Source organism: Physcomitrium patens, chromosome 25 (assembly GCF_059467195.1).
Source record: "Physcomitrium patens ecotype Gransden chromosome 25, ASM5946719v1, whole genome shotgun sequence".
Classification (NCBI taxonomy): domain Eukaryota; kingdom Viridiplantae; phylum Streptophyta; class Bryopsida; order Funariales; family Funariaceae; genus Physcomitrium; species Physcomitrium patens.
Window position 1 is genome coordinate 5,580,249 of NC_143434.1, and position 60,948 is coordinate 5,641,196.

General features: G+C 33.1%; 5 protein-coding genes across 9 annotated transcripts; 2 read left to right on the plus strand and 3 right to left on the minus strand.

Annotated features, from left to right (window-relative positions):
• Window positions 1-31,165: 31,165 nt before the first annotated feature.
• Window positions 31,166-32,602, minus strand: LOC112277297 (lysine-specific demethylase JMJ25). Its single transcript, XM_024509434.3, has 2 exons — window positions 32,251-32,602; window positions 31,166-32,093 (listed from the first exon to the last, which is right to left on the minus strand). Exons 1-2 carry the CDS (start codon window positions 32,452-32,454, stop codon window positions 31,884-31,886), a joined length of 414 nt encoding a protein of 137 aa, XP_024365202.1. The 5' UTR covers window positions 32,455-32,602; the 3' UTR covers window positions 31,166-31,883.
• Window positions 32,603-34,424: 1,822 nt separating this feature from the next.
• Window positions 34,425-35,300, plus strand: LOC112277239 (uncharacterized). Its single transcript, XM_024509343.3, has 2 exons — window positions 34,425-34,710; window positions 35,031-35,300. Exon 1 carries the CDS (start codon window positions 34,508-34,510, stop codon window positions 34,679-34,681), a length of 174 nt encoding a protein of 57 aa, XP_024365111.1. The 5' UTR covers window positions 34,425-34,507; the 3' UTR covers window positions 34,682-34,710; window positions 35,031-35,300.
• Window positions 35,301-37,535: 2,235 nt separating this feature from the next.
• LOC141044922 (HIPL1 protein-like) lies at window positions 37,536-39,129 on the plus strand. Its single transcript, XM_073531204.2, has 2 exons — window positions 37,536-37,663; window positions 37,813-39,129. The coding sequence occupies exon 2, from the start codon at window positions 38,132-38,134 to the stop codon at window positions 38,579-38,581; it is 450 nt and encodes a 149-aa protein (XP_073387305.1). The 5' UTR covers window positions 37,536-37,663; window positions 37,813-38,131; the 3' UTR covers window positions 38,582-39,129.
• Window positions 39,130-42,509: 3,380 nt separating this feature from the next.
• Window positions 42,510-45,285, minus strand: LOC112277291 (aspartyl protease family protein 2). Its single transcript, XM_024509428.3, has 3 exons — window positions 44,810-45,285; window positions 44,217-44,682; window positions 42,510-44,120 (listed from the first exon to the last, which is right to left on the minus strand). The coding sequence occupies exons 1-3, from the start codon at window positions 45,067-45,069 to the stop codon at window positions 43,290-43,292; spliced, it is 1,557 nt and encodes a 518-aa protein (XP_024365196.1). The 5' UTR covers window positions 45,070-45,285; the 3' UTR covers window positions 42,510-43,289.
• Window positions 45,286-47,075: 1,790 nt separating this feature from the next.
• Window positions 47,076-49,979, minus strand: LOC112277600 (uncharacterized). 5 transcript variants are annotated; one of them, XM_024510137.3, is made up of 3 exons: window positions 49,568-49,968; window positions 48,730-49,345; window positions 47,076-47,966 (listed from the first exon to the last, which is right to left on the minus strand). In XM_024510137.3, exons 2-3 carry the CDS (start codon window positions 49,196-49,198, stop codon window positions 47,779-47,781), a joined length of 657 nt encoding a protein of 218 aa, XP_024365905.1. In that variant the 5' UTR covers window positions 49,199-49,345; window positions 49,568-49,968; the 3' UTR covers window positions 47,076-47,778. The 5 variants fall into 5 exon arrangements, with proteins under 5 accessions (XP_024365905.1, XP_024365902.1, XP_024365904.1 ...); XM_024510134.3 differs by having other exon boundaries at window positions 49,479-49,953; XM_024510136.2 differs by having other exon boundaries at window positions 49,470-49,919.
• Between the last annotated feature and the right edge of the window lie 10,969 nt (window positions 49,980-60,948).

Sequence of the window (60,948 nt, forward strand, 5' to 3'; positions counted from 1 at the left end):
TCTAGTTTCTCTTTCAATATATATACTTGTTTATATATATTTTGTTACCTCTCTTTGAGTGAAGGCTCACTTGTCTGAATTGTTTTCTCATTGAGTTCTTGTCCTTGACACTATATGGTGAAAGATAATAATATGGATCTTATTATAAAAGAGCCAAGTTAAAAGATAAAAAAGAAAAAAAATATATGAATAAAAGATAGGAAGATAATAAAACTTTTAATAGTAATGCTATCTTTTTAGATAAGTAGCTTCTATTTACTTTGTAGGACCATAAATAAGGCAAAATAAAGTAGATTAGAAAAATAAAAGATATAGGCATACATAAGAGGGTGTTAGGAATTGATTTTAGTAGAATTTATCTCAAAAGAGACCAAAATTCATATTTGAAGAAGACTAATTATCAACCAAGGTCGAAATCAAACCCTGAGGCACAAAACCAAGCCTTGATGATGATTCTAGGATTTGACTAGGATTTATTTAGGATTTGACTGGTATTTATTTAGGATTTGATTAAGATTTGATTAAGGTTTGACTAGGATTTATATAGAATTTGATTAAAATTTGATTAGGATTCAATTAGAATTTGATTCAAATTTGTTTAGAATTTGCTTAGGGCTTATTTAGGATTTGTTTAGAGTTGGTTAGGGCTTATTTAGGATTTGTTTAGAGTTGGTTAGGGCTTATTTAGGATTTGTGTAGGATTAGACTAGGATTTATTTAGAATTTGACTAGGATTTATTTAGGATTTGATTAGGATTTGGTTAGGATTTGTTCAGGATTTGATTAGAATTTGATTAAGATTTGACTAAGATTTGACTAGGATTTGTCTAAGATTTGTTTAGGGCTTATTTATGATTTGTTTAGGATCTGACTAGGATTTATTTAAGATTTATTTAGGATTTTTTTAGGATTTGATTAGAATTTCTTAAGGATTTTATTAAGATTTTATTAGGATTTGACTAGGAATTGTCTAAGTTTTGGTTAGGGCTTATTTAAGGTTTTTCTAGGCTTTGATTAGGATTTATTTAGGATTTGACTAGGATTTATTTAGGATTTGATTAGGATTTATTTAAGATTTGATTAGGATTTGATTAGGATTTGATTAGAATTTATTTAGGATTTGATTAGGTTTTGATTAGGATTTGACTAGGATTTGAAAAAGATTTTTTTAGGATTTGATTAGAGCTTATTTAAGGTTTGATTAGGATTTGACAAGGATTTAACCAAGGTTTAATTAAGTTTTGATTAGAATTTAATTAAAGTTTTTATTTTAATATTTTATTAAAATTTATATTTTAATATATATTTTTTGAATTTGAATTTTTATTTCTTTATGATTTCTTTAAAGGATGTCTTGGAATTCTTTGTCTTATATAATTCTTTTAAAATTTTAATTGGATTTTATTGATGTTTAATTATATTTACTAATATTTAATTATAATTTATTTAAAAATCTATTAGACTTGTTAGGACTTGTTATTGCAATTTTTTTTTTATCTTCCACAGCCATGCATTTAGTGCATTTTTAAGCCAAACTTCACGTAATATGATAAAATTGGATATAGAAAAATTTAGACTACTTTTGCTAAATTGAAGGAATAATATTGGTAGAAGAATATGTATTGAGATGTGGCTTTGTTTGTAGAATCTTGTATAATTTGTCAAATATATTCAAATATATAACATTGAGATGGTCTACATCTAACATATCTTTTGATTATTCATTTTAAATGAATTATAAATTTGATTATTTTATTAATAGAACTATGACAAATGATGTATGTAGTTTTGGCTTCTAAAGATTTATCAAACCAAGTAAAAGGTAGGATACTAAGAACAAAGTCTACAAAAAAAAATTTTAGGTTTTTGCTTAAAGATGTTATTTGTTGCTATGGATTTGTGAAAAAGATTATTGCAAATTGTGAGAAATTTTATGCACATAAAGCTTCTAAATTCTTTAAGAGATACAAAATTAAATTAACATTGACTACTACTTATAATCCAAAAAGAAATGCAAAGAATGAATGTGGACATTAATTGATTGTAAAAGCTTTGATTAAAACTTGTAATAGAAGAATGAAAGAATGGCCTTGACTTCTATCTTATTGTTGTTCTCATGGCGTTCAAGCTTCGATATACCAAAGCAATTGAACTAATAGAGGTGGGTTTGAACACGGAGAAAGACTGGTTATATGAATTAGGTCTGTTAGTGTCACAATTGACTGTACTTTGGCTATTTGAAATCAGCTATCAAACTACAAAATACCAAGGCTTACTACTTCTATCTTGATTCAATATATAATCCATTCTATGACTATCAATTCAACAATACTTCTTTCAATCAAAATTCTTCATAAGTAAATAATAAAAGCAAAGAAAATAAAGAGGTAGCACCAAACTTATCTTGGCTTACAATTCTCATAGTTTGGCTCTCAGCTTACGACTCTCACAGTCTGGCTCTTGCCTTATGACTCTCATAGTCTAGCTTCGATCTCTCTTTCCTCAACTTATTTATCCTACTAAAAAGATGATCCGTCGGCCAGTGGATTCCAAAGGTTATGACCCTTTGAATTCTTAACCATTTGTTCCACTAATAACCTATTGTTACCAACTAAATTGCCTAACCATAAGTCTAATTCTCAAGGTTGTTAATAACCAACCAGTAACTTACCACAAAGTTTATTTACCTATTCTACACTTATGTATTATGGACTGATCGAACAACTTATAGTTTAATGAGAAGATACCTGCCAGTAAAATTCATGACAAGATAAAAACCTATTATGCCAATTTAAGGACATGCTCCAACTTTGAGTATGCTATCTTGGGAAGATGGATTCACAAAAGAAGAGTAATTAGCAATTGGAATTTGACAACGTGAATAAAGATGAAAAGATGTAGAACTAATATTGAGAAGATTACAAAAGGCTAGGCTAAGAAACAAGGCTTGGCTTGATAAACAATATCAATTGAGGCCTAGAGCAATTGAAGAAGATAATAGGGAATGTGTTTATGATAGTAGTTTGGATAATCAATACAATACTTTGTAATTTTTTTTAAAATAGTGATTTGGATCATATATGGAGGTAACAATCTATATTAATGCCACATATTTATTAAAAAAGTTGGATGGTACAAGATTGAAGATACCTATTACTGAGAAGTAAGTGAAGATTTTCAAAAGACAAGATAGAAAAATCAATGTGGAATGTCATACTAAAGATATCAATATTTATGAAAAAAATAATTATACTAAAATAGATAGTAAAAATAATAATAAAAAACTTAATGCTAAAAATAAAGAAATGATGTGATACCAATTATAACTTATGGTTCATTTGGCACATACCAAAAGATGCATAAGTTTAGAGGGAATAGATGTCATATTATAATATAATTATATGGTAAAAATATAATCAAAAATAAAATTTTAATTAAGATTTAATCATCTTGGTTCAATAATAATTCAAGAAATTTAAACATGGCTATTATAAAAGCCTCTTAGTTTATTTTTTTTTGTCTTAATAGCTAATAGATTAAAGATTGGTTAATATTTTTACCTTCTAAATTATAGAATTTCTTTTAGTGCTTTAGAAAGGCCATAAATTAGTAAAAATATGATAGAAGAGATAAATAATTAATATGGTTGATACTAAGATTAAGTTAAGAATAGGATCAGCCTAAAAAATCCCTAGGATATATTGAATTAATACTTGGGGGTCAACCATTTGTAGAACAGGGTCAAAATCAAATTTCTAGCTACTAAAACAGCCACCCAGGGTAAAATAGGGATTTATTCAAAGATTAGAAATTGAAATTTGTGAGCTAATTTTAAGCTTATTTCAAAGATATAAGGCTTAATTTTATATGGTTTGGAAATAATTTTGAAATTATTATTCAAAATTAAGGTTTGTATTGGTGACTTAGAATTTATGGAATACAATTAAGGCTAGTACATTCAGATAGTTTGTGCAATTGGTATCACATCTATAATTAAAAATTTGATAATTCTTAGCTGATTAGGTGTGTTAAGTACGTATAAAAATTTATATTAATCTAATGGTGCAATTAGAAGATATTTGGATTTTGATATAAGAGAATATCAGAAGTTGGCAATTTGAAGTTGGATAGGATTTTTATGATATCTAAAGATTTATTAGTTGGATCAAGGTGAAATTTGGCATGGTATTAGAAGACTTTAAGGTCAAGCTATACAATAATTTTGAATTTAATTTAAAAATTGGAGGAGGAAAATCACTACTAAAATATTTGTATCAACTTTTAAATTGATAGCAAAGTGTCATTAGGGTACTTTTTTGGATTTTTTTTTCACAATTTGTAAGTTAGATTAGGCTGAATTTTCCCAAGCATATGAAAGACTTATAGTGGCATTTGTATGCAAAATTTTGCATTGAGTGGATGGTCAAATTAGAAATTATAGCTTACCAAAGCTCACTGACTAAGATTAAAGCTTGTAAAGAAAAATCAAAATTATCTAATTATGAAAGTAATAAGACAATTGGAATTTATATATGGTTGAGGTTGCTAAATTTATATATTATAGAGTATTTTTGAGCACTTTGTATTGGCTTTAATTACTTTTGAATTAAAATTCAAATTATATTCTTCTTATATGAGTGAAATCTATTAGGGTTTCTTGGATATTTGTAAAATATAACTTTACCTTCCACAGCTAAGTATCTGGTGCATTCTTTATTGAATAAAAGTTGCATTTCTTTCTTTTAGTATAAGATAAGAATGTCTAGAAAATGTGTCTAATAGACCTTTTTGTTTTTTGAGTTGATGTATCATCTTAAAGTCAAATCTTGATAATAACATGCTCTATCAAGCTTGATAATTATTGTAACATGACTATGTGGTAAAAATATAAATAAAATCAATATCTAATTAGTATTTAATAATCTTGATTCAATAAGAATTGAAGATAATTAAAAAAGGCTTTATAAAAATCTCTTGGATTATTTACTTGCCTTAATATCTAATAGATAAAAATTAATAATCAAATTTTCTTTTTAGGTTATAAAAACTCTTTTAAGGTTATATATATATATATATATATATATATATATATATATATATATATATATATTTTGTGTCACAATGCTTTTCATACTAAGAAGTATTGCAATGAATTTAATGATATGGTGCAATAAAGAATTATTTTTTATAAAGATAGAAATATGACATTAAAAAAATATAAGGGACCTCTTTCAAACCAATTTTGATAAGAAAGATATGAAAACTTTGATTCAAGACTATTTAGTAGTATATAGAATAACAATACAAGAAATTGCAAGTTATAGCATTGGGATAGATGATGACTTTGATAGAAGTATAGAAACAAGTAGATTCTAGACTTTTGCTATTTTAATAATATAAAAAAAATATCTTAAAAAATATTATTAAAAATTTCAATTATAACATGTAATACAATAGATTAAGGAGATCCTATGGGTGTTCTTTTAATTCATGTATATATTGCTAAAAGAAAATACGATACCTTGATAAAAGAAAAAAAATGATTTTTTTTTTTGATGATACGAAAAAAAAAAATTCTTTTAAGAGACAAACTTAAGGAGACAAGGCTTGTGAGGTAACTTCACATGAATTTCTTACAAAAGATACTTTAATAATATTAGAAAAAAAAAGAAAGGAGACAAAAGATAAAAGTAAATCAATAGCTTATAAATTAACTTTTGATATTAAAATAGCAATAGATTTAAAGAGGGTGATGGAAGAACATATACTAAATGCTGAGATAGATTCACATTAAAAGAGATTTTAGAAATTTCAAAGAAGAAATTTTTTGATGTTATTGTTGATTGCATTAAAAAAAAAAAAAAAAAAAAAAAAAAAAAAAAAAGGCATTTAATAGGTGAAGTTGAAATGAGTCATGCTATTGATATAAAGATATATAAAGATAAAGAAAAAATTTATAATTGTAAAACCAATCACCAAGTGAAAAGAATGGTTATAATCAATGAGTGAATTTTGAGGATTATAGTGACAAAGAAATAAAAGCTTTAAGCCATTATACTCAAAAGCATTGAGTAAGGGCAACTACAAAAGTATTGGTGAAGGTAGAAGATATAGAAAAATTGATTGTTGTTTTAACTGACCATAGTTCCAAGATAAATCTTATGTCTAAGCATCTTTATAAGAAGCAAAGGTAGTGAATTTATGTGGAGCATGGATGGATAATATGAGCAACTAATAATACACAAGATGAATTATATGGAGTTTACCAAGATGTTAAAATCTGAATTAGAGATGTAGCAAAAGAACAACATTTTTTATTCAAGACATAACATCTTATCTAACGATTTTAGGATAATTATATATTATGTCAACTCGGATAGAAATGAAAATGCTTTATGATGGTTTAGCCTATGCATAGGTATGTTGTAAAGTGTCATGGATATATACCTATTATAATCATTATTTAAGTAGGTAGAATTAGATAAAAATAGATTAATTTCATTATACCTTCTAAAAAAGCTTCTTAGAAGCTTTTTAGATGTTGTTTTGACTTTACATATGTTTGTAGTTGATTGATAGGTTAGAAACTTGGTCAACAAGCTACCCATGTATCACATGTATTGGTAGCTCGGAAAACAAGTTAACTATGTGGCAGTCAAATAAAAAATTTATCTTACATGCCAAGATATGTATATACAAAGTCAACACGTATTTGGAGGTCCTATGGAACATGGCCACATAGATCCTAAGTAGATAGTATATATATAGAGGCAAGAGCAAAGCCTTCTTTACTTTTGTCAACTTCTTTCTTACTTCTAGTCTAGATTTAAGAGTCTCTAGTTTTCTTGTCTTTTGGAAATAGCCATTCTAATTTCATTTTAATCTACATACTACTTTATTTCTATTTTTTTACTTTTTTTTTGACATAGATTTTTCAAGTTTATGTATCTTCTTCTAGTTTAAGTCCTTGACAGATTGACAAGAATAGACTTATAATATTAGAGCTTTGTCTTGTCTTCATTAAGAGTAGATTACTCTTTTCTCTTGATAAGATCTAAGCATATTAGAAGTTGTAAATTATCTTCTTTTAAACTAATATTATTTTTAATATCTTTTTTGTTCTCAAGTCTTCTTTTTTGCTTGTCTTGAATAACATTAGACATTTTTTTTTAAGTGTCATTATCGTAGAATATTTTAAAATGAAGAGTGCAATGGTGCAAATGCAAGAGTAATTGAGAGAGTTGATGCTTACAATGCATCAACTTAGTTTATTGCCACGTGGAACAACAAAAATTATAAGAAGTAAAGATACAGATATGATTGGAGCTACTTCAACATCTACACCAAATTACATCTCTTCTCATTGTCATGATGTAACATGACTAATAGGTAAAAAAGATGAAGAATCTATTATATTATAGAAGATCTTACTTCAAGTATTATAGCAAATTATTTTAGTAAATAGACAATAGTCCAAAAGTATGTAGAATTAAAGATTTAAATGCTATTTTTTTACAAAATAGGCTTTTATCTACTTTGTAAAGCCATAATTAAGGTAAAATAAGATAGACTAGAAAATTAAAAAATATAAACATATATAGGAAGAAGTTAGGAATTTATTGGAATAAAAATTAATTCAAAAGATCAAACTTTGATATTCAAAGAAGACTGATTATCAACTTAAGCCGAAATCAGATTCCAAGGCACAAAACCAAGCTTTTATAACAATTTGGGGATTTTTGGTAAATAAAAGAATGGAATTTGAGAGAAACTTGATAGGATTTCTTTGAGTATTAATTTTAGGGAATTGAATGTATAATGGCTTTGCAAGAGCTTTTCAAAGTCACAATTATTTTGGATGACTCTCGAATTTATGAAATAAAAAAGGTATTATGTTTTGGAGAATTTCATGAGTTTGGTAGTAGATCTATGATTCAAAATTTGATGTCTTATGAAAATAGTTGTCTGAAGTGTATGCTGTAAGTTTGAGCATGATCAAATAGCTGAACTAAAAGCTATTGAATTTAAAGTAGCTTGAGATCTTGGAAAATAGATTTTGAAGGGTGGTTAGGGTTTCTAAAATCTTTAGTAATCTATTCATTAGATTGGAATAAAATTTATGTTTAAAGGTAATTAATTTAATTTGCTACACACTTATGAAATTTAAAAACAATTAAATAGTTTGATAAGGAGTTATTGGTGTTGGAAGTTCAATATTTAGATTGGAATAGGAGGTCGATCAACACCTAAGCAGATTTTAGGATTTTTCTTCTATTTAGTAAGTGCAATTATTTTCAAATTTTGTGTGCTTATTGCCAATTTAGTTTTTAAAAAATATGCAAAATCAATAGTTTAATTAATAGATATGAAGGTTCTAAATAATATTAGGATTAAATTGAGTTGGTTAGGATTTGGTTTAGGATTTAGGATTTGTTTAGGATTTGGTTTAAGATTTAAGATTTGTTTAGGATTTATCTAGGATTTTGTTTAGGATTTAGGATTTAGGGTTTATTTAAGATTTGATTTAGGATTTGATTTAGGATTTAGGATTTGTCTAGGATTTGATTTAAGATATGGTTTATGATTAGAATTTGGCTAAAATTTGATTGAAGTCCATTAAGATTTCAAACAGTATTAAATTAGAACTTAATTGAGATTTATTGAAGATAAATTTTTAATTATTTTAATATATTTTAAGACTTCTTATGGATTCTTTTAAGGTTTATTGTGGATTTTCTTTCAATTCCTTCAAGATTTCTTATTGTTACTTTTGTGATATCTTTAAGGTTTATTTTGAATTTGATTAAAGCTTGCTTAACATTATCAAGGTTTAATTAGAATTTATTTAATATTCTATTAGAATTAGAATTTTATTGTTCTAATTTCCATTCTACCTTCTATAGTCAGGTGCCCAGTGCACTCTCAAATAAGACTTTATGTAATACGACATTGTATAGTAGAACAACCTTTCTGTACTAGAGAATCAAGAGTTTCTCTATTTAAATAGTTTAATGGCATAAGATTCGAGTTTCAAAAATTTATCAAACAAATACAACTTACAATTGAACTTCAACTCTAAAGCTATCCAATTCCAAGATCACAAGTTAAATTCATTGGTACACTTCTTTCAAGTTCAATATTATCATGGTTTTCATCTTTTTTTGAACCACAAGATCTAATATTAGATAATTTGGAGGCTTTTTGGTAGAGTTTCGATCCATGTATAGAAAACATGATGCAACTTGTGTTGCAACCAATAAGATCCATATTTTGTGACAAAAAAATTGATTTGTAATATTATATGCTTCATAATTTTGACAACTTACAACTAATATTAAGTAAGATGATGCTGCACTTATTAGCCAATTTTTCTATGGATTACAATACTAAGTAAAAAAATTGATGCTCAACTTATCTGATTCTCAAATATTGAGTCAAACAATTGACTTTGTTGTAAAATGTGATAATAAACTTTTTAAATTTTGATTTAAGAGCTAGACAAATGAGCCTCAATATCACTATAATTCAATGTCAATACCACTGCTTCTTCAACACATATATTTGAAAGTAGAGGATATGCATATTGATGAAGTATATTTCAAATCTCTTATTGAGCAAGAAAATACTTATTATTTTCATGGAGGATTATACTTATATTATGAAAAATCTAAGCGTACTACTCAACATTGTCCAAAGAAACAATGTAATTATAAAATGATGAGTATAAATATCAAAAAAATCAATATATTTAAAAATAAGTATGTCCAGCTATAATAGGGATCATACAGCTGAAACCTTATAGAATATCTAATGAAGGTTTCAACTCTCCTTAAAACCCACTTCTTATATTATATTTAATGTTATTTTAAAATCTAAACATTATAAAGCCTCTGCCTTGTTAGATTCAAGTGCCTCAACATTTTTCTTTGATGAAGAATTTACTAAAAGACTTAACATATCTTTAATGAGGAAAATTAAACCTATTCATATAGAACTCATAGGTGGTCGTCCATTGTCTTCTAGAAATATTATTCACAAAATCCTTCCTATAGAAATAGTAATCAATGGTTATAATAGCTTTGAAGTATTTAATATCATAAGATCTCCCTCTAATCCAATCATTTTAGGTTTATTATAGTTAAAAAAATACAACCCTTGAATACATTAAATTTTTTATACTCTCAACTGTTCTAAAAATATAAATAAGAGTATAGTCAATCAAGTAGAAAATCACAAGTCTAGTACAATTAAACCTATATTTGTAGATGAAAGAACTTTCTTGCATGCTGCAAAAGAAAGATCATCTTGTATCATTTAAGCCAAACCTATTTTTAATGGTGCAAAGACTTCAAGTCGTATTTCAAGTCAATATCAAGAATTTTAAGATATATTTGAAAAAAAGAATGTCGATACTCTTTCAAAATATTATTCCTATGACTGCTCAATTGACCTTCAAAATGAAGCACAACTATTATTTGGACCAATTTATAATTTATTATAAAATAAGTTGATTGAACTCAACGAATATATTTATGAAAACCTAGCTAAGAACTTCATACATAATTTCAAATCTCTAATAAGACCTCTAATTCTATTTGTGAAGAAAAAAGACAAGTCATTATGGATGTATGTTGATTATCAAGGAGTCAATAAGATCACCATCAAGAAAAAGTATCTACTACCTTTAATATCTGAACTTCTTGATTAATTGAATCAAGCTAAGATCTACACAAAAATAGATCTATGAGGAGCATATAACCTAATACACATCAAAAGAAATAAATAGAAGATTGCATTTTGAACTAGGTATGGACATTTTGAATATAATATCATGCCTTTTGGACTTACAAATGCATTAACAACTTTTCAATATCTTATAAACACTATTTTTTCAGAATTTTCGAATAATTTTATTATGTGTTATTTAGATAATATATTGATTTATTCTAAGAACACAAAAAAATGTGAACTTCATGTTTGTTGTATATTACAAAAATTAAGAGATGCGAGACTCTATGCTAAGATAGAAAAGTATGTATTTCATACTACTCAAGTTGACTTCTTAGGTTACATCATTTCAAATGATGGACTTATTATAGATCCTAAAAAAGTTCAAACTATTATAGATTGAAAGATCTCAAAAATGATCTGAGATGTCCAATATTTTTTGGAATTTATTAATTACTATCGGATCTTCATCAAGGAATTTTCTTGAGTTGTAGCTCTATTTATACATTTGACTTGTAAAGACAAACTTTAATAGAATCAAGAAGCAAAAGTAGCATTTAAAGCTTTAAAAAAAAACCTTTATTTTTACATCAATCTTGTATTGTACTGACTTTTTTAAGGTATTTTTTATGGAAGCAAATACATCAAACTTTACTTTAAATGTTATATTATCATAAATAGAAACAAGTGATAAACTTCACTTAGTCACTTTTCATTCCAAGAAATTTTTAGCAATCAAGATTAACTATGAAATCCACGACAAAGAGCTTCTTGCAATTATGGATTCTTTTCAAGAATGGCATCATTATTTGAAAGGCGCTTTCAATCTAGTCATCATATATACAGATTACAAGAATCTCAAATATTTCATGTCAACATATGTTTTGAATTGTTGCCAAGTCCGTTAGAGCATGTCTTTATTAAGATTTGATTTTAAGATCACATATTGACTTAAAAAACAACAAAGTTTGTGAGACGCCCTTTCTAAATATTCTTATCTTGTACCAAAAGAAAGAGATGCATCTTTTAATCGACAAAGAATGATATCCTTGAAGCCCAAGCATTTTTATCTTCAAGTAATGAAATCAACATTGATTGTTGACTCAACCTTTGTCAAACAAATTCAATTAAGTATGTCTTTTCATCTTCTTGTTCATGATATCAAGAATCCTTCTTCTAAGTCTCATGATGCTTTCAACTTTGAATTCAAAAATAATCTATTCTATTTTGAAAGATGCCTATATGTTCTAAAAGGAGAAGCACGTTTACGTGTTCTTAAAGCATGCCACAATTTTCCAACAGTTGGATATTTTGGATACAACAAGACTTTAGAACTGATATTTAAAGATTTTTGGTGGCCACAAATGTGAAAGATGGTCAAAAACTTTGTTCAATCATGTGATATTTGCTCAAAATCAAAAACTCTCCATTATTGATCATATAGACTTTTTTAGCCATTATCTATTCCAAAACATCTATGGTCTTCTGTTTCTATGGATTTTATCATGGATCTTCCAATTTCAAATTTGTATGATTTTATATTTGTGATAGTAGATCATTTTACAAAGATGGAATATTTTGTACCATATACAAAATGTATCATACTTGAAAAAATACCAAAGTTTTTTCTTCATAATATCTATTAATATCATGGATTATGCAAGGATATTATAATAGATAGAGGGACTCAATTTGTATTAATATTTTAAAGAATTATTTTTAAGATTCTAAAAATAAATAGAAAGCTATCTTTGACCTTTCATCTTCAAATTGATAGACAAATAAAGCATATAAACCAAATTTTGGAGCATTATTTAAGATGTATAATTAATTATCAATAAGACAATTAAAAAACTCTTTTACCATTGGCAAAGTTTGCTTATAATAATATGGTATATTTTTTTATACAACAAATATATTTTTTTATTAATTATGGTTATCATCCATGACTTCATATTTTTGACTTTTCAAAAGTTGATAATCTTATAACAAAAGATTTGACAAAAAATTTGAGCTATATACAACAATGAAGGTGCAATAAAAGGAAGCTCAAGAATGATAAAAGATCAATTTAGATGCCTATTAAAAGGAATAACCACAATTCAATGTAAATAATAAGGTATGGTTACTTTGTCATAATATCAAGACTACTCGTCTTTGTGATAAGTTGAACTACCACAAACTTAGACCTTTTTCAATTTGTGGACAAATCAATCTAATTGCTTATCAATTATATCTACTAGAGCCAATAAAAATCCATCTTGTCTTTGACATGTCTCTTCTTGAACCATATAAGACTGTGAACATACCAAGAAGAAGATAAGATCCACCTTCTCTTATAGAAGTAGATAATAATAAAGAGTTTGAAGTAGAAGAAGTTCTAGATTCAAGGAGGTACCAAAATAAATTGGAATATCTTGTCTATTGGTACAGATATGATATTAGTGAATGTACAAGAGAAGAAGTAAAGAATCTTGCAAATACAGCAAAGGTGGTGGAGGCTTTTCATCAACGACATCTATCAAAATCAAGATGATGGATAACAAAACTTTGTTATAAATAAAACAAGGCCCAAAAAAGATTGCATTCTACCTTCTATCTTTGTTTATAATTATTATATAATTGTGGCATCAAAGAGATTGAAAACCAACAATCAATGGATTCAACTCAAGAGCCATTATTTGTTGACTTATTGGACAAGACATTGTAATTATCACAGTCTTTAAGATGACATAATGAGAATAAAGACCTTCAAGAATAATATATTTTTTCTCGAATAGATGGCAAGATACAATGCGTTTGGTATTACAACTTGGAAAATGACTCTTGATATTTGGTGATTTTATTGGAGGTAAGCACAATTCCTAATAGTGTTGCAAATGTTTGTTTGAAAGAAGTTACGAAGGTTTTAATAATAATCAAATGACAAGGTGGTCTTCCCGCCATAGAATAGAACATTACCGATGAGGACCTATCAACTACCTTTGAAGGAAATAAAGATTAAAGTACATGGCAAATACAATTTGCCACATCTTAGACTTCTTCAACATATGATCACTGCTTTTCATCGATTTTGTCTCTAGAAGTAGGAATAATGTCATAGATATATATCTACTATATTTTTTACTTAGATAGATAGAATTAGGTAAAAATAGATTAATTTTATGATACCTTCTAAAAAAGCTTTACAAAAACTTTTTAGACGTTGTTTTGACTTTACATATGTTTGTAGTTGATTGGTAGATTAGAAACTTAATCAACAAACTATCCATATATCACATGTATTGGTAGCATGTGGAACAAACTAACTATGTTGCAACCATATAAAAAACTTGTCTTATAAGTCAAAATATGTGTCATACAAAGTCAATATATTTTTGGAGGTCCTATAGAACGTCACTACATAGATCTTAAGTAGATAGTATATATATATATAAAGACAAGAGTGAAGCCTTCTTTATTCTTGTCAATTCTTTTCTTACTTCTAGTCTAGATTCAAGAGTCTCTAATTTCCTTGTCTTTTGGCAATAGCCATTCTAGTTTCATTTTAATCTACATACTATTTTCTCCTTCTATTTTGTCACTTTTCTTTTGACACCAATTTTATCAAGTTTATGTATCTTTTTTCAATTCATTTCCTTGATATGAAGATAGAAAAAAAAATGATTTTTATCTATATCTCCTAACCACAAACAAAATCAAGATAAGTTGAGAGAAAAATCATTGCCAAGAGTTGTTGAAGAATTTAAGGATTTTGAAAAAGTACCACTGTAAATTAAGATTATGGAGATAAAAAAAGAAAAAGAATTCTTAAAAGATGTAGGTGCCTTTCATCCAAGTTTTATTGGTATTTTTGAAAACAAAAGTATTATGTATAAAAAAATTAAAGATTTAAAAGAAAAAAAAATGTATAATACTATTTTTTTAATATAAATTAAAAATATTATAAGATAATAAAAAAAATTTAGATACTTATGAAAAAAATATATTGAAAGATTCTTTGAAATTAATTACATCTATTGGATTAGGAAATGATGATAAGTAAATAAAGATATTTAAACAAAGACAAATAAAAAAAATATAAAAGATCTTCTTAAAGATATAAATCTTTTAAGATAAGAAGATGATTTTGACTTGGATAGTAGAAATAATGAAGAAGATTTAGATGAAGATATAAAAAATATAAGATAGATCAAATAAGATTTGGATTATTTGGCATATATTGTAGGATGTATAAATTCATAGGAGATGGATATTGTATTATAACATGATTATATGGTAAAAATATAAAAAAATTGATTTCTAATTAATATTCAATAATCTTGGTTCAATAAGAAATCAAGAAAATTAAGAAAGGTTTTATAAAAGTCTCTTAGATTATTTATTTATTTTAATACCTAGTAAATAAAAACTAATTATTAATTTTTTTATATGCAAAATATAACTTTATCTTCTAAAATTAGATATCAAGTACATTCTCAAATAGACTTCACATAATACAATAATATTGACATGAGATATTTAAGGTCCTTATGATATATATACATGATATCAAAAAAGTAAATTCTTTCAAGAGAACGTAGGATCTTTGATTGCAAGTAGGTTATAAGAAGCACAATGTTGACCAAATAAAGTCAAATATAAAAAAATATTCAAAGGCTAAATATAAAATTTAGATTGAATTCTTTCTTGTAGTAAGATGTATCCAATTCCTAACTCATACCTTAAATCTAAATCTCATCTTACTAAAATACCTATAATTTACTTATTATTAATTTAGTCTAAGTAAAGTTTAGCTTATTGAGCTTAATTCGAGCTATAAACTTCAAATTGTTAAACTTCACAAATAAAATATTCAAAAAATGAGAGCCAAATGAAGGAAAAAAAATTGGCAGCTTGTTATAATTGTTGCCTTCAAAATCTTTGTTTACAAATTAGCTTGGATCTCCCTTGTAACAACTCTTTTTCTCGTATTCTAGGACTCATTAGAAAGCTAACAATGAGATTTAGCTTTTTCCAAATTCTTAGAATGAAAACAAGAAAATCCAACAAATAGCATAAAAAATATCAAACTAGGCTTAAATTTTTCCGCTTGAAAATTCCAACAAATCTCCTACAATAAATTCATGTGAATTTCCCTCCTTATTTTTATTTCTTGTATGCTATAGCATGTTGACAAGTTAACAATATGATCTAACTTCTCTCAAAATTTCAAAATAAAGAGATGGAAATTCAAGAAATGCAATAGAAAACCTTGAATCAAACTTGAATCTTACCTCTCAAAAACTCCAATAACTCCTCTTTTCACAAATTTTCTTGAATCTCTCTCTTTGTAGCTCTTTTTTTTGTATAAAATAGCTTGTTGAAAAGTTAACAAGAAGATCCAATTTTCTATAAAATCTTAGAATAAAAAAAATAAATATAAGAAATGGCATAGAAATCCCTAACCAGTCTTGAATCTCGTCACTTAAAAATTCTAACAATCCCCTTTTCATAGATTTGTCTGGATCTCCGTCTTTATAGCTCCATTTCTTACATGCTATAGCTTGTTGAAAAGCTAACAATGCAATCTATTTTCTTTCAAAATTTCAAAACAAAAAGATGAAATTTTGTAAGTGGCCTTCATACTTCTAAACCAAAGTTGATTCTTACCCTCTCCCAAAATTTTTCGCCACCCATTTTTCCACTCCTTTCAATTCCAGCTTTTTCTTCCTCTCAAAAAATTAAAAATTCTTAATGCCAAAAGTATCTATTCTTAACCTGCTACCAATATCTATCTTGAATTACTATAGAGCCAAGTATCTATTATAAAAGATAATACCTTAAAGTTCAAATAATGCATTTAAGATAAAATATATATATATATATATATATATATATATATATATATATATATATATATATATTCTAAATTCTATTCAAATTTGTAAATGTATTGATATTATATTCTCCTTCCTTCTCTAAGTAAAATTAATTATCTTCTAAATATCTTTGATGCATTTAAATTAAATGTATTACAATAATAATGATTAGATTGAAAGTGCTTTCTAGATAATCTTTTTATTTCTAAGAAGAATCCATAATTGCAAGAAGTTCTTTATTTTAGAATTTGTACTTAATATGTATTACTAAAAATTTCATGGAATGGAAAGCTATTAGATAGAGTGTATCATCTACTTCTATTTGTAACAATACCACATTCTAAGAATAATTTAATGCATATGTTTTTATAAAAAATACTAGAAAAGTTGACATAATACAAAATTGGTGCAAAAGTAAACTCCTTCTTAAATATCATCAAATGATCATTTTACTTGTTTACTCCATTCAAGTTTTTCTTTAAATGTCAAGTATGTAAGAAGATTCATAACTTGAAAAAAGTTATTGATGAAGATCTGATACTAATTAAAAAATCTAAAAAATAATGCACATTTATAATTATTTTTAGGATCTTCTAATCCATGATAGTTTAGACTTTAAAATCCATTATAAGACTATTGTTTGAAATGTTGTATCTTGAAAAGTTAACTTGAGTAGTATAAAATATATACTTTTCTATCTTGACATTGTCAAAAGGATGAAACTTTGTAGGAAAATATAGGGTTTTTGATTGCAAGTACATTGTAAGAAGCAAAATATTGTTCAAATTAATTCAAATATAAAATAGTAGTCCAAAAGTTAAGTACAAATTTTAAATTAATTTTTTTCTTATATCAAGATGCACCCAATTTCTAACTCTAATTTCAAATCTAAATCTCCTCTCACTAAAGTGTTTATAATTAATTTATTATTTATTTATTTTTAGCAAAATTTAGCTCATTGAGCTTAAATCAAGCTAAAAAATTTAAAATGTCAAAATTTATAAACAAGTTTTAAAGAAAATGAGAATCAAACTAAAAAAAAAGTTGATTTCTTATTATAGCCATATCCCTCAATAAACCCATCTACAAATTTACTTAGTTCTTTCTAATCATAGCTCCATTTCTTACATGCTAAAGTTTGTTGAAAAGCTAATAGCAAGTTTTTTTTTTAAAAAAAAAATTCAAAATAAAATAATAAAAATCTAATAAATAGCATAAAAAATCTTGAATCAATCTTGAAACTCAACATCCAAAAATTCTAGTAACATTCCACTCGTACAAATTTGTTTAGATCTCTTTTGTCACAGCTCTATTTTTTGCATGCGAAGTCTTCTTGATAAGCTAACAATGAGATCTAAATTCTTTTAAAATTTTTTAAAAAATGATTAAAAAATGCTAAAAATGGCACAATTTGTTTTAAATAAGTCTTAAATCTTACTGCTCAAACATTCTAGTAATCTCTTTCTTTTACACTCCTACTAAAAATTTTAAAAAAAAATCCACTTGTTGTCAAAATTCTTATTTTAATTTTCTTTCAATACCTACCTTGAATTATTATAGGATTGGATATATATCTTAAAATAAAATATCTTCAAAATTTAAATATTATTTTCAAGGCAAAAATCTCATATTTTAAATTCTACTTAAATTTATAAATATATTAGCATTATATTCTTTCTTCCAAATAAGTAAAATTAATTACTTTTTAAATATCTTTGATGCACTTAAATTATGTGCATCACAATACCATATAATCTTACATCTCTTAGTTTTTTTTAATATATAACTAATATAAATTTCATTCTTTTCTATATTTTTGAAATAGATTAAGATATTGTTTAAATAATAGACAACAAAATCATCAAAAAACTCACAAAAGATATCATTTATTAGATGTTTAATTATAGCTTATATATTTGTAAATTCAAAAGCCATGATATTATATTTAAGATATTCATATCTGATTTAAAATATAATTTTTTATTTTTTATTTTTTTTGAATGAGTACTAAGTTGTATGCTTGTCATAGATCTATTTTTGTATAGAATTTTACTTAATTTAGTTGTTCAAGAAGTCCTAAAATCAAAAGTAGAGAATACTTATTTTTGATGGTGATCTTCTTTAGTCTTTGATAGTCTATACACATCTATAGAGATTCATCTTTTTTCTTCATAAATAAGACAAAAGCCCCTATGTTGTGATATAACATGGCTAATGAATGAAAGTCAAAATAAAATATTAGATTATAAAATATCCTATTTTAAAATATTATAAAAATCATCTTAAAAATATAGATAATAGTTAAAAAGATAGTAAAATTGAAGAGTGTTAATGCTGCCTTTTTGCAAAATAAGCTTCTACTTATTTTGTAGAGCGGTAAATAAGGTAAATAAAACTAGATTGGAAATTTAAATAATATAGGCATGTATAGAATGGAATTAAGGATAGATTTTAATAAAATTTATGTCAAGAAATCAAGAATTGATATCCAAAGAGAAACAATTATCAACCTAGATTAAAATCAGACCTTGAGGCAAAAAACTACATACCTATGGTGACTCTAAGGTTCTTTTGTAGATTAAAGAGTGATATATGAGAGCAAACTTAATGAAAGATTTTTGGACATTAGTTCTACATTGGTTGAATCAATACTAAGTTTTTGAAGGATTTTAAAAATAAATAATATTTTTGGTTGGTTTAGATTTTGAAAAATAAAAATATGTTTACAAACTTAAGGGTTTCTTGAGCTTTACGATGTCTATATAAAAGAATTTTAGGCAATGTATTGGTATACTAGTTGTAAATGTTTGTGAAAATTTTAATATCAATTAAATAGTTAGATCAAAGTGTGTGAAGGTTTTTGTAGGTTGAGGTCTCAGAAATTGAAGTTTGAGGGTTAGTGAGTATTTCTAAGATCTTTAATAATTTGTCAATTGGAGCAAAGTGATTTTTTTTTTATACAGATATTAGACTTGATTTTTAATATTTAGGTAAAATTTGAAAGAAATTCAATAATTCAACAATTCAAGAAGATATTAACATTGAAATTTTAATATTTAGATTGAAGTAGGAGGCCGCCCAATATCCAATAGGATTATCTTGCATTTCTTTCAATTGATAACTTCAATTGATTTCATCTTTCTTAAACTTATTTTTAATTAAAACTTTAAGAAGTATAAAAATTTTGAATTAATATCAATGATTTGGTCATTATTTTTTGAAGTTCTATTTTGCTATATGATTTATTAAGAACTTGTTTAAAATCTAGGATTTAGGATTTTATTGGAATTTAATTGGAATTTGACCTAAGATTTGATTAAGATTCAATTAGGTTTTTAAATAGGGTTTGATTTAAGATTTGATTAAGATATAATTAGAATTATATTAATTTTTTATATTTAGTATTTTTTAGGATTCTTTATATTTCTTTTGTAATTTCTTTTAAACTTATTTTGATATATTAAAGTTTGATAAAATTATTAGAAATAACTTGAAGTTTATTTAAGGCTTTATTTATTGAATAAACATAATAAGCAACACACAAGTAAGTAAAAATTAACAAGGTTAGACACAAGAGAAGTGTCGAATGAAATATCTTCCACTTCCAACATCTTTTATTTATTGGTGGTTGTTGCTATCCAACAAGATAACTTCCATCTTCTTGATATTACATCCATTTCTACTTCATCCAAATAAATCTTAGGTTCTTACTTAACCTAGCTGCCACCTAAATCCTAGCCACCACCTTAGTTACTTCTCTTCACCTTTTTACTACCCTTTGACCATTAGTAATTTATTTAAGGTAATACTTAGTTAATTTAATACTCCGACTTTGCTATTGATCAAAGGCTATAAATCCTAGTGCCTTTGTTAACTTCTGATGCCTATCCTTCACTAGTGCTTTTGTGAGAAAATTTGCAATTATGTCTTCTAATGCACAATATTTTATGTCAATTACTTCCATTTCAATCTTCTCTCTTATGAAGTAATGTTGAATGTCAATGTCATTGGTTCTTGACTGATGCTTTTGATTCTTTGCAAAGGCAAAGCATTCTCAATTATCACACTTCATTGGAGTTGCTTCTAATTGCATAAATCCAATGTCTTTTAAAACTTGTCTTAGTCATATTGCCTCCATTGCACCATGACTTATTACCATGTACTTTTCCTCCATTGTTGACTGTACAATTGTTGGTTGTCTCTTGTAATTTCATAAAATTACTCATACTCCAACAAAGAACACATATTCCATTCTTGATCTTCTATCATTTGCATCTCCAATTCTTTTACTGCCCTAATTGCCACAATGGTTCTAATAGTGGTGAATATAGCCACAAAAGTAAATGTCTCATTAAATTCAACACCAACAACTTGTAAGTAGCCTTTGGCAATCAATATTGCCTTATAATTCACAATATTATTCATTGCATCCCTCTTTATTCTAAACATCCACTTATAACCAATTGAAGCTTGATTTGGTAGAAGTTGAGTCAATTCCCATATTTCATTGTCCATGAGCGATTGATACTATTCTTCAATGGCTTTCTCTCACTTCAAAGCATTTGTGGACTTCATTGCATCATACAAACTCAACAAATGAGCAAGAAGTATAATATTAGCAAATTCTTCACTTATTTGAGAAAAGATTTGATTCTTCCATCATTTGCCACATTGTTTTCTATCTCTCAAAGGATATCTCCTTTTATTTGAAGAAGACTCAACTTGTTGTATTCTACAGTCTCCTCCAACCTTCTTTTTTTTTGTAGATAGTCTTTTTTTACTCAAAGGTTGATAATCCTCATTACCATCATCATCAACATCTTCATGCTTTTTATTGCTAGTCTTAGCATTTTTAAAGGCTTTGTTCTCCACCTTCTTTGCCTCTTCATCTTCATTTTTACCTTGACAACCATCATTATCTTCATCTTCTTCTTTCTTTGCTGAATTTGAAGATGTGTCTACAAATATACTATTATTCCGACTTGAACATATCTCCAAGTCCTCACAAGCACTCTTGTCCTCCAAAAATTCAACATCATGACTTTTGATGATCTTTTTGGTCTCCAAACACATGAGCCTATAAACCTTTGTATCTTCGTAATATCCAACAAATACACATTTTTTATCTTTCATATCAAATTTTGATCCCATACAATCTGGTGTCTTTGCATATGCTATGCATCCAAAAGTCTTCATGTGTGAAATATAAGGTTTCCTCTCACTCCAAGCTTCTTTGGGAGTTTTTGACGTAAGTGCACTTATTAGGCATCTATTTTTTGTATACACTACTGTTACCATGGCTTCTACCTAATACTCAAATCCAAGGTTTTGTGCATGTAACATACTCCTTGCCATCTCCACAATAGTACGATTTGCTCTTTCAGTAACTCGATTTTGTTGTGGAATGTAAGCAGTAGAAGTTTGTCTTGAAATATCATACATCTTCAAGAAATCATTGAATTTCTTTGATATATACTCACCTCTATTGTCCGTACATAATATCTTGATTTTGTACTAACATTGTTTCTCCACAAGTACCTTGAACTCCTTAAATCTTAAAAAATATTCATTCTTTGCTTTGAGAATGAAAATCCACACCTTCTTTGAAAAATCATCAATGAATGTGACAAAGTACCTTATACCTCCTATTGATGGCATCTTCATAGATCTACAAACATCAGAATGGACTATTTACAATAATTTGGTTGCATATATTGCAACTCCACTTGAAAATGTAGTCCTTTGTTGTTTGCCTTGAATACAACCTTTACAAGCAAGTATCATAGCATTATGGCTTATATTACCAAGATTCAAAACACTTACTATGGATTGGAGGTCTTTCATGCTCTTGGCATTCAAACGATCAAGGCATCAATGCCAAATACCAAACTTATCTTGATCTTGAAGAAATTCAACAAATGCCGCCACTTCAACTCCATTCACCTTCTTACACTTGATGAAGTAGAGGTTGCCATCTTTAAAGCCCTTTGCAACATCATCTCCTTCTATTGTCTTCACAAAATATCCATTCTTATCAAATTGTACTTTACAACCATGTGAAATAAGTTTATTCATTGAGAAGAGGCTTTTCTTCATCTTTGGCATATTTAAGATGTCCTTCAATCTGATCTTCTTAATTTGGCCTTTTACAATAATCTCTACTACAATAGAGCCTGTTCTATTTGTTTGTACTAAGTTATTGTCTCCCATGAGTATATTTGTTGCTGAAATTTCTTCATAAGTGTCAAATGAACACTTATATAGAGTCATGTGCTTGGTGGCACCTAAATCAACAATCCACTTAGACAAAGCAACCATGGAAGTACCTTCACTTGCATAATCATCACCTTCATATTCATCACAAGTATTGTTTGTACTTTTTCTATCTCTTTTCTTAGCCTTGTAGAAATTTCTATCAAAATGATATGATTTTCTACAAATGAAGCAAGTTCTTGTATTATTACATTAGTTAGAATAACTTCCCTTTCCTTGTCTTGAAAAGAGAGCCGAATCTTCACTTTGAGGCTATTTCTTTTTTCCTCTTGGTCACTTCATAAGTAAGTCTTGCCGTTGTCGTGTTGTAATACGTGTATACCGTGAAAATATAAAAAAGGGGACTTTTATTAATGTTCAGTTACCTCAAATATTGGGAGCAACGACCAACTCCAGTGTAAATACTGAGTGGCCAGGTTCAGTCACCCCGTTACAGTCAGCCGAGGCATACTGAAATGCTCCATTCGATTCCAATAACGGGAGTCAGCAGGAAGAGAAAGGACCAATTCACACGACAGGTGAGCTGGTTCGAAGAGCCAATTGGATCCAATTTCAAGAATCCAATCCGGGTCCTCTTACCCAATATGAGACCTGAATTGGTCGGGCAACCCAATGCAGTCTAATTACGGGGAAATCCAGGTCTTACTACTGGACTCTTATCCAATATGAGACCTGAATTGGTCGGGCGACTCAATGTGGTCCCGAGTACGGGGTTTCGATTCTGTTTCAGGCTGTCCTATTCTCTGTGCCGTTTCAGGGAACGCTGTTTTCGGTAAATGGATTTCTTAAAGGTAAAAACGGAGGAGAAAGCTCTGACGGTGAGAGCCAAATTCGGATCTAAGTCTTGATGGCGAGAGCCAATTTTGGATCTAAGCTCTGACGGCGGGAGCAAATTTTGGATCCAAGACGGAAGATTGAAGAAATTCAGAGGATAAGGTTAGGGGGAGAATAAGTTTTAGGGGGGTTTTTTGGATCGAAGAGCTAGCTTCAAGTTTTTTTTCAAGGTTACTAGTTCAGTTTCATTGGAGGTTTTTGAAGATCAAAGGGGATTGGAGAGGAGCTTCATGCTTCGGGTCGGGGAAGAAAAGACGGAGAATTGGATTTTTCTTCTTCATAGAGTTTTGGGAAGAGTGAGGCAATTGTTGCTGAAGTCAGTGTTGTAATAGTGAATCGGGATTTTTTAATGAAGTGGGTTTGATTACTCTTGACTGTTTTGTGAAATCGAGTTACGTCTGTGATTGAAGAATTAAAAGGGTGTCTATAGGATTGAGTATGCGGAGTGAATGAAATTTATTGGGTTAATCTAACAAGACAGTCAGTAGATATAAGATCGTAAGTACAAAGCGGTATTGGAGATTAGCAGATTGGGTTGTTTGGGGTTCTCTGTAACGTGTAGAGACCTACCGGCTCGGACAAAAAGGACTTCGACAAGCAGTCGAAGGGCATCCGTATAGATTTACGGTGTATTCTTGCAGTCGTTTATATTCCAGCAGTCAAAAACTGATAGACTGCTTGACTATTGGCGAATCTCCATACTACCTTCTACAGCCAGATGCCCAGCGCGTTCTTGAGCAGGAAAGCACGTAATACGACACCGTTACATAATCTATTGTGAGTTCTTTTAGTTTGATGGACTCCAATGCCATAATGAAGTATTTATAGAACTTAGGAAGACTCACAAGGAAGGTCATGACAATATCACTCTCTTTTAAAGGCTTCTCAATAATTGCAAGTTGATTAACTAGGGCCTTTATCTTATTGACATGAGTCATGAGGTCATTACTTTCTTCCATCTTATATGTGAAGAATTTCTTCCTTATAAAGATGATATTGGACAAGTTCTTGCTCTCATATATGTGGCAAAGGATCTTCCATGCTTCTGTTGGTCCTTTGCAAGAAATGATATAAGAAAATTGGCTTCATCCAAATTGATGGCAATCATGCCAAAAATATTCTTTTCATATCTTCTAAAGTCCTTTCTCTCATTAGCATCACCATGCATGTTTGGAGGCTCTTCACTTTCATCTGCAATGTCCCAAAGGTTCAAAGATGCCAACAAAAGTTCTATTTTTATCTTCCAATGGTAGAAATTATCACCTTTAAACTTCTCAATTACTCTCAAACCTTCACTCTTACTAGAAGCCATGTCTAAGAACAGGTCTATCAAAAAATATCAAGAAAAGGAGTCTCTATGTACTTAAAATCATCAAAACAATTTTATACTAGCAAAAGCTTAGAATGCCCTCTTGTAAACAAATGAATGTTTGTTCATTTCAAACACTCCCAACTCAACTTTCAAAGCTTTTAAGAAGTATGTGGACTCCAATCAGCCTCATCATCAAGTTTTTTAATTCATAAAATTCACTTTGTCACTAAAACTTCTACAACACTAAAGACACTATCAAGATCTTTGTATAAAGTCTTAATCACTCAATCCTAGGAATTAAGAATCTTCAAATAGATATTAGGAATCTATAAGATCCAAATCAAAATCTCCACAAGCCAAAACACAAGTTTATATCTTACAAATCCTAATATCAATAAATACCATAAAATCTATTACACCCAAAAGCAACAACCAACAAATAACTTCAACTTACTTGAGAAGCATAATCAACTGTAAGTGGGCCCATAATCTATTGAATAAATACAATAAGCAAGATACAAGTAAGTAGAAACGAGCAAGATTAGATACAAGAGAAGTGTGGAATGAGATACCTCTCACTTCCAATATCCTTTACTTATAGGTGGTGATTGCTAACCAATGAGACAACTTCCATCCTCTTGATATTACATCCATTTTTACTTCATCCAACTAAATCTTAAGTTTTTTCTTAATCTAGCCACCACTAAAATCTTAGCCACCACCTTAGTTACTTCCCTTCATCTTTTTGCTATCCTTTGACTATTAGTAACTTACTTAAGGTAATACTTAGTTACTTTAACATTATTAGACTCAATAGAATTGTTGTTGCATTGCTATTTACCTTCTACAATTAGGTGTCCAATGCATTCTTAAGCAAGAAAATATGGAATACGACATCCATCGAAGATTTTAAATGATTTATGAAGTTCTTAGCTAATTTCTTTTTTATGTATTTTTTAAGTGCAGCCAACTTATTCTATGATAGGCTTTAGATTGGTCCAAATGGTGGTTGAGCTTTTTCTTGAAGTTTGATGGAATAATTATAGAAACAATGCTCTAAAAGAATATTTGTATTTTTTTTCAAAAATGTCTTGATAATCTTGGTATTGATTTGGAATACTACTTGAAATCTTTTTTCTATGAATAATAGTTGAGGCATATATTACAAAAATTAATCTTATTTTTATAGCATGTATGAAAGCTTTTGTACCTATTAATAATAGTTTTGATGTATTGATCTTATAGAATTCTACCTCTTTAGTAGAATCTTCAGCAAAATTATTAAAAAAATCAAAGTTATAAAAAATCCAATCTATTTGAAGGTTAAATTTTTTTAGTCATGATAATCTTAAAATAATTGGATTAGAAGGAGATTTAATCATATTAAATATCACTAAATTATTATGACTACTAGTTGCTACATTTAAAGAAAAAGTTTTATATTTAACATTTTAGAAGACAACAAACAACCATCTATTATTTCTACATGTACAAGTTTAATTTTTTTAATTAAGGATATTTCTTGGTTTTTGACAAAATCTTCATTTATAAAATAAGTTTGTGCTCTAGAATCTAATAAGACTAAAATTTTATAATTTTTTGATTTTATAAAAATTTCTATTATGAAACAAGATAAAAGATCTAAAGAGAAAATATGACTTTTATTGAATATTATGGAAGATTTTAGCTGCACAGTCTCTATTATAGTTAGAGAAATTTGTTTTCCAACACATCATCATTTTTGGCAATCTTGCTCATTATTTTGTAATTACGCTGTTTTTTTGGATAATATTAAATAGTATGCTTGGATTTTCTATAATATAGGTATAAACCTTCTTAACAACAATAAATCTTTTTTTGCTTGATAAGAAATTTAAAACGTATCATGTTAATTTGCATAGGCTCTAGCCTAGACGAATAAGCTTTCAAAAATTTAGAGATGTTGCTATGGCTTAACTTGTATTTCTTCAACCAAATCTTTATTCTTGACATCTTTCAAAAAATTTAATTATTGCATGTAATTGCTTGAGTAATAAATTACTTCAATGAATCTATTTTTGATATTGTCAACTATAAATCTTTCAAATTATCTTTCAATCAATATCCAAATTAATTGATAAGAGCTTCATCATTCTAATTTTGAAATACAATAGTACATGTGGTGGCTGAAAGTGATCCTTGTTATATAAATACAAGCTTAGTTTCTACTGCCCTTTCTTAATCACTTTTTTTAAATGTGGCCATGAACATTTCTAAGAATGAATTCAAATCATAGAGTAGTTATAAAACTTTTTCTATCAAAGGTGCAAATCAAAAAAGAGTACTCCTAGAAAAAAAAATGCTCCTATAAATCCAATTTGAGTAAATCCATCAAAGGTATTAAGAAGGATGCAACATTAAATAGAGCTTTATTTGTTGTAAAAATCCTCAAAACTTTGATCTTGTTCCATCAAACTTCTTAAATACATGTATCTTTGCATCTTTCATAGGCATAGAAATAGTACCTCCATAATTCACTATTTCTATGCCTATGAAAGAAGTCAAAGAGAGTAGCATCCATAACTTTTTCTTTGATAGACAATTCAAAAAAAAAATTAAAATTTAATTAAAAGAAAGTAATCTGCAACTTCTAATATCAAATGAAATTTTTTACAAAGAAGGTATTTTATTTTATTTTTAAAAAAAATGAGTGTTAGAAACCAAACTCTTTGTTTAAAAATGAGTAGTCCTCAATCTTCAAAATATAACCATAAAAGTAAAGTAATCCATTTACTTTTAAAATAAGACAAGAATAATAAATAAGCACTCTTTTTAAATTATCAAGGATATAAATCTTGAAGAATTGAAAGATCAAGATATCTTTGTGTCACTAAAAAAGACTGTATAATCACTAAAAGATGATATAATATTAAACTAGAATAGCTATTGCTAAAGACAAGAAGATTAGAAAGTCTTGAAACGAGACCAAAGAATAGAAAGGCATTGTTAAGAGTGAAGAAGGCTTCACTCTTGCCTCTGTATATTTTATTTAACTAAGAGCTATGTAGCAATATTCTGTAAGACCTCTAATACATGTTGACTATGCAAGAAATATCTTAACCTGTATGATAAGTGTCTTATAGGTGCATTATATAGTTAGCTTTTTTCGACAAGTTACTTACATGTATGACATGTGATTAATTTGTTCATGAAGTTTCTAACCTACTAATTAACTACAAATACATATAAAGTCAAAACTATATCCATGAAGCTTCTAAGAAGCTTATTTAGAAGATATTATAAAATTAATTTACTTTCATCTACTTCTATTTAATTATATAAGTACTTATTAGAATAAATATATATATTTTTGATAGAAATTTGCTACATGGTCTAAAAGGTATGAAAAATATGGCTATATATTATAAGTATCTCTGCAATAATATAGATCTTCGTTGATATAGAATCAATCAATTCTTAACTACCATAGCATAGAATTTTGTCACTTCTATATATATAAAAAAAAATTATATACATTCAAATGAATTAATGTATGATGTATCCATGATTTCTAATCTAATAACAAAGTTTGTCCATGCTAATTATTCTTATCTTCTCATAATCTTATGCTTGAAGCCATTACTTCTATCTTTTAGAAATTCTATCATATTAAAATCTCCTACTATGATCTAGGATATAAAATGAAAAAGATGTTATAAAGATATATTCTATAGTTGAGTTCTTTATCCTATTATGTTTGAAGCATATTCGTTGATTATTTTTATATATTGGCCATTTATATCTAGGATAATATATTAGATTCTTCATTCTATAATTATCTCACAAGAAACTATTTTTAGAACTAAAGTATAAAAGACAAAAATTGCTATGCTTTTAGAGAATCGTCCTTTATTTGTTGTATATGTTTCATTAGTCTAGATAATGGATTCTTCTTCGAATTGGAATTGATTGATTTGATGCATGCATTCATCTATGTCATAGTGATGTTTCTGTAGAAGAATAATTTTAAGTTGTGGTTTTTTTTTTTTTTTGGAAGAAGTTCATAATCTCTATTCTTTTCTTTGCCCCCTAAATGCCATGTTGAAGAGATTGCACATTCATTGAAGCCAACACAATATTATGTATAGTCATTTTAGTTTGATACATGATGTCATAGTGAGAGTTTTGTGCTCTTCTTCTTCTAAATCATTAACTTTGTAGCTTAAGATATGTCTTATTTGTAAAGAAGGTGGATTTAGTATCTTTCATTTAAATCTCTTTGGTGAAAGATTTGAGCCAAATTATCTCATATCTAATAGTTCTTATATAGATTTAGCTACTAAGGTTGAAAGGAAAATGAATTGCTTCTAGAAACTTCATAGAAAAAAAGTTGCAAAGAGATGGAGCTAATAGAATCTAAAGATGTCTGTATGATTTCTAGAGCTTAATATCCAAAAGAAGGACTTATATAAATGTTATACAAATGTAATGGCTGCTTCTATCTTTTCTTTTTTTTTTATTTTTAGTCCTATATTGCATCTATCCATCTCCAAAAGGGATTCTTATTATTGTAGATATTTACAATAACCACAAAGAGGGTTTGTGCCATTTCATTGAAAATAAATATTTAGTCATGTTTGGATGACCATGCAATTTGTTCTTTCACTACAGTAACTTGGCAATATGTCACATGTTATTTATCAATCATGCTAAGCCATACTAATATGTTGAAGTAATATGAGCTTTTTAAAGTAATAAATAATAATAAAAATACTCTATGTCTATAGATTTGGGCATTGATGGCTAGAATTAGGAGAATTACATGCAGAAAAGGATTGATAGTAGTAAAGTATGATGCTCTTTTTTATTATTGTTTAGATCTATGGAGCCCAAGTTGAGGCTCTTTGGTTGATTTTGTATGTTCATTGCTCTTCTTTTCCTCCATATGAACTAAAAAAATTATTTGTTGTAAGAAAGCAAAGTAGAGTCACTAATTTGTGTTTATTATATTATTTATTGTGGTATTTCTAAAAAGAATTTATTCTATTAAAATAATGAGTGAGGAGAGGATGCTTTATTAGCCATTGTAGTATCTTGAAGATTCTTCCTTGATCCTTATATGGATCAATATATGGTGTTTTTTTGTAGCTTGACTGATATTGCTGATGGCATAGAATAAGAAACTATATCCTTTGATGATGGTAAGGCTCCATCTTATGATACTATTGACTTCAACCTTGGAGATTGTGGTGTACAAGGAACTATCTCCAACCTCTTATCTAACTTATTTGGTAAGTGGCCAAGCAGTGGGGTAGTTAAATTTTGTTCTATTGATAATAATTGTTTCATTATTAGGAAGAAAGAGAGAAGGATTATGTTTTGATGGGGTGTAACAAAGGTGATATGCTCAGTTATTCCATCTTCTTACTTATTGATGTTTAGATCGACTATTTATTGGTTGATTCTATAATAGTCTAAGTCATATCACTATTGCTATCTTCTATTTCTTTCTATTGTTTATTGTAAGTAAGGCCTTTTACATTCTATGGATATGTAGCCTATGCCTCTACACTTCGTGCATTGATTGGAGCATCTAGACACTAAAACTTTGTGGTAGAGTGGTGTATTTAGGATTGGACTTGGAATACTAATCTTATCCAATACTTTTGAAATAATGTCATTAATAATTATCTTAATCCTAGGGTATGTAGTCTTGCATGTGCACAAAGACTCTTCCTCGACAAATAATACTTGGCTGAGCTTAGATGCTATAATCTTTAGACATTATTCATGTCTAAGATATTGGCTGAATCCTAGAATTGAATCCACACCATGTAGTTTAGGAATTTACAGGTTTCTGGATTGGTTGCAAAATAGTGTGGACTCCATGTAGTAAAGGGAATCTCTCTTCTCTCAAATCTATAGGTCGATCGGAGGGCATGTTGTACCTCCTCTAGAAAGGTAAAAGTGATTTAAAAAAAGCTTTCCCTTGTGATGGAGCAAGACTGGATCGAACTATATAAGGTTGAGAATGCCCATTCTTTGAATGTAGCTTGTCTTGGACTTTTGTTGGGAATAAATCCTACAACCGTGAGTTGCGCTGTTTGTTCACAAATCGCATCAATAATGAGAAGTTCCTCGGTAGAAAACGTCACCTATCATAAGTCAGTATTGCATGTCGACTGGGCTGTATTATCCCTGATATGTTAGGGAGCAGGTTGCACGGGCGTCTGGCCAGTAATATTACACTCTACTCCATACCAATCAAAAAAGGGTACTCTCGCTTTTTTCGGATTGGTGAGGTGTGACTAGTATGGGGGCAGTGCTCCGTCATCGAGGAAGCAGTGCCCTTGGCTATTGACATTGGTGCCTCATGTTCACGCAAAAATGGTTATTGCACATTGATTGTATGAGGCAGGGGTGTAGTCAAGACCTAGTTCTGTAAACTTGATATTCGTAACTAGCTGCTAATACTACATTAAGAGAAGATTGTGCGCTGCTAAGCTAAACCTATTCGCAATCACGTCGCAGCCATTGCTTCCGCTCCACCTCCGCTCCGCCTCTCCACTTCCTAACCATCTAAACTACAACGGATGTGGAAGCAGATGACTTCCTAATCCTAATCCGCTGCCGCCGATGTCCTCGAGTTTGCGTCACGAGACTACTACCGCCCGTCGACCGTGCCCTATGAACAAATCGCCACGCCCTCTCAAGCTTGCTTGATGTTTGCAGGAGACTACCTGGCGGATCACGAAAACCCGCGCTCTTGTGTCGCCCCATGTCCGAACCGCTGCTCAGCGGTTTCGCACAACATCCTCCCCAGCAAACTGGCCGCAGTGTTCCACCCTTCAATGTGTGCACCTTATTCGGAGAAAGTGTGACCCACCCACCACGCCTTACAACCTGACCCATGCATGTGTACAGATGTTTCCATCTGCAATCGCTATGTCCCTATCAACATTTCTCAATTTCGCAGAGACCTTCCTAGCGAGTGCTTCAACTTCTTGCTCATTGACAGTCCCTCGATAAATGGTACAAAGTTTCTTTATTTTTTGTCTCACATAGGGCTTGAATATTGCTTCGCATGCATGAGAGAGCACATTGACCTGTCCAAACTCAACAAAATCAATGCGAAATCACCAATGACTCTCATTGCATATCTTGAAATTGGACGAAAAGCCACCTGACCAACACAAATAACAAAACAGCGACAGGGTAATGCACTCTGAACATCACTGTGCATCCTCGTTACACCTAGCTTACCGCATCAGTCATGTCGCAGTGAAATCTTGTTACTGAATCGCCACGTCTAAGCTCCTCTCGCATTCCATTCGCAATGTAAGATTTGGGGCCTAATTTGGGGCCGTCAGCTCCAAGAGCAGCCAATCGCGTCTTCGTGAGGCTACCAACACCCAACACCCAACACGTGAGCAAGACTGATCGGGATTGCAGTCTTCTCCCCATCATTTTTGGTACTTAAAATGACCTCCACCTCACTAATCATCAACTCTTTCACCCGGACGGCTCAAATAAATTTCTCAACCCCAGCATGTATTTTCCAATGCAGGACAGGGAAAAGAGGTTGAAGCCCGTTCCTAGTCCAAGCTTCTAAATTAACGACATTGTCGGCCTACACTCTTTCTTTGCTGCATGCATGTGCACTGCATTGGGTTTTGGTGATAAGTGTTTTTTTTTTTTTTTTTTTTTTTTTTTTTCCTGATATATTTCTTTGGAACTTAATTCCACTTGTGTTTTGTAGTGTTTCTTGTGGGATTTGGTGATCTTCTTTTTCCCTCTGAAACTTTAAATAAGTGTGTAAAAGGTCATCATGTTTTTGTAGAGGACCACTCAATACTTAAAGTATTGGATTGCCTGCGATTTTTCAAAATTTGTTTAATTTTTGTTTTGTTATTTGTCACATCTTGTTTGTGTGATTTCAGGTTGAATGAATGAAGTTTATATGGACATCTATAATTAACATGAATGTCGGTAATGTCTAAATTTGTTCTGTTTTTAATACGGAATCAACGAGATGTATCTAACAAGGAGTTGAAGACGACAAGCTTAGTTTTCACCATTCTTATTGTTCATTATTTCTTTAAAAATAAGCATTTTTTTAGCTCCCATCTTTTTAGTGTTTTAAGATAATGAAGTGTAAGTTCATTACTCATGTGTTATTTACCAACCAAAATATCCAAGTCTTGTTCATCAGTTTCAGTTGTGTATAGTATGGCTCGGTTTGAATTTTAAAAATATCCATAAAAATATATTGTTGGAGTTTATTTGGCTGATGAATTCATTTTATTTTTGTAATTCTTCATTTTCAAACCAAATATTTGTGATTTGTTATTTTTTTTTTCTATACTATCTCAAAAACAAGTGTTAGTACATATTTGATAACAAAATTATTAATGTAGTTTGATTTATTTATAACAAATCAGTACATAAACTTAAATAAGTTGTTTATTTGTATTTTTATCAATTTTTAATTTTTTCTTGCTAGTAAAAATATAATCAAAAAAACTGTTGGACTACTATTGATATTTTTATTATATTCTTATATTGTTTATGCTAATATTAGTAATTGATAATAAACAGCTCTTATTTTCAGTGGAATATAACACAATAAATTCTGATTTTGATTCTATTGTTATACCGATCATGTTTATAATTTCGAGCTTTAAAATTTAATCTGTCACACAATATTGATCTATGGCATTAAAGTTACAAAAATAACACATAGTGAACTTCTTCTTTCTTTTTTCTTTTTTCTTTTTTTTTTTTTTTGTCATGAACTTGTGATTAAATATTTAACTCGCAGTATTCACAGAATAAAAATTTGTAAAGACAATAAATATATTGAAATGTTGGTGTTGAAAACTTTTTCAAAAATTTAAAATAAAAATTTCCATGTCTCTTTAACATATCTTTTGAAGTCAACCAAAAAAAGTATAAATTTTGGAAAGAAAATCAAAATAAAGAAGTTCTACATGAAATTTCTAAAAGTTCAATAAACAACCCTTATAGTATTTAATAAAATAAATTGAGCTGATAATCTTAGTTACTTGTTTTGATAGAGGACTTTAATTAAATTTATTTACATGTCAACCATTTTCTAACTTAAAAAATCGTGATATTAGAATAAATAGATGTTTGATAGCATGAAATGTTTAGATTTCAAGCCAAACTGAAACACAATGCGATATGTAAAACCTAATTTGACGATTCTGAAGACCAATTTCCAAGCGACCTGCAACAGCAGGTCACCACTTTCACGAGGAAAGTCAAGAACACGAAGAACGAAAAGGATGAATGATAAATCATATAAAAAGAATGAAAAGCTTAGAAATGGATGTTTTACGTCAACGAGAAGGGCAAGTTCGGCGATGACCTAGTAACGCCATAGCTGCCTTCGAGGTCTTCAATGCAACAGGGTTTAGGGTTTTAGAGTTTCAGTTTCAATCGTAGATCATAGAATTAAAAGTATTGTGCTCGCAATTGTGCACGTCCGGAAGCAGGAATGGCGAAGGCGAAGGGAGGATCTATTTTGGTGCGTCTCATTTCCGCCGCAGGCACCGGGTTCTTTTACGTGAAGCCGAAGAATCCCCGGAAGCTCACCACTAAGCTTGAGATGCGCAAATATGATCCCGTCGTCAACAAGCATGTGCTCTTCACTGAAGCTAAGATGAAGTAGACGTGGTTTTAGCGCCACTTCTCTTTCGGGTTAGCAGATGTGGCCATACTTTCGTTTTGTTCGTTCTGATCAAAGGAGTTTGAGCCCTCTGTCTTAGGGTTTAAGGGTGAATGTGTTGAGTTTATGAATTTTTTTCGAAAAGCTTGTTATAGTTTTTAGAGGAGGAGATTTGTGGCAGTAGAGAGAATTTGCACACGCTCTTTCCGCGTCGTGTGCCGGCTTCGCCTGGGGTTTTCTGTGTCATGGAAAAATTCGCTTCATTGAGTATCTTTATGAAGTTTCTTTGTGCTGTCGAAATGTGAAAAATGCTTTGGTTACGCACTCACAGATTTCTTTGTTGTATTCGCAGAGACAGCAACGCTTTTTGGAGATGTAGAGAGGATGAGGATCGAAACCTCTTGCGGGGTTGGTCCAGGTGACCAGTTGTACTTGTTCACGCATGCATGCTGCATCTGGTCGGACTTGGGCATAGGATGAGATTTCTGATCAGCCGTCTGGGAACCAATGCTATGGAAGAGTGTTTATTCATAAGGTTCATCAGATGTATTTGCAACTACTGCAATTGAACATTGCCCTCAGATAGGGTTTTCTCCATAATTAAACTGCTTGTTATTGTGCATTCTCCTCGCTAAGATTCTGCAAACTGTTAATCTAAGTCTGATTTCTACAATTGTTTCTACATTCCAGGTAGACATGATGTACTAATTCATTTGCTGAATCTCTTGCTGAAACCAGGGCAATTCGTACCTCTTTTGCATCTCCACTTTCCTGGTATCAGTTGGATGCTTATTTCACAAGTAATTTATGTTAATCTAACGAGCCATTTCTGTCCAGCATATAAACTCGGAAGAAGACTTTCTAACTGTCTTCGTAATTTCCAGTTACAATTTGGTCAACTAAGTGTGATACGCATCACATATTGTAGAAATTTAATACATGGTGTAGAGTCCAGTAGTTGATTTCTCACACCTTTTATTAAAGAGATTACCTCTCTTACTCCAAATGTATATTATTAAACCTGTTGTGATATCTTCTGTTTCTTACCATGATTATGCAGCTACTTTGTATGATTGTTTTCGTTGCAATTTGGTTTAACGAGTTGAAGTCAACGATTTCATTTGCTGCCCCATGTTGATACATTTTTGATGGTGTTAAATTTTCTGTCACACCTACTCGAATTTAATCAAATGAACTCAATAATTTCTATCTTTTTTTGAGATTGTTTAGCGTTTCAACATAGGGAACGAGAAAACAGAAAGCGGGGAATGTGAAATAAATTAAAAACTGTTTCGACATAGATTGCGCGCCACCCCAGAGGGCCCAAACCCTGGACCACAAGGTTAAGAGCGTTGCGCTCTTCCAAATGATCGAGGCGGCTGTCAAATTCCCGCACCTAGGCTACCGCAGCGCCGGGCCCATCGGCGCTGATATCTCGTCCTCGCTATCCCAATTTGACCTACCCTCTCCCCCCCCCCCCCCCCCCCCTGCCCTTGCACGTCGAAGTTCGCGCGCGCAAACCGCGCAAACTCCAAGGTGCACCTCAGGTGTGCAAGCATCCACGCGCACCTGACATGGAGTCCAGCATTTGCAGCAACGGAAAGCTCACCTTCTTGCACTCGCTTGTCGCCCTGAACGCAACCAAACTGGAGCTCGAACCTATCCCAGTGCTCCACTGCCTGCACCTGCAGAATCCTACCGCCCAATTGCATTACATTTGCCCCGCCTTCCTTTTCGAAATTCCCGCAACCGCTAGCTGTTGGCCGTGTGAGTCCGGAACCAGGTCTTGACTGGGCTGTACATCAACCAAGCCCATCGATCGGATCAACCCCCGACCATGACGTTGGCCTTCCGGCAACGGGGTTGGGGAGCAGGTGGTGCGTGCGGTTGCAGGCGCCGTGGGTTCTGCGAGGGTAGGGTCTTCAGGCGCGAGTGCGTGATCACTAGCGGAAGGCCGACTGGATGCACGGGCGATGGGGTGGTAAGCGACATATGGTTTGGGTTACCTGGATAGTGATCACGCACTCAAAAAAACCAATCAATTGATTCATTTTTACGCACTCGCGCCTGAAGCTTGCGGGATGCTATGTGGACTGATGTGCTACAAGAACGCTAATGGGTGTGCATATAGCAATTTGGGGCAATTTTGGTGTATAGCAATTTGGGGCAATTTTGGTGTATAGCAACTTGGGATGTGTTTGTAGTCTGAGTGTGTATAGACATAATGGGTGTGAGTGTTGCAATTTGGGATATAAAGCAAATTGGAATGTAAAGCAATTTGGGATGTGCTTGTAGTCTAAATGTGTATAGACATAATGGATGTGCTTGTAGTCTAAATGTGTATAGACATAATGGATGTGCCTATAGCAACTTGGGGTGTATAGGAACTTGGATGTGCCTATAGCAACTTGGGGTGTATAGGAACTTGGATGTGCCTATAGCAACTTGGGGTGTATAGGAACTTGGGATGCTTGTGGACTGATGTGCTTGTAGCCTGGTCTTGTATGTGTATATATATATATATATATAAACTTGATAGAATTTGAGGTGTTACATACATGACACATGCATAAAACTTTGTGCCGGCAACATGTGAAGCACAGACATGCACACAGCGTCGCTTACGTGCAGCCCCCCGATGAGGACGACTCATTGCAAATCCTCCTGTTGACTCAACTTGACGGCTTGGAAGATGATTGCCCTCAGTGGATTTCTAGAAAACATGTGATCGAGGTTTTAACCAAGAAGTCTGAAAGTGTTTTTCTTAAAACGAACTTCTGAGGCCGGGAGTTTAACGTTTATGAAGTAGCAAAGATATCTGTTGTTAGACTTTAACTGCATCATCTCTGTTTAATGTGCTTTTTTTTTGTTTATTCATTTTTGCTTCTGTCGACCAGGATGGCGAAGAGTAAATCTTCACAGTCCGTAAATTGGAAAGCCTCCCGGAACGCACTAGTGTTGTCAATTACGATGGATTTGCTGAAGGTATTCTGGCATTGTGCTTCTAGCAATGAGACGAGAAGGGTTGCAATTTGTGGAGTACAACTTGCAAGCTCTTATGTGCGTTCCTTGGCGTGCTTTCGTTTTAGGACCCTGTTTGCTCAATCACATTTGATTTGGTCGACTCTTGGCAGATGTTAAGATCAGGGATGAACTGCTCGTGGACGAAGGGATGGGTGGGGTTTGAAGTGATCAAGAAGATCGGTCCCGACGTCAAGTGCAAGTGCTCTGACCCATGACTGCTGCTTCCCCGTGCAAAGTTGACCTTCTGGAGAGAAAGGCGGCTGGTTCGCGAGCACAATGCCATGCTTCCCAATGTGAACATCACAAACTTCTCATTCGAGCCTGGTCTTCAATACATTGGCAACAGTAGCTCAAAGGCCCTCAACTGCGCTCAATAAATTTTACAGCAACGACAAGACATTCTCCGTAGGCGCAGCGCCGCCGTCCAGCATGACAGCGAGTTTCAGCTTCAGCGGGACACCCTTGAAGGTTCCACAGCTCATAGTCCACAACCCTCCGGCTGGGATATGCCTGACGAAGCTGGAAGATGCACAGAAAGGATACTTTTTGAATCTAATCCCGCACCCGGATGACTCCGACCGCGTCTTTTTGAACACACAAGCCAGGCCCATGTACATGGCCACCATTTTCGAGCCGGGCTCAGGGAAGCCCCTCACCACCAAATACTCGAAACTGTTTTCGAACATTTGTTTCCGAACGAAGAGGAACAGCGAGTTGGGCCTCATGGGCATGTTCTCATGGGCAACAGCAGGTTTTTCATTTCCTACAATTGTGTTACAATCAAGTTTCTCGATTGCAAGGAGGGTCTGCGGGTGTAGCAGCGTCAATCGGTATAGCAATGTCTCGAAATCGTGCACCTGGTCTGCCATTGTGGCATAATACACCGTCAACGCTACAAGAGTCACGCTTGGCAAGGTAATTTGAATCGACCATCCTCACGATGATCTCTTTCTCCTGGTCTCATTGAACTTCATAGTAACGATTGTGTTGTTGACCGCCTAATCGAAGCAGGCGCTGCAAGCAAGTCCCAACGAAGTGAGGAGAATCTTCTCATACGGGCTCTCATACGAGAACCACCATTGTGTAGAATTGTGGTTTGGTCTTAATGACAAGCAGTTGTGCTACCCCTTAGAAAAGGAGGTTACTACGACGACCCTTTGAACAACGCACAGAATCTTAACATGCCGTTGGGGAAGATAATGCGCTTGTTTATAGACAACTTTCTTGGTGAGTGAGCCCATTCGATGTGGACCATTCTAACAAAATGATACAAAAATTAGACTATTGATATTCTACCAAAATCAATGTGGCAAGTTGAGCTATCATTATAAATAACATTCTATTCTTCTTGTTATATTTCTTTAGATTAAATTTGTAAAGACTATTCAAAAATTTAAATCTATGGTTAATTTCTTTTTGTAAAAAAATATTATTTCTTAGTATTGTTTAAAGTAGCATGGTCTATTTATTGTAAATTTTGTAAAGGTGGTCTTAGCATCATTAGTATTAAAAAAAGGCATCAAAGCAATCTTGTTCAAATGTGTGGTAATAATATTTCAACTAGGTCAAGCATATATTCAATAATTTCTTTGATTTGGAATGATGAAAGCTAAACCTATTGCATATGGAACTTGGCTACTAGATTTGATCAAATTATTTATGTCAAATCATATATAGAATATTAAATTTAAAGTATAGAATAAATTTTAAAAAATATGGGTACATATAGATAAGTTCTTTTAACTTATTCCTCATATTTCTTAACATAACAAGTAGGATTGATTCCTATGATGGAATCCTCAAATTTTTTCAATTGACATTCATTTATAATCCCATCAAGTCACAATTCTTCACTCAAACAATCCTTATTGTGTCAAAAATCTCTCTGAGGACTATTGATTCCTCTCACTTCAAATGAAGCAATATCTACATACTACATTCTATTATTATGTAGCTCTAATTGGGATTCCTTCTATATTTACTTTTCAATCTTTTTAAAATACATACTTTGCTATAATAATACTCTTCTAAAATCCAATGATTGGATTAATTTATATAAATTGGAATTAAATCATCTTCTTGATGTGACATTCCAACTCTTGAAGTATATTGGTGTTGAAGAAAAAAAGTGATTTTTCCTATCTTATCCAATTATTATTATTATTTTTGGATAAAAATTCAATCTAAAATAGAAAAAAATAACTATTTACTTTAAATAATATAAGACGTGTTTTGTAGCTTATTTCTAACTTATGTAGTTGTATACATATTTGTTTGGTTTTTGTTGTTCTTTTCAATCTTCATCCAAGGTCTATTGGTAAGTTTAATGTATTCTATTAATTAATTACAAATTTATTTGATAACTTATCAATATAGCCTATTTAATATATGTATAACCTCTTAGAGTTGAATGACGAATACTTTTAGTCCCTAAATAGTGAAATGCTTCTATAAGTTCTATCATATCAAAATTAGCTATTAAGTTATTTTAGAGGTTCTTAATTTTTTATTTATTATTACTAGTAATGAATATGCAATCCACATAGATCAAAATAATAATATACTTTCTATTCTCTATTAAATAATATAAATTTCAATCTAACTCACCCTTATATGATTTATAGTTGAGTAGTCAAGAATTGATTCTTTAATATCATACTTGCAATGCTTATTTCAAAGTATGTTAAGTCCTATTTAGTCTATATATTTTAAATAGATTTTAAATCTAAAAAAGCTTGGTAGAATTTCTATAAGTACTTTATCTTTGATATGTTTATTTAAGAAAGCTATAACAATCTCTATTTGCTTTATTGTTAATTTGAATTTTATAGATAGTGCACTAATATCTTGTATAATAGACTACTATATAACTAGTGCAAAAATATCCAAAAAAATCTAAATCTTTGTTTGTTAAAACCACATACCATCAATCTTTGTTTTAACTTAATTATAATTTTAAAATTATCTTTCTTTAAATTATATAATTATTTTTTTTAATTAATTCTTTATCTTTAAAATAATCTACATTTTATTTTTTTAAAATTGAAAATTGAAGATATTTTCTTCTTCATAATTGCTATCCATTCATTGTTCTTAACTACTTTTAGATATGATGTACATTCATCTAGAATCTCCAAAATTAGGATCCTAAAATCTTTCAATTTTATAGATGCAATGCTTATTCTTGAAGAATATATTTTGTTGATTAGTCTAATAATTTTATTTGTACAAATAGGTCTTTGTAAGCTATGGATAGGAGTAAGTAGAGGCAATTGTATATTTTTTAAATATTTTTATTATAGATTGTATATTTTTAGATTAAAATTTATTTGATATTCCAAAAGAATCACAAAGTGATAATATAAAAAATTCTAAAAATTCTATGGTTAGTTCTATGGTTATTTACTCTCTCTCCTATGCATATCAATTTATTTTTGATATATCAAACTTCTTCAAGTAGCCTTTTATCAAGCCTCCTTCTTTAGTCTAATATTTTGTAGTTTTCTTATAAATTAGAGAACCTAAGATTAATTTCCTTGTTGAAATGTATCCTTCAATGCCTTCTAAGCAATTATAAGATAAATTCATGTTTCCATAGCATCAATAAGATCATTTTGTACTAATATAATAAGTATCTTACACATTTTACCTTTCTTCTTTTTAAAAATAGTTTTTGGAATTGCCTCACCATCAATTGTAGCTATAAAAAATAATAAGTTTATTTTTGGTTTTTATAAGAGACTAGAGACCTTCAGCTTCTAAGACATAATAATTTGTCAAGCCTTTGAGCTTGTTTGACTTCTATACTCCATAATAAGATCTATTTGCCATCTTTGTATTCTTTTTTTTCTTTGATATTATTTATAAGAACATTGCTTAATGATGCTAATAACTATCTAGAAGTAATGTAGTTTGCTAAGCTTTCTTTTAGAATTGTACTAATATCATGATATAAATCATGACTCTAGAATCACTTACATATATGCATCCATTTTTAAGAGCTATATTCTTTGTTTGTAACAACCAAGCACCAAAGTAGTGTTTTAGTATATAACAAATTAGACAATGGAAAGGTAGAATGAATAAATGAAGCTAATTAAAATTATAGATAAATGAAGCTTATTTTGATAATGTGGATATATTATAGTTACAAGAATTAAGATGATTTGCCTTTAGAACAAAATTTATGTAAGTTTTTTCAAAAAATTAATAATAGATGTTAATATTAAGAATCTAAATTCTTAATCTCTAATTAAATTTTAGATTAATTTTAATAATAATAGGATTATAATTTTAAAAACTAAACATAAAATGATTTGCTGTATTTATCTTTTAATAAATTTATTGTAGTACTATATTTTTATGTTTTTCAAAACTAATCCTAAAAGAAAAGAAAAGAAAAAAAAACAATTAAAAGTTTATATAAGAATTCATATTCTATATTTTTTAGAATACTTATTTAGATGTATAATTTATTAATATAATTAATGGTATTTTCAAAATTATGTATTATTATAAAGATCTATCAAATTACTTATTTGTATACTTTCTTTTATATATTTAATCTTTTATAGTATTTTATTTTTAAAACCAAACCAATTGATTGAAGATTCCTATTTCTTATACATCCATCGTTTATGTATTTTAGTTTCAACTAAGAAACATTTTAATCAAGAATATTTTCTTTTTAAAAAATTAACTAAATAATATACTTTAATAGAACAATAACTTAGATAGCCTCTTGATTTATCTCTTTTTGTACCTTCATTGCATTAGAAAAATAAAAATATACATGAAATTGTAGTGATTATGAAATGGTGAAATATGTCCAGAAAATGATGAATTAGAAAAGTTGAAAAGGTTAAAGAAAGTTGCATATGAATAACCATGTGACAAAATTCTACTTTAGAAAATTAAAACTTTCTAGACATCCTCTATTACACTTCAAACTAGAGGATGCAAGTTTGAGGTGTGCCAGATTGATAGAGAATAAGCAACTAAATATTAACTTCTACTTGCAAAGGCCAAAAGCCACATCTTTCGGTTCCAAAATGCTGACTAATGTGCATTGCTTCACAGCACATCCAGAAAAGTAGTAGAAAAAGAAATATTACTCAAGAATGTATTGTGAAAGGCTTTTTCTAAAAGGAGGTGACAAATTGCTAAAGAACTACTTTTCAGCTCAGTGACTGGAATGGAATAAGTTTCTAACTCTTCCTGGGAGTAGTTCACATTGTTGGATTGTTCTAAGCCTTTCGGAGTCGCCTCGTCCCTCTCACCACGGACGTGATAATCTGCAAGCATTTCATAGCTCTCCAAATTAACGTGCTGATTGCATGGCTTTTTTCAGGATCTAATTCTGCCAGCCATTTTGCACGTCTGTCAATGTGGGTGGCTCGAATTTAAACAAGGTCGTTCGGTTTCGTGTTTGGTATTTCTAAGCAGCTTGAATGTTGGTTTATGTGCACAATGGTACGGGGTAGAATCGTAGCAGTGAACCCAATCAAGCTCACAAAAAGGCGTTGCTCACTAGTGTCAAGACTGTAACAATCTTCCGTTGAGAGTCACTGCAGTGGAAGAGGTTGATTCAAGAACATTGATCCGGGAGGAGTCCGATCTGCTTGTGGACGTTGTCGTAGATGACCCGGAAGCTTTGCTGCTGGACATTGCCGATGACAGAAGGGCCCATGGAAGCAGCGAACGCAAAGCAGAAGATGTTGTTGTTGCTCACCGGGACGATGTAATTGGAAGGCGGGAGCCTCATGTCGACATCGCCCTGGAAGTGGAACGTGACGGTTGGCACACTGATGGAATTCATGCCCGTGAAGTCGTAGCACGTGTCGAAGATTTTGAAGTCGGCCGCGGATGTCAAGTGCATTGTCGCGGCACGAAACGCATCCCTGACTGCTGTATATGCTCTTGCTTCCAATCTCGTGATCGTGGTGCCGGAGTCGAAGATGGTGCCACCATTCCCGTGCGAATCGAGCTGGAACACAGACGCTGGGATGTTGGTGAGCAGGTTGCCGCCAACGCTGATGCCCGTTATCTGCACGTAATAGTACGTTGCGACGCGAGGATTCCTTAGCTGGGGAATAAATTTGACACTGCCTGTGGCTGTGTGTGGGATTGCAGCGTCGCCAAACACCAACGTCGACTTGTGATTTGGGTCGCTTTCTCTGTCTGGAAGGCAGTAGGAAAAGATGTTTCTGGTCGACGCATCCAAGTTGTTGGGAAAGGATAGAGGACCTCTACCAAGCCCCAAGATCCCCGCGGCGGTGCCGAATGTTCCTTCGTTGTCGTGACCGCATCCCAAAGGTATGTTTGTGAGGACCACTTGACCCGGCCCAAACGCGTCGTCTAGCACCACATTGTCGGTGACCAATTCTCCCATGGTGAAAGAGCCGTCGCCGTAATCAGCCTGCAATCCCACATAACAGCAAAGTCAGAATAATTGGGTTGACCCGACAGGGAGCCTTGTTCATGAGCTTGGTTTCAGAGCATGTTGGTCGCGAACCTGGTAGAGGCACTTGTTTGACAGGCATCCCATGACATCCAAGTTCAAGCACAGACTGGAGCTGCAGTCGAGGACTTTGAATGACGACGAGCTGGAAGGGTTGAACAGAGCATCCTTCTGCTTGTAGCAATTGGTACAGGGGGCGCATTGAAGCCAGGTGATGTCACTTCCCGTGTCAACGACGAGGTACATGTCACGCCGAGGTGTGCCCACACCAACCACTGCGAAGTATTCTCCAGTGCCGAAGGCTAATCCGGAGAAGATCGGCGCTTCAAAATCCTGCGCTGGAGTTTTCCTCTGGTGTTGGTCGACGTGGAGTTTGTGAGTACCCCTCACCTCCCCACTCACTGGGCGATTAATCTGCATCAGAATTGAGCTGAATCGGGCTTCGTCTCGCAAGATGGTTTCGATCATTAGCTCCTGCCGGCTTGCGTTTATATGTTGGACAGAGGAGGATAAGGAATTCCTGCAGGTTAAGCGGCACCCTTGTCAGTACACACACAGAATCATCGCCATCTGAGTGTGCGTTAACGCGTGATTTACAAAAATCATTGCTGCCGGGCAACCGATCCGATAGAAGTGATGAACGATACCTGTGAACGATTTTCGCAAGCGCAGTGGCGTGCGAAACATTCTGTGCTGCCACTTGACTCGCAGCTCGTTCCTCGAAAGCCTGACCACTTGAATCGGGTCTCAACTTAGACATTACGAGGACATTGAAAGTTACAGTTTCGTTTACCGATGCGGCTTGTCGTTTCAGTCCCGACACTGGTACAAGGAACAAAAACGCGAACACCAGAAACACGAACTCGCTGGAGCAGAATTCCAGCCTCAGAAACCGCAGTAGTGCCATGGCAAAAATCCTCCTTGATCGATCCTTTAAAGCGAATCCAACGATCGTCGCACGAAACCGACACAAGGGAATCGTTTCACACGCATTTCAAATGCCCTCCACGTTCCAGCTTTTCACTTCGCCGTCGCCAAAGGATGAAGAACACCGCCTGCAAGCAAGTCTGCGAGAACAGGGCCTTGCCTAGTGTTGCAACAACGTACTATGTGTGATGGAAATAAGTTCCGGCCACACCCTCACCACCATTTTCATGAACCGTCGAAGCAGTCAACGGTATGGGATCGAGTCAGAGAGGGAGACATGCAGCCCAGTCATGAGCTTGGCTGCCGGCACCTACCCCAAACCCTCCGTTCGGTCAATCGCTGTTACTTTCATGAACCTGCCGGGAGATCTTCTTCCCCAGATTGCCAAGCTGCACGTGCTGTCCATATCAGTCACGGCATCGTCAAGGCTTCGATCCGCACCGAGCACGACGTTGGCGTGGATCGATCACGGTTCCGGTCACGAGACAGACCCAGCTCACGGCACTGAAAGACTGGTGCAAGCTCGTGTGGTTGGCGTATCTGATCACCACCCACAATTCACCGAATCTGCCACACTTGATCGATCTCGCTGTGCATATCCTTCCAGACTCGCACGATGCGTGTGGAGTCTTCGTGGGACTGATCATGAAGTGAGATCGATCGACCACGCAGCTCGTGATCGATTGGGCTCAGCTCCGTTTCTTTGATTGCCACTATGGATGGTCTCACTCTTTCTCTTAGCTTGTTGTTGTTTGGATCCTCAATCACTTTGTCTTTGTTCATGCTTACTCAATATTGGTTGTTTACCATTGGGGTCAAGTGTTATATTTATAATAGTGTTAAAATGTAATTTGAAATCAAACTAAGGAAGACACCTGTGGTCGTGAAGACAATGGATTGGGCAAAAAATTGTAGAAATATGTGGTTTAGTATTTTTATACTGGATTGGACCTCCATTTTGCTTCGGCAGCATCCTATTGTAAAGGAAGAATATAAATTTCCATGAAGTCAATACATTTTTCGGAAAATTGCTACACAAGGGACTCTTTTTCATGGCAAGATTCTCCAAAGTCTATTCTCCAATCTATGTCTCCACTTTAAAACCTCTATTCCAATGCTGGTGATTTGAAATTAGTGTAGCAAGTACAGGAGATACAAAAAGTTGTCATGAAATGAATCTTTGTTAAAATATGCCAACTATTCCAGTCAAAACCAAAGATTAACATTCATGGGAGAAGTATATTGAACGTCGACACATCTAAAAACAAACTCATCACTCTTCGAAGTTAGGGTGAACAAGTTCATAAGCGATATTTGAAAACACATTATCATACTTTGTGCTTTGACCTTAGAATTTTTCGGGTTTATTCTTCAGCTTTGCGTTATGAAATCCGGAACTAAATAAGCAAATGATCCTTGTATTCAAAAAAGTGCTAATTACAGAATAAAGGTGTGATTGATGTATTAGGTTGTCAATCATCTGTATTATGTCGCCTCCTCAGCATCCAAAGTACCAAGGTATTTTTCGTTGCATTTCATGTTCAAAAGTTTCTTGGACTAGAAAAATTGCACGACTATTAATGTTTTTGTCTCGACATGTGATTTATAAGGTTGTTAATGTATAACCCCTGGCATGTGTTCAACACGATTTTAAATTTTTTGGTAAGCATGGAAGGTGCAGTATGCAATCCTCCCATCAACAATTGCAATTGATGTTCCTACATTTTCGTTACCTACAACCTCAGGATTTTGATTCAACAAGTTACGCTAAGTTTATTAAACCAAAGCACTTTCATATAATTCTGCGCTTCACTACTTTAAAAGAATAGCACAAAGCCAATTCACAAAACAAAAGCAAAAGCTAATCATAAAACAGACGCACCCGCAAACACATTGTTTACAGGCATGCATTTATCTTAAAGCTGGAGACTAAGGCATGAAACTACGAAAAGGATCTCGAATCCAAAGACTGCTGAACGCTGGAAGTAGAAAAGGGATGTCATGAATAGATTCAAACATTACATTGAAGTAGTTGGTCGGAACAAAAACATGATGATCAGAGGGGATAACCTCTTCTCTACACAACACAGATATGCTGTAAGGGGCAGCTTCGTCCTGCTGCGGCTACCAGGCAAGACCTCAAATACCAGCTTCTGCCGATTCGAGGCATTCAATGTGCTCATCGCTAAGGTGCAAATGAATCCAGAGATGCCCCGACTTGGTCTCAGTTCAAATGGTCTCACTCAAGGATTCTCGAGAGTGGGTGTAGCTGCCGGGCACCAATCACTGCCTCAGAAGTGTGAGAAAGGGACAGGAATGATCTATGTAGGAAAAAGATGAGGGAGAATCTCAACAACATACGAGCTATATGCTGCTTTGTGCAAAACTGGTTGTGAGGGATTACATGGCTGGTCTGTAACCGGACACATATACTTCCTTGCGGTAAGGATATGGCGAACTGAGCATTAAGTGGATGCTGGCAGAGCCACAAGCAATCTGCGGATCCGGAAGAGGAGAGGTTGGATCTTTGTAGGGATCCATTTGGAATCCTGGTACATTGTTTCCTCCTGAGCAGAAGTGATTGAGTTCCCCACAAAAGCTTGACAAATGCACAAGCCACTGATTGAGCGCTTGCTTCATTTAAATGAGGAGGTGCATATTAAGAGCAGTACCTTCAGACACCGGTCACTCAAAATGCCCCACCTGGTGGAGGGGCTTGAAAAGGCGCCGCGGCGTTGTTTTTTTCCCTTCGCTTCCTGATAAGCATTAAGCCGAAGAAGACGATGAAGCCTACCAGGAGCACCCCAAAAATGACCGCCATAGAAATCGCGCCCACTGTGGAAGCTGTTGACGTCTCTGCCAGGCGAGGTGTGGGAGCTTCACAAACAGCGCCACAGAGAATCATCATCACGGAGTCAGACTTGGGACGGCATTAGAATTAGGGCAGCAGAATGAGATTAGACTGGGGTGACCTTCAGGGACTCTGCATGTTGACATTCTAACTCAAATATTGACCCTAAAATTAAAAAAAAAGTACTAAAGCGGAGTCTCTGTGACGCCGTAATTCGGCTCAACATAACAAACCACTAGCAGCTGGGAAGGCGAAAATTCAGGATACTAGGTTGTCAAAAAATGACTAAAGAAAGGAACACTGCACGATTGAAATACTTTTGCAGAAGCTGTCCAAAAAAACAGGGCATTAAGGACTAAGAGATCATGATTCCCTTGTAGATGGAATCCCCCTTTGTTCAGCTAAACCCAAGTACTACTGGACAAGACCTCATACCACAATGTCATTCATGCTATCAGGGAACAAATTGATTGTAGAAGTCATAGTGGCTGAAGAATAATACTATCACAGTTAGACAAAACGTCTATATGAAATTATTAAGAAACAAAGGTACCCGGCGGAGAGATCATGTGACGAAAATTCTTGTCGACTCGTGCAACAATATTCAACTCATCGCCATACAACTATGCTGAAGGTTGTTCAATCCTTTACACGAATAAGCATGACGGATACCCACAAAAGAAAAGACTAGAATTCTCTGTTGAATGCAATGGAGTTCGAGATAACAGCAATACAAGACGATTAATACTGTAACCGAAAGAGTAAAGTATTTTCTCCACTGATACTTACGAGTTAGATTGGAAGAATCTCCGGAGCCACTGGGGACTGTGAACATGGGACACTGGCCGCATAGATCTGTTCGCACGCCACAGAGCCTGGGGAGACCTAGCTGCCGAGACGCATTGTGATTTGTGGGTGGATAGAAAGCCTTCTTGCAGATGCATGCGGTGCGATTGTAAGCGACATTGTTCAGACCTGTGCAACACTCTGCACTAGGAATGTCCACGGACATTGTCAGGAAACCGTCACAGACTGCTGTCTGATTCTCCATGCTCTGCTCGTCATGGGCATTACAGTAGTTGGGGGAGATCATTGTGGTGTTCGGAAGTGTACAGACGATGGGTGGCGTGACCTTGGCGGGTGGCGGTGCAACAGGGGTGAACACGGCAGGAGCTGGACTTGGCACTTGAGCCGGGACGAGCGGTGCACACGACAGGAAGAGTAGGATCACCAACGACACCATAGCTCTAGTAGCCATGGATACAGGACACTACAATCCAACAGAACCTCACGCTGCCTTCCACTCAAAGCAGCTCTTCAAACAGGGTTGACACCCTTCGCGGAAACAGAATTTGGATCGTACACCTATCTCGCACCGACTCGTGATCTCTACTCATCCTCTCAGCTGCACCATCACAAACCGAGTGATCAGAGCCTCTCCATTGTCATACTTCCTCAAAACACCCACCAACTCAACAGAAAACGCAAAGAAACACACAATCGTCAAAACCTTCAGATCTGATTCATACTCGACACACCAGGGTTGCTCAATCTGACATATCTGGAGTCTAGCCAGCCATCGGCGGTATACGAAGTTCAAACGTGAGCCGATGATCGAGGTGCCCACCACCAAATCCGTGCATGATAGTGACAAAGGAGAAGCGGCATGTAACAGCAATGGTCCAACAACTCTTCCCAGCCCCAAAGACTACAACTAACCCCACACGTCTCCCTTCCTCCGTCGCCCTCAACACTTTCTCGACCGCCGTCACCCGCAAGCTCTTGAAACCGCTCAATAAGTCTCATCAACGAAACAGTCCCACAAACCCGGTGCATCACCACTAATAATAAAGCCCTAGCAGCCAGACACGCAGGCAGTCAGCCGGCTCAGTTAATGAGCAAGACCATTATCCACCATCGCTGGATGTGGAATGTAATTACACGCCCACACCGAGCTTTCATCAATTTCAAATTGCAACGGATCCCATGGGCGACAAGAGTCGACAATTCAACTTCCTCTCCCATTGCAATGCAGTGCCACCGAGATTCACAAAGACTGGGCATTAACGGTACGGAGTAAAAATATCAAAAAGCAGGGGCAATCACGCAGTGCGTGGGGTCGGCACGCCTCACACCCAACAGAATCCATAGCGATTGTCTTAATCGTCGTCCATATCCGAACTTCTGTCGCAGCAACGATGGATTTTGCACGCCACGCGTTCCTATTCCCTGCTTGCATCGTTTCACAACCTGGACAAGGTTGACTTGGTCCATCGTTTAGATATTACCGAGCACTACTGAATTCGTCGAAATCGATGACTCCAGGCAACAAACACTTAGCGGATGAACGCCGGGACGCAATCGATAGAATTCTCAACCATTTTTTATTTGTTTTTTAAAAAAACTTTCTCTTGTAGCACCAATGAAAGACTCATCACAAAGGAAACGCAACGGTGTCCACGAAGCAGTTGTAAAACGCTTAGATGTCAGCGGAAGTAGGAATCCTCAAGGAATTCGCCACTGCCCGACCAAAATAAAAGCCTCTTTCCGTAGAGTGTACATGTCTTCGAATCGTCTACATCTCAGCGAACTCGACCACACTTTTCCCGCATGCATCGCACCACTGATTCGGCTGCACCTCGATTTTTATAAAGGAGAAAAACCTGGTCCCCATGCTCACTCCAAACCAAGCGTGAACAATCTCGACATTCTTGTACATCAGATGGCGTTCAAGTGAGGTCTGGACACCAATGAGAGCATCCCAAGGCGCACCAGGACTTTCTAAGAATTATGCCCATTGAGTTTTCAAAACGGGATTGCAGCACGAACTGGGTCGTGATACCGGATCCACCCAGACTCGATTGGGCATCCCGCAATTATTTGAGACGATCTCTCCCTCGCCGATGCATGCCACGTTCCGCGCCTGTGGGTCGATCGGCTGCTGGGAGCCCGTGCAAGAAGCGTCACGGTGACGACGCTGTTGGCGGATTCCGTGAGACGAATGCTTCGTTATGTTGATAGCATTCGTGCTTCTTTGGCAATTATGCATCTATCCTGATACACTCAATCCATAAATGTTTAGAAAGATACAAGAGTAGTAGTAAGTAACACTCACACAAGAGTAATAGTAAGTAATAGTTTTTAAGGAGAGAGAGTTTCACACATAAAAATCTATTGATCTGGTTGTGTCTAGTATACAAGAGGAGAAAGGGGAGAGGATAAACAATTCTTTTCCACTACATTCCAAATACTATAGCTATGGTATTTACTATAGTCTATAGTAAACATTATAGAGAGCACAGGCTACATTTAATGCTCTCAACATTCCTCCTCACTCATCATAATATTTACATAATATAAAATTTGTATAGAATTATGATCTATACTTTTCTGTAATCTTGTAAGATCAACAATTGTTGCCTCATTAAAACCTTATCTAAGAAAACCTTATTGTATTTAAAGACAAAATCATAGATGAAAGAAAAAGAGTACAACATCATTTTCCTTAATTATTTGAAGAGCTCATTAACTTTCTTATTCAAGAAAAGCAAGTTGCCACATACCAATGCCATAAATAAGTCAACGATGGTTGCATAATGGGAGAGCTTTGGTGAAGAGATTAGCAAGGTTATATGCAGATTCAATTTTCTTAATTATAAGTGCTTGATCAGTAATCAAGTCATGGATATAACTAAAATAGTTTAGATCAATATGCTTTGTCTTGTCGCCTTTAATGAAACCAACTTGTATCTGTGCAATACAAGCACTATTATCTTCATGCAAGATAGTTGAAGAATAATCATATGAAAATCCATAGGTTATTTGAATGAATTTATCAATTGATTGCAACCAAATACATTCTCGAGATGCTTCATGTAAGGCAATAATTTTTGCATGGTAGGATGAAGTTGCAGTTTTTATTTGTTTCACTGATTTCCATGATATTACAATTCTATGTCTTAAAAATACATATCCTGTTTGAGATTAAGCTATCGCAATATCAGATTTATATCATGCATCATAATATCCAACTAATTTTGGATCTACAAATTGTGTATAGTATAATCCGAAGTCTTCATTACCTTTTAAATAACGTAATAAATATTTGATGCCATTCCAATGTCGTAGTGTTGGGCATGTATTATGTCTTCCAAGAACACTAATTACAAATGTAATATCTAGTCTTGTAGATGTAGCCAAATATAAAAATGCTCCAATTGCTGTAAGGTATGGATATTGATCTCCTAATATTTCATCCTCTTCTATATATGGATAGTATAGATCATGACCATCACGACTATGTCCAACCATTAGTATCGACAATGAATAAGTAGCAAACATATTAAATTTTTGCAAGATTCGTCTAATTTACGTTAGTTAGTAGAAAAAAATGCTACCATCTATTAGATGCATAATGTGAAGACCAATGCAAAAAGTTATTTTTTTTAATATTTTCATCTCAAATTCACATATAAGTAGGTTAATAGCTGCAACATATGCAGAATTAGTGCCCACTAGGTTAAGATCATCAACATATACAACGATGATGACAAAATCAGTTTTATCTTGTTTGATAAATAAACATTAATTAGTAGATCACTTACAAACTCATGTACAATTAAATAATCTCAAAGATATTGATACTACATGCGTTCGGATTGTTTTAAACCATACAAGGCCTTATATAATTTAATACTACAATATTGTTCTAAAGTAGGTCCATTTGGAGTTCCTGTTTTTAAGCTAAGTGGAAATTTCATATAAATATTTGTATCAAGAGAATTGTATAGATATGCAGTTACTACATCCATGAAATGTATCTCAAGGGTGACATGAACTACCATTCTAATAATATATCAAAATATAATTGAATCCATGACTGGAGAATATATAGATTCATAATCAATACCAAATCATTGAGTAAATCCTTGAGCAACAAGATGAGCTTTATAGCGAGTTATTTGACCTTGAGCATCTTGCTTGCATATTAATGCCATCTTATATCCCACAAGGCAAGATGTAAGAGTGTCTACTATTGGACCAAAGACTTTCTTCTTATGCAAAGAAGCATATTCCTTCTCAATAGCAGTTTTTCATTTTGATCAATCAGAGTGACGCATCGTCTCATGAATGGTTTGAAGTTTAGAATCGTCTTCCTCGCAAGAAAGGGCTTCTATAATCATACATGCAAATGATTCATCTACAGTAATAGATGGTTTGTTTGAAATATCATTTGTAGCACAATACAAAATAGATAATTCTTTACTCAACTTATTCTTATTCCTTCCAATTCCAAGATTGTGTTTCACAGGAATTGAAGGTACATTATGCATGGATATATCATCATGAATTGGTAGTCCCATAGGATGAGTGACAATTTCTTGAAAAATAATACCATGATTAGTCAGTATGATAGCTTTCTTCTTATATAGCTGCTTATCTGGTCCATGAAAATTTTTAGTTGTTGTTGTTATAACTTGAAGTATTATAGTCAATGGAACTGCAATCTAAGCAAGTGTCAAGGACAAGAACTCAATGAAAAAGTAATTCAGACAAGTGAGCCTTCACTCCAAGAAACGTAACAAAATATAAATAAACAAGTATGTATATTGAAAGAGAAACTAGAATGGCTATTGCCAAAAGACAAGAAAACTAGAGACCCTTGAAACTAGACAAGAAGCAAGAAAGAAATTGATAAGAGTGAAGAAGGCTTCACTCTTGTCTCTATATATACTATCTAATTAGGGACTATGTGGCAACGTTCTATAGGACCTCCAATATGTGTTGACTTTGTAGGACACATGCCTTGACTTACAAGGCAAGTTTTTTTACGTATGGGCCACATAGTTAGCTTGATCTTCAAGCTAACAACATGTGTGGTACATGGCTAACTTGTTGACCACGTTTCTAATCCAAAAAGTCAATTAAAGACACCTATGAAGTCAAAGCAGTGTCTATAAAGCTTCTAAGAAGCTTCCATATTAAATACTATAGAATTAACTTACTTTTTCCTACCTTTACTTACTTCCACCTATTTGTATATGTAATTACTAGCTTACATGAGTATGTCTGTGACATTACCCCCCTTTCTAGGAACGAGTTCCATGAGGAGCAGTCATCATATGTTGAGAAAATCTGTGATGCGACAAATCGTATTTGCCACATACTCTGATCTTTGTTCTCTTTGAAGATGATTGTTAGGGCCTCTCAACCATCGGTAGTGTCCCATATTAGGGCGGAAAGACCATCCAGTTATTTGATCATTGTTGAGGCCTTCATAACTTCCTTTGAATAGAACATTTGGAACACCATCAGGAGTTGTTCCTACCTCTACCAAAATCACCAAACATCGTGAGTCCCTTTCCAAATCGTGATATCAAACGCATTGTATCTTGCCATCTATTCGAGGAAGAACATGTCATTCTTGAAGATCTTCATCTTGATTGCATCGTCTTGAAGGTTGTGACAATCATAATGTCTCGTCCAACAGGTCAACAAATGAAGGCTCTTGAGTCAAATTCGCTGATTGTTGGTTCTCCATCTCCTGAGCGTCACAACTACAAAGAAGTTACAAACAAGGATTGAAAGTAGAATGCTATCTTGCCTAAATGTTGTTTCTTTTATAAAGAAGATTTTTATCTTGATTTTGGTGGATGTCGTTGATGAAACGCCTATATCGTCTTTATTGCATTTGCAAGATTCTTTATTGGCTCCCATGTGAATTCACTAGTATCATATCCGTGCCATTGGATAAGATATTCCAATTTATTTTGGCCCCGCCTTGAATCTAAGACTTCTTGAACTTCAAACTCTTCAATATTGTCCACTTTTATAGGAGGAGGTGGAGCTTGTCGTCTTCTTGGTATGTTCACTATCTTCTATGGTTCAAGAAGAGACACGTGGAATACTGGATAGATTTTCATTGACTTCGATAGATGTAAACATTATGCAAATAGATTGATTTGTGCAGAAATAGAAAATGGTCCAAGTCTTTGATAGTCCAACTTGTCACAAGGACGAGTGGTCTTGATATTGCGACGAAGTAACCATACCTTACTACCCAAGAGGAATGGTGGTTGTTCCTTTCGATAGACATCTGCATTGACCTTTTGTTGTTCTTGAGCCTCTTTTAACAACGCCTTCATCGTTGCATGTAGCTTTGATCAATGAATCACCAAATCTTTTGTAGTAGGATTATCAACTTTTAAAAAGTCAAAAGTATCAAGTCGTGGATGATAACCATAATTAGCAAAGAAAGGTGTTTGTTTTGTAGAAAAATGTACCATGCTATTGTAAGCTAACTCTGCCAATGGCAAAAGAGTTGTCCAATCATCTTGTTGGTAGTTAATGGTACATCTTAAATACTACTCCAAAACTTGATTAACACGCTCCATTTGTCCATCAGTTTGAAGATGGAATGTCGAAGATAGTTTTATATCTACTTTTAGAATCTTGAAAAGAGTCCGCCAAAATCTTGATACAAATTGAGTTTCCCTATCTGATATAATATCGTTGGGTAATACATGATAGCGATAGATATTGTCAAGAAAGATCTTAGCTGTTTCTTCAACTGTGATAAATTTTGTACATGGTACAAAATATGCCATCTTGGTAAAACGATCTACTATAACGAATATAGAGTCATAAGAACGTGAGATTGCAAGATCCATGATGAAGTCCATAGAAACAGTAGACCATGATTGTTCTGGAATGGATAGTGGCTGAAGAAGTCCAAAAGGTCAATGACGAGGAATTTTTGATCTTGAGCAAACATCACATGATTGTACGAAATCTTTGACTGCCTTCTACATTTTAGGACACCAAAAATCCCTAGATATTAGCTCCAAAGTCTTATTATATCCAAAATGTCCTGCTGCTACAAAGTCGTGACGAGCTTGAATAATATGTAAACGTGCTTCTCCTTCTGGAACATATAGGCATCCTTCTAAATAGAGTAGGTTGTTCTTGAATTCAAATTTAGAGGGATCATGAGGTTTAGAAGAATTGTTCTTGATATCATGAACAAGAGGGTCTGAAGACATACTTAACTGGACTTGCTTAAGAAAAGTTAAATCAACAGTCAATGTTGATTTTATTGCTCGAAGATGAAATTGCTCTGGCTTCAAGAGAATCATTCTTTGTTGCTCAAAAGCTGCATCTCCTTCTTTTGGTATAAGATAAAAATGTCTAGATAAGACATCGGATAAACCTTATTATTTTTCTAGCCGATAAGTGATGATGAACTCGTATCTTGATAAAGACATGCTCCAACAAGCTTAACGATAATTTAATACACGTTGTCGTATTACGTGCTTTCCTGCTCGAGAACGTGCCTGGCGTCTGGCTGTAGAAGGTAGTATGGAGATTCGCCAATAGTCAAGCAGTCTATCAGTTTTTGACTGTTGGAATATAAACGACTGCAAGAATACACCGTAAATCTATACGGATGGCCTTCAACTGCTCACCGAAGTCCTTTTTGTCCCAGCCGGTAGGTCTCTACACGTTACAGAGAACCCCGAACAATCCAAACTACTAATCTTCGATACCGCTTTATACTCACGATCTTGTATCCACTGACTGTCTCGTTAGATTAACCCAATAAATTTCATTCACTCCGCATACTCAATCCTATAGACATCCTTTTAATTCTTCATCACAGATGTAACTTGATTTCATAAAACAATTAAGAGTAATCAAACCCACTTCATTAAAAATCCCGATTCACCATTACAACACTGACTTCAGCAACGATTGCCTCAGTCTTCCCAAAACCCTATGAAGAAAAAAAAAACCTAATTCTCTGTCTTTTTTTCCCGCCCGAAGCATGAAGCTAGCTCTCTGATTCTTCAAAAAACTCCCCCAAACTTATTCCCCCCCCTAACCTTATCCTTTGAATTTCTTCAATCTTCCGTCTTGGATCTGGAATTGGCTCCCATCGTCAGAGCTTGGATCCGAAATAGGCTCTCGTCATCAGAGCTTTCTTCTCCGTTTTTACCTTTAAGAGATCCTTTTACCAAAAACAACGTTCCCTGAAACGGCACAGAGAACAGGACAGCTTGAAACAGAATCGAAACCCATGTAATCGGGACCACATTGAGTCGCCCGACCAATTCAGGTCTCATATTGGTTAAGAGTCTAGTAGTAAGACCTGGATGTCCCCGTAATTGGATCAAATTGATCCTTTGCGTCAGATTGGCTGAGGTCCATAGTAAGACCTGGATTTTTCCGTAATTAGATTGCATTGGGTTGCTCGACCAATTCAGGTCTCATATTGGATAAGAGGACCCGGATTGGATTCTTGAAATTGGATCCAATTGGCTCTTTGAACCAGGCTCACCCGTCGTGTGAATTGATCCTTTCCCTTCCTACTGACTCCCGTTATTGGAATCGAATGGAGCATTTCAGTATGCCCCGGCTGACTGTAACGAGGTGACTGAACCTGGCCACTCAATATTTGCACTGGAGTTGGTCGTTGCTCCCAATATTCGAGGTAACTGAACATTAATAAAAGTCCCCTTTCTTTATATTTTCACGGTATACTCGTGTTACAACACGACAATGTACTGACATAAAATACTCGAGGTTCTTCTGATCCATATACATGGTGACTGGACTAGAAGCACCTTCTAGATAATGATGCCATTCTTGAAAAGAATCCATGATTGCAAGAAGTTCTTTGTCGTGGATTTCATAATTGATTTCTGCTGCTGAAAATTTTCTTGAATGAAAGGCTACTAGATAAAGTTTGTCATCTATTCCTATTTGTGATAAAACCGCACCCAAAGCAAAGTCTGATGCATCTGTTTCCATAAAGAATGCTTTGGAAAAATCAACATGAGACAAGATTGGTGCAGAAACAAACGCTGTCTTCAAAGATTCAAAAGCAACTTCCGCTTCTTGATTCCATTGGAGTTTGTCTTTACAAGTCAAATGTGTAAGTGGAGCTGCAACTCTAGAGAAGTCTTTGATGAAGATCTGATAGTAGTTGGCAAATCCCAAAAAACATTGGACATCTCTTACCATTTTTGGGATCTTCCAATCTATAATAGTTTGAACTTTCTTAGGATCCATCATAAGTCCATCATTTGAAATGATATAACCTAAGAAATCGACTTGAGTAGTGTGGAATACACACTTTTCTATCTTGGCATAGAGTCTTGTATCTCTTAATTTTTGTAACATGCAATAAACATGAAGTTCATGTTCTTCTGGATTCTTAGAATAGATCAAGATGTCGTCTGGATAAGAGACCACAAAATCATCCAAAACTCTCAAAAAACATCATTCATTAGATGTTGAAAAGCTGTTGGTGCATTTATAAGTCCAAAAGGCATGACGTTGTATTCAAAATATCCATACCTAGTTCGAAACACAGTCTTCCATTTATCTCTTTCTTTGATGCGTACAAGATTGTATGCTCCCCGAAGATCTATTTTTGTATAGATCTTAACTTGATTCAGCTGATCAAGAAGTCCAGATATTAAATGTAGTGGATTCCTCTTTTTGATAGTAATCTTGTTGAGTCCTCGATAATCAACACACATCCGCAATGATCCATCTTTTTTCTTCACAAATAGAATTGGAGTTCCTGTCAGAGATTTAGAATGGCGTATGAAATTCTTGGCTAGATTTTCTTCAATATACTCATTGAGTTCAATCATCTCATTTTGTGATAAACTGTAGATTGGGGCGAATGGCGGTTGAATTCTTTCTTGAAGATCAATTGAGCAATCATAGGGACGATGTTTTGGGAGTGTATTCACATTTGTTTTTTTTGAATACATCTTGAAATTCTTGATATTGGCTTGGAATGCCACTTGAAGTCTTTCCACCAATAGAAACGCCGAGGCTCCTAAATCTAACAAGGCAGAGGCTTTGTAATATTTAGGTCCTAAAATAACATTTAATGTAAAATAAGGAGAGGACTCTAAGGAGAGAATAGGACCTTTACTAGATGTTGTGCAAGGTTCCAGCCGCATGGTCCCTATTATAGCTAGACAAACTCATTTTTCAACATATTATCTTTTTTGACAGCCATTCTCCTCATTTTGAGATTGCGTCATTTTTTTGGACAATGTTGAGCATTGTGCTTTGGTTTTCCATAATATAAACATAATCCTTCTTGACGACGATGAGTCTTTTCTTGCTCAATAAGAGATTTGAAATGTACTGCATCAATTTATATATCCTCTACTTCCGAATGTATGTGTTGAAGAAGTGTTGGTGTTGCCATTGAATTATAGTAACCTTGAGGTCCACTTGTACGGTTCTCAGATCAAAATTCAAAAAGGTGATTGTCGCACTTCACAACAAAGTCAATTGCTTGACTCAATGTTTGAGGATCAAGTAAGTTGATCATTAATTTTTTTTACCTCATATTGTAATCCGTAGAAAAATTGGCTAATAAGTGCAGCATCATCCCATTTGATATCAGTTGCAAGTTGTCAAAATTGTGAAGCCTACAACGTTACTAATCGATTACCTTGTCATAAAATATGGATCTTATTGGTTGCAACATGAATTGCATCATGTTCTCCATACATGGATCGAAACTCCACTAAAAAAGTCTCTAGATTATCCAATATTGAATCTCGTCATTCAAGAAAAGATGAAAACTACAATAGTGCTAAATCTAAAAGAAGCGTACGAATGAATCTAACTTGCGATCTTGGAGTTGGATAGCTTTGGGATTGAAGTTCAATCACAAATTACACTTGATTGATAAATCTTCAAAACTTAGATCTAGTACCATCAAACTTCTTGGATAGGATAATTTTTGGTTCTCTAACAGTGGAAGAGCGTTCTACCATAGGAAAAGGGACATGGTTTGGTGCAGATGTTGAAGCAGCTCCAACCATTTCTATATCTTCACTTCCTGCCAATCTTGTTGCTCCTTGTGGTGGTAAATTGAGTTGATGCATCATAAGCATTAACTCCCTCAATTGCTCTTGCATTTGTGCCATTGCATTCTTCATTTCAATAAATTCTGCCATGATAACACTTAAAAAAGAGAAGTTGTCTAATATTGCTCAAGATAAATAGAAGAGATGATTTGAAAACAAAGAAAATACTAAGGATAATATCAACTTAGAAGAAGATAATCCGTAACTTCTAATATACTTATATCTTATCAAGAAAAAGGGATAATCCACTCTTAATCAAGATTAGACAAAGCTATGATATTGTAGGTGTACTCTTGTCAGTCTGTCAAGGACAAGAACTCGATGAAAAAGTAATTCAGACAAGTGAGCCTTCACTCCAAGAAAAGTAACAAAATATAAATAAATAAGTAAATATATTGAAAGAGAAACTAGAATGGGTATTATCAAAAGACAAGAAAACTAGAGACCCTTGAAACTAAACTGAAAGCAAGAAAAGAATTGACAAGAGTGAAGAAGGCTTCACTCTTGTCTCTATATATACTATCTAACTAAGGGCTACGTGGCAACGTTCTATAGGACCTCCAATATGTGTTGACTTTGTAGGACACATGCCTTGACTTACAATGCAAGTTTTTCTACATATAGGCCACATAGTTAGCTTGATCTTCAAGCTAACAACATGTGTGGCACACAGCTAACTTGTTGACCACGTTTCTAATCCAAAAAGTCAATTAAAGCTACCTTTGAAATCAAAGTACGGTCTATGAAGCTTTTAGAAAGCTTTCATATTAAATACTATAGAATTAACTTACTTTTATCTACTTTTACTTACTTCCACTTATTTGTATATGTAATTACTAGCTTACATGAGTATGTCCGTGATAGCAGGTGCATTCTGAGCCTCATTAATAAGAACTCTTGTAATTCTAAGTACATCATTGAAGCCATCAGGTGTTTTAACTTCGATCCATTTTAGATGCAAAATCTTAGCAACTTTAGTTTCAGCCAAAGATGTCATAGGATGAGAATTCATTATAAACGTTTCTGGTACTTCAAATACAAGTACTTTATTTCTTTATTGATTGGATACTCCTCCTTCAAGAGATGGAAATATATTTTCTTCAAA

Coding starts and splice junctions, on each gene's coding strand:
- LOC112277297 (XM_024509434.3), bottom strand. CDS start 32,454: ATGATGGGGAGAAGACTGCAATCCCGATCAGTCTTGCTCACGTGTTGG. Junction 32,094..32,250: donor ACTGCGACATGACTGATGCG/GTAAGCTAGGTG, acceptor GAGTTTGGACAG/GTCAATGTGCTCTCTCATGC.
- LOC112277239 (XM_024509343.3), top strand. CDS start 34,508: ATGGCGAAGGCGAAGGGAGGATCTATTTTGGTGCGTCTCATTTCCGCC.
- LOC141044922 (XM_073531204.2), top strand. CDS start 38,132: ATGACAGCGAGTTTCAGCTTCAGCGGGACACCCTTGAAGGTTCCACAG.
- LOC112277291 (XM_024509428.3), bottom strand. CDS start 45,069: ATGGCACTACTGCGGTTTCTGAGGCTGGAATTCTGCTCCAGCGAGTTC. Junction 44,683..44,809: donor CTTGCGAAAATCGTTCACAG/GTATCGTTCATC, acceptor CTTAACCTGCAG/GAATTCCTTATCCTCCTCTG. Junction 44,121..44,216: donor CAAACAAGTGCCTCTACCAG/GTTCGCGACCAA, acceptor GTGGGATTGCAG/GCTGATTACGGCGACGGCTC.
- LOC112277600 (XM_090247506.1), bottom strand. CDS start 49,198: ATGGCTACTAGAGCTATGGTGTCGTTGGTGATCCTACTCTTCCTGTCG. Junction 47,967..48,729: donor AGATTCTTCCAATCTAACTC/GTAAGTATCAGT, acceptor CTGTTTGTGAAG/CTCCCACACCTCGCCTGGCA.